Source organism: Hypanus sabinus, unplaced genomic scaffold (assembly GCF_030144855.1).
Source record: "Hypanus sabinus isolate sHypSab1 unplaced genomic scaffold, sHypSab1.hap1 scaffold_888, whole genome shotgun sequence".
In the NCBI taxonomy this organism is placed as follows: domain Eukaryota; kingdom Metazoa; phylum Chordata; class Chondrichthyes; order Myliobatiformes; family Dasyatidae; genus Hypanus; species Hypanus sabinus.
The window spans coordinates 129,610-191,671 of record NW_026781741.1 but is presented as its reverse complement, the minus strand read 5'-3'; the positions used below and the strand labels follow the sequence as shown (position 1 = coordinate 191,671).

At 53.2% G+C, this 62,062-nt stretch overlaps 1 protein-coding gene across 1 annotated transcript; it reads left to right on the top strand.

Annotated features, from left to right (window-relative positions):
* The first annotated feature begins 7,837 nt into the window (after nucleotides 1–7,837).
* Nucleotides 7,838–54,262, top strand: pnpo (pyridoxamine 5'-phosphate oxidase). Its single transcript, XM_059963029.1, has 7 exons — nucleotides 7,838–7,963; nucleotides 8,997–9,121; nucleotides 18,049–18,148; nucleotides 20,402–20,455; nucleotides 23,776–23,904; nucleotides 31,954–32,024; nucleotides 50,282–54,262. The coding sequence occupies exons 1-7, from the start codon at nucleotides 7,838–7,840 to the stop codon at nucleotides 50,445–50,447; spliced, it is 771 nt and encodes a 256-aa protein (XP_059819012.1). The 3' UTR covers nucleotides 50,448–54,262.
* The last annotated feature ends 7,800 nt before the right edge of the window (nucleotides 54,263–62,062 follow it).

Here is a 62,062-nt window from a genome sequence, read left to right as displayed (position 1 = left end):
GAGAAGGGGAGAGTGTGTGAGAGAGAGAGAGAGAAGGGGAGAGTGTGTGTGAGAGAGAGAGAAGGGGAGAGTGTGTGTGAGAGAGAGAGAGAAGGGGAGAGAGTGTGTGTGAGAGAGAGAAGGGGAGAGTGTGTGTGAGAGAGAGAGAGTGGAGAGAGGGGAGTGTGTGTGCGAGAGAGAGAAGGGGAGAAGTGTGTGTGAGAGAGTGAAGGGGGAGAGTGTGTGTGAGAGAGAGAGAAGGGGAGAGTGTGTGTGAGAGAGAGAGAAGGGGGAGAGTGTCTGTGTGAGAGAGAGAGAGAGAAGGGGAGAGTGTGTGTGAGAGAGAGAAGGGGAGAGTGTGTGTGAGAGAGAGAAGGGGAGAGTGTGTGTGAGAGAGAGAGAAGGGGAGAGTGTGTGTGTAGAGAGAGAGAGGGAGAGTGTGTGTGAGAGAGAGAAGGGGAGAGTGTGTGTGAGAGAGAGAAGGGGAGAGTGTGTGAGAGAGAGAAGGGGAGAGTGTGTGTGAGAGAGAGAAGGGGAGAGTGTGTGTGTGAGAGAGAGAGAAGGGGAGAGTGTGTGTGAGAGAGAGAAGGGGAGAGTGTGTGTGAGAGAGAGAGAAGGGAGAGTGTGTGTGTGAGAGAGAGAGAAGGGGAGAGTGTGTGTGTGAGAGAGAGAGGGAGTGTGTGTGAGAGAGAGAGAAGGGGAGATGTGTGTGAGAGAGTGAGAAGGGGAGAGTGTGTGTGTGAGAGAGAGAGAAGGGGAGAGTGTGTGTGAGAGAGAGAGAAGGGGAGAGTGTTGTGTGAGAGAGAGAGAGAGAAGGGGAGAGTGTGTGTGTGAGAGAGAAGGGGAGAGTGTGTGTGAGAGAGAGAGAAGGGGAGAGTGTGTGTGAGAGAGAGAGAAGGGGAGAGTGTGTGTGTGAGAGAGAGAGAAGTGGAGAGTGTGTGTGTGAGAGAGAGAGAGAGGGGAGAGTGTGTGTGAGAGAGAGAAGGGGAGAGTGTGTGTGAGAGAGAGAGAAGGGGAGAGTGTGTGAGAGAGAGAGAAGGGAGAGTGTGTGTGAGAGAGAGAGAGAAGGGGAGAGTGTGTGAGAGAGAAGGGGAGAGTGTGTGTGAGAGAGAGAAGGGGAGAGTGTGTGTGTGAGAGAGAGAAGGGGAGAGTGTGTGTGAGAGAGAGAGAAGGGGAGAGTGTGTGGTGAGAGAGAGAGAAGGGGAGAGTGTGTGTGTGAGAGAGAGAGAAGGGGAGAGTGTGTGTGAGAGAGAGAAGGGGAGAGTGTGTGTGAGAGAGAGAGAAGGGGAGAGTGTGTGAGAGAGAGAGAGAAGGGGAGAGTGTGTGAGAGAGAGAGAAGGGGAGAGTGTGTGAGAGAGAGAAGGGAGAGTGTGAGTGAGAGAGAGAGAAGGGGAGAGTGTGTGTGAGAGAGAGAGAAGGGGAGAGTGTGTGAGTGAGAGAGAGAGAGAAGGGGAGAGTGTGTGAGAGAGAGAGAGAGGGGAGAATGTGTGTGAGAGAGAAGGGGAGAGTGTGTGTGAGAGAGAGAAGGGGAGAGTGTGTGTGAGAGAGAGAGAAGGGGGAGAGTGTGTGAGAGAGAGAAGGGGAGAGTGTGTGTGAGAGAGAGAGAAGGGGAGAGTGTGTGTGAGAGAGAGAGGGAGAGTGTGTGTGAGGAGAGAAGGGGAGAGTGTGTGTGTGAGAGGAGAAGGGGAGAGTGTGTGTGAGAGAGAGAAGGGGAGTGTGTGTGAGAGAGAGAGAAGGGGGAGAGTGTGTGTGAGAGAGAGAGAAGGGGAGAGTGTGGTGTGTGAGAGAGAGAAGGGGAGAGTGTGTGTGAGAGAGAGAAGGGAGAGTGTGTGTGAGAGAGAGAAGGGGAGTGTGTGTGAGAGTGAGAGAAGGGGAGAGTGTGTGTGTGAGAGAGAGAGAAGGGGAGAGTGTGTGTGAGAGAGAGAGAAGGAGAGTGTGTGAGAGAGAGGAAGGGGAGAGTGTGTGAGGAGAGAGAGAAGGGGAGAGTGTGTGTGAGAGAGAGAGAGAAGGGGAGAGTGTGTGAGTGAGAGAGAGAGAAGGGGAGAGTGTGTGTGTGAGAGAGAGAAGGGGAGAGTGTGTGTGAGAGAGAAGGGGAGAGTGTGTGTGTGAGAGAGTGAGAGGGGAGTGTGTGTGAGGAGAGAGTGAAGGGAGAGTGTGTGTAGAGAGGAGAAGGGGAGAGTGTGTGAGTGAGAGAGAGAGAGGGGAGAGTGTGTGTGAGAGAGAGAGAAGGGGAGAATGTGTGTGAGTGAGAGTGAGGGGAGTGTGTGTGTGAGAGGAGAGAGAAGGGGAGAATGTGTGTGAGAGAGAGAGAAGGGGAGAGTGTGTGTGTAGAGAGAGTGAAGGGGAGAGTGTGTGAGAGTGAGAGGGGAGAGTGTGTGTGAGAGAGAAGGGGAGAGTGTGTGTGTGAGAGAGAGAAGGGGAGAGTGTGTGAGAGAGAAGGGGAGAGTGTGTGTGTGTGAGAGAGTGAGAGAGAAGGGGGAGAGTGTGTGTGAGTGAGTAGAAGGGGAGTGTGTGTGTGAGAGTGATGGGGAGAGTGAGAGGGGATGGTGTGTGTGTGAGAGAGAGAAGGGGGAGTGTGTGTGAGGAGAGAAGGGGGAGTGTGTGTGAGGAGAGAAGGGGAGTGTGTGAGAGAGAGAGAAGGGGAGAGTGTGTGTGTGAGAGTTGGGGAGAGTGTGAGAGAGGAGAGATGGGGAGAGTGTGTGTGAGAGAGAGAAGGGGAGAGTGTGTGTGAGAGTGTGGAGGGGAGAGTGTGTGTGAGTGAGAGAAGGGGAGAGTGTGTGAGAGAGAGAAGGGTGAGAGTGTGTGTGTGAGGAAGGGAGTGTGTGTGTGGGAGAGTGAGGGGGTGAGTGTGTGTGAGAGAGTGAAGGGGAGTGTGTGTGTGAGAGTGTGTGAGGGGAGTGTGTGTGTGTTAGAGTGAGTGAAGGGGGGAGTGTGTGTGAGAGTGAGTTGGGAGAGTGTGTGAGTGTGAGAGTGAAGGGGGAGTGTGTGTGTGGAGTGTGAGTGTGAGGGGGGGTGTGTGTGTGTGAGAGAGGTGAGGGGAGAGTGTGTGGAGTGAGTGTGTGGGGGGTGAGTGTGTGTGAGAGAGAGAGAGGAGATGTGTGTGTGAGTGAGAGAGAGGGGAGAGTGTGTGTGAGAGAGAAGGGGAGTGTGTGTGTGGTGATGGGGGTGTGTGTGTGAGTGTGGAGAGTGAAGGGGTGATGTGTGTGTGAGTGAGGTGGGTGGAGAGTGTGTGTGTGTGGAGAGAAGAGGAGAGTGTGTGTGTTTGGGGAGTGAGGGGGAGTGTGTGTGTGAGGGAGTGGGGGGTGAGTGTGTGTGTGGAAGTGATCAAGTGTAAAACATAAAAGTAAGAAGAGAGAGAAGGGGAGAGTGTGTGAGAGAGAGAAGGGGGAGAGTGTGTGAGAGAGAGAGAAGGGGAGAGTGTGTGTGGGAGAGGGGGGTGTGTGTGTGTTGGTGTGAGGGGGTGTGTGTGTGGGAGTGTGGGGGAGTGTGTGTGTGTGAGTGTGGGGGGTGTGTGTGTGTGTGTGAGTGTGAGGGTGAGTGTGTGTGAGAGAGGAAGGGGGGGAGTGTGTGTGAGAGTGTGTAGGGGAGGTGTGTGTGAGAGTGAAGGGGTGTGTGTGTGTGTGGAGAGGGGTGAGTGTGTGAGAGTGAGTGGGGTGTGTGTGAGTGTGAGGAGGGGAGTGTGTGTGAGAGTGTGAGGGGGGAGGTGTGTGTGAGTGTGTGGAGAAGGGGGGTGTGTGTGTGGAGGGAGGGGAGTGTGTGTGAGAGGAGAGGGGGAGGTGAGAGAGAGAGAAGGGGGAGAGTGTGTGGGTGGGTGAGGGTGTTGTGAGAGAGTGTGTGTGAGAGAGAGGGGAGAGTGTGTGAGAGTGTGGAGAGTGTGTGTGAGGGTGAGATGGGGGTGAGTATGTGTGAGTGAGTGAGAGAGAGGGGAGAGTGTGAGAGAGAAGAGAAGGGGAGAGTGTGAGAGAGAAAGAGAAGGGGGTGTGTGTGTGTGAGAGGAGAGAGATGGGGTGGGGAGTGTGTGTGAGGGAGAGTGTGGGGTGGTGTTGTGTGAGAGAGGAAGGGGAGTGTGTGTGAGAGAGTGAGAGGGGTGAGTGTGTGTGTGTGTGAGGTTGGGGAGAGGGTGTGTGTGTGTGAGAAGGGGTGTGTGTGTGAGGAGTGAAGGGGTGAGTTGGTGTGTGTGAGGAGAAGGGGTGAGTGTGTGTGTGAGAGAGTGAAGGGGTGAGTGTGTGGGTGAGAGGGGAGTGTGTGCGAGAGAGAGAAGGGGAGAGTGTGTGTGCGAGAGAGAGAAGGGGGAGAGTGTGTGTTGAGAGGAGTAGGGGGGGGAGTGTGTGTGTGAGAGAGAGGGGAGAGGTGTGTGAGAGAGAGAGAAGGGGGAGAGTGTGTGTGCGAGAGAGAGAAGGGGAGAGTGTGTGAGAGAGAGAGAAGGGGGAGTGTGTGTGTGAGTGAAGGGGAGAGTGTGTGTGTGAGAGAGAAGGGGAGAGTGTGTGAGAGAGAGAAGGGGAGAGTGTGTGTGAGAGAGAAGGGGAGAGTGTGTGTGAGAGAGAGAGAAGGGGGAGAGTGTGTGAGAGAGAGAAGGGGAGAGTGTGTGCGAGAGAGAGAAGGGGAGAGTGTGTGTGCGAGAGAGAGAAGGGGAGAGTGTGTGTTAGAGAGAGAAGGGGGGAGTGTGTGTGTGAGAGAGAGGGGAGAGTGTGGTGTGAGAGAGAGAAGGGGAGAGTGTGTGTGCGAGAGAGAGAAGGGGAGAGTGTGTGTGCGAGAGAGAGAAGGGGAGAGTGTGTGCGAGAGAGAGAAGGGGGGAGTGTGTGCTAGAGAGAGAAGGGGGGAGTGTGTGTTAGAGAGAGAAGGGGAGAGTGTGTGAGAGAGAGAGAAGGGGAGAGTGTGTGTGTGAGAGAGAAGGGGAGAGTGTGTGTTAGAGAGAGAAGGGGGGAGTGTGTGTTAGAGAGAGAAGGGGAGAGTGTGTGAGAGAGAGAGAAGGGGAGAGTGTGTGTGTGAGAGAGAAGGGGAGAGTGTGTGTGTGAGAGAGAAGGGGAGAGTGTGTGTGAGAGAGAAGGGGAGAGTGTGTGTGTGAGAGAGAAGGGGAGAGTGTGAGAGAGAGAAGGGGAGAGTGTGTGTGTGAGAGAGAGAAGGGGGAGAGTGTGTGTGAGAGAGAAGGGGAGAGTGTGTGGGAGAGAGAAGGGGAGAGTGTGTGAGAGAGCGAGAGAGAAGGGGAGAGAGAGAGAGGGAGGAGAGAGAGAAGGGGATGGGTGTGTGTGTGGGAGAGAGAAGAGTGAGGAGAGTGAGAGAGTGTGAGAGATCGGGAGTGTGAGTGTGAGAGAGCGAGAGAGAAGGGGAGAGAGTGTGAGAGAGCGAGAGAGAAGGGGAGAGAGTGTGAGAGAGCGAGAGAGAAGGGGGAGAGTGAGAGAGGGAGGAGAGAGAGAAGCGGATGGTGTGTGTGTGGGAGAGAGAAGGGGAGAGTATGTGTGAGAGAGTGTGAGAGAGAGAGAAGGGGAGAGTGTGTGTGTGTGAGGAGAGAGAAGGGGAGAGGTGTGTGTGAGAGAGAGAAGGGGAGAGTGTGTGTGAGAGAGTGTGAGAGAGAGAGAAGGGGAGAGTGTGTGTGTGAGAGAGAGAGAAGGGGAGAGTGTGTGTGAGAGAGAGAAGGGGAGAGTGTGTGTGAGAGAGAGAGGAGAGTGTGTGTGTGAGAGAGAGAAGGGGAGAGTGTGTGTGTGGGAGAGAGAAGGGGAATGAGAGAGAGTGTGTGTGAGAGGAGAAGGGGAGAGTCAGAGAGAGCGAGAGAGAAGGGGAGAGAGAGAGAGAGGGAGGAGAGAGAGAAGGGGATGGTGTGGTGTGGGAGAGAGGAGAGAGAGAGTGTGAGAGAGATGGGGAGAGAGAGTGTGAGAGAGCGAGGAGAGAAGGGGAGAGAGTGTGAGAGAGGGAGGAGAGAGAGAAGGGGATGGTGTGTGTGGGAGAGGGAAGGGGAGAGAGTGAGTGAGGGAGGAGAGTGAGAGGGAAGGGGGAGAGAGAAGGGGATGGTGTGCGAGTGTGGGAGAGAGAAGGGGAGGAGTGTGTGTGAGTGAGTGAGAGAGAAGGGGAGAGAGTGAAGGAAGGGGGAGAGAGTAAGAGAGAGAGTGAGAGGGAAGGGGGAGAGAGAGAAGGGGATGGTATGTGAGTGTGGGAGAGAGAGAGTTTGAGAGAGAGAGAGATCACACCAGGCCAGTGCTAGTGAAATCTGAATGAGTTTACAGGATTTTACTGTCTGATGCAGCACATAACCGGCCCTCACGGCACCCCCCCCCCCCCCCCCAGCAATCCCCCAACTTAACCCTAGACGCCGCAGGTGGCAGCGGAAATTGATCGTGGGTCAAAGTGACGGGCTAACCCCTACGCTGCTGAGCTGCCCTGGGGTGTGGAGGGTGGGGTGGGAGCTAAGGGCAGGAGGGGGGAGGACAGAGCAAGGGGGGGTGGGACTGATTGGAGAGGGAGCAGGGTCCAGCAGGGAGAGGGTGTGGGGTCCTGTTCAGGGAGAGGGGGTCCAGCAGGGAGAGGGTGTGGGGTCCTGTTCAGGGGAGAGGGGGTCCAGCAGGGAGAGGGTGTGGGGTCCTGTTCAGGGGAGAGGGGGTCCAGCAGGGAGAGGGTGTGGGGTCCTGTTCAGGGGAGAGGGGGTCCTGTTCAGGGGAGAGGGGGTCCAGCAGGGAGAGGGTGTGGGGTCCTGTTCAGGGGAGAGGGGGTCCAGCAGGGAGAGGGTGTGGGGTCCTGTTCAGGGGAGAGGGGGTCCAGCAGGGAGAGGGTGTGGGGTCCTGTTCAGGGGAGAGGGGGTCCTGTTCAGGGGAGAGGGGTCCAGCAGGGAGAGGGTGTGGGGTCCTGTTCAGGGGAGAGGGGGTCCAGCAGGGAGAGGGTGTGGGGTCCTGTTCAGGGGAGAGGGGGTCCAGCAGGGAGAGGGTGTGGGGTCCTGTTCAGGGGAGAGGGGGTCCAGCAGGGAGAGGGTGTGGGGTCCTGTTCAGGGGAGAGGGGGTCCAGCAGGGAGAGGGTGTGGGGTCCTGTTCAGGGGAGAGGGGGTCCAGCAGGGAGAGGGTGTGGGGTCCTGTTCAGGGGAGAGGGGGTCCAGCAGGGAGAGGGTGTGGGGTCCTGTTCAGGGGAGAGGGGGTCCAGCAGGGAGAGGGTGTGGGGTCCTGTTCAGGGGAGAGGGGGCCTGTCGGGGGGGGGGGTGGGGGGAGAGCACAGAGTCCAGTGGGGCCCCCAATGCACAAACACAACAGCATAGACCCTGCCACTGAGTCTCTGGGAGCTCTTCCCACCCTTCCACAATGTTCTTCAGCTCCTCTCTCTCTCAGGCAGCCCCTTCTTTGCAAACGGAAGCCATGTTCCTGAAAGACCTTTCTAGAAAAGCCCTCACTTCGGAGGCGCCACAAGTCTGGATTGACCACACGTCACCCTCGCCTATCTCGTCCGCGGTGGCTCTTTAGGGACTGACTTGTCTGGGTCGACGACACACTGCCCCCACTCCCCACCACCCCGGGCTCTCCTTGCCTGGACATTGTCTGCAAACCTTGCCTTACCGCATCCCCCACAATGCCACAGTACTCCGAAGAAAATCTCTGCAGAGCGAAGGAGAGTTCAGAGAAAACGGAAGTCTCTAAGTATCAAAATAATTTACTATAAAGAGCAGTAAGCAGTAAAAAAACAATAAAATTAAGTCAGTAGTTGGTGTGACCGCCCTTTGCCTTTAAAACTGCGTCAACTCTCATGGGTGCACTGATGTGCGGTTTTCCAAGAAAGTCGGCTGAGGGGTTGTTCCGAGTGCCTGGGAGAACTTGCTACAGTTTGTCTGCAGACTTTGGCAGTCTCGCCGGCTTCTGTCTCGAAAGGGGAACGGCAGGCAGCTTCGATGATGCGCAGATCGGGGCTCTGCGGAGGACACAACCCCAGATTAGAAAAAGCATGTCTGTCCCCTGCACCTGTGCTTCCGACAGTAAACACGGCTCGGACTTTCACCCTCTTGGCAGACACACAGGTCACAAGAGAGCACGCAAACATCTCAGGGTTTTAAAAAACAAAGGTTCAAACTCACCGGGCAAAGTTCATCCCAGGCAGGGGAGTCCGCAAAAGTTGTACAGGGAGGGGCGTTTGACGGCTCAGAGCCTAAACTCGCTGGACTTCAGAAGAATGACGGGATGGGGGGGGGGGGATCTCACTGAAATCTTATCAAATATTGAAAGACCTGGGGAGGATGTTTCCTATAGTGGGGGAGTCTAGGACCAGAGGACACAGATAGAGTGGATGTGGAGAGGATGTTTCCTGTAGTGGGGGAGTCTAGGACCAGAGGACACAGATAGAGTTTATGTGGAGAGGATGTTTCCTACAGTGGGGGAGTCCAGGACCAGAGGACACAGATAGAGTGGATGTGGAGAGGATGTTTCCTGTAGTGGGGGAGTCTAGGACTAGAGGACAGAGACTCTGAACAGGGGGAGGTCTCTTTAGAAGGGAGATGAGGAGGAATTCCTTTAGCCAGAGGGTGGTGAATCCATGGAATTCATTGCCACGGACGGCAGTCTTTCATTATACTTATTCATTTTTTAAATTTTAAAGCTTTATTTGTGATAAAGTGTGGAACAGCCCCCTTCAACCCTTCCGGACGTGCCACCCAGTAATTCCCCAATTTAACCCTACGCCTAATGACGGAACAGTTCGCAACGACCAGTTAACCTACTGACCGGTACGTTTTTTTTGGACTGTGGGAGGAAACCCCACGCGGTCACCGGAGAGAACGTACGAACCCCTCGCAGGTAGTGGCGGGAATCAAACCCGGGACTCCAGTACTGCAAAGCGTCGCACTGACCTCCGGGGGTACCGAGCCGCAGAGAGCGGAGGTCCTCGATTAGTTGGGGGGGAGGCAGTCACAGGCTCCCAGGGGAGAAGGCAGGAGAATGGGACAATAGATCAGCCATGATGGGATTCACAGAGCAGACTCGATGGGCTGAACGGTCTCATTCTGCTCCGATGCCCTGTGGTCTAACGGTCTTCTCTCTCTCCCTGGTTGTGAGCAGGCTTTTGAAGAAGGTCACCTGGTTTCCCTGGACCCGATGAAGCAGTTTGGTGACTGGTTTGAAGAGGCGGTGAAGTGTCCATCCATCCAGGAAGCCAACGCCATGTGCCTCGCCACCTGTACCAAGTAACGGCTTTTCCTAATCTCCTCACCGAACCCACGGGATCGCCTCCCACTCCCTATTCAGAACACTACAGCGCCCACGACGTTGTGCCGACCTTTTAACCAGCTCCAAGATAAATCTAACCTTCCCCTCCTACATATCCCACATTTTTCTGTCATCCATGACCCTACGTAAGATTCTCTTAAGTGTTCCTCATGTATCTGCCTCCACCACCAGCCCTTGCAGGGTGTTCACACACCCACCTCTCTCTGTGTAAAAGAACATACACTGCTCCCCGAACTTTCCTCCAATCATCTTAAAAAGATGAGCCCCCTCCTGTTAGAAAAGGTCTCCAACTGCCCACTCAATCTACACCACTTATCATCTCGTACATTTCTATCAAATCACCTCTCGTCCGCCTTCGCTCCAGAGAAAAGCCCCAGCTCGCTCAGCCTCATAAGGTTTCCGATCCGACCCAGGGAACATCCTGGTGATTTTCCTCTACACCAGGGGTCAGCAACCTTTACCACTGAAAGAGCCACTTGGACCCGTTTCCCACAGAAAAGAAAACACTGGGAGCCGCAAAACCCATTTGACATTTAAAATGAAATAACACTGCATACAACGTTTTTTTTGCCTTTATGCTATGTATAAACAAACTATAATGTGTTGCATTTATGAAATTGATGAACTCCTGCAGAGAAAACGAAATTACATTTCTGCATGCAACAAAAACATTTTGAACTCCGAAAAAAAGACATTGGGTTGAAAGTTACTTTTAAGTAAAATATTCAATGTCTATTTGAGTCCTTCTTGTATTTATGAAAAACGCCGAACTTAAATTTTCCGCCAGCAGCAAACCAAAAATAACGTCAGCCAGCTGTCATCCTGAAAAATGAAAGGACTATTTCACTGAACAATGAAAAAATATGAATATAAGTAAAATAATAGGCAATTAAAATATTTATCATACTTGGTTAATGGGATTTCTGCTCCTGGACCTCAGCGCACAGCGTCTGCACATCAGGGCTGTATGATGTCACCTTCATCTTTACACAGGATCGCAAGCTGTCATCTGTGAGGTTTTCAATATCACTCCATTTGTGTTTCTGAGCAAGAACGGCCTTCTGACGGGCAACATCTTCAAGGTCTGCTGTCAAGCGTCTAAACTTGGACACCCATATGTCTTTGTCGGCTATGTCGGCCAGTTCCATCTCAAGATCAGGTTGACTCACACCTGCCAATGCAGTCGTATTCAGTAGGGATGGATCGATGCTTAGGGGAGTGACCGGGAAGGATAATGTGTTTTTTTCCTCTCTGAACTCACAGAAGCGTTTCCCAAACGATGTTTGCATTGCGATGATTGCAGAATGTAAATACTCCGAAATTATCATGTCGTGACCTTGTTTGAACTCTCTCAAATTGGGGAAGTGAGACAAAGTGCCTTTCTGTAAATCTCTGGCAAGCACTGTCAACTTGCGCTCGAATGCCAAGACATCCTCCGACATGTGCAGGGCTGTACGTCCTTTCCCCTGAAGAGCTGTGTTCAGCATGTTCAGGTGCGCTGTCATGTCTACCATGAAGTGTAGCTTTTCCAGCCACTCTGGCTGTTCCAGCTCAGGAAAGGTGAGCCCTTTGCTGCCCAGGAAAGTTTTCACTTCTTCCAGACACGCGACAAAGCGTTTCAGCACCTTCCGTCTGGACAGCCAGCGATAAAAACACGTTGTAGCGGTGTCAGTAAACTGCAGTCAAAGATAGCTTTATTCGAACTAAACAGCCTTGCTTTTAAGCCTCCCTCAACCCAGCCCCCATGGACGCAGATGCTGCAAAAGACGCGTACTCACAAACCCCCGTAGGCTATCTCCCTTAGCCGGAATGCTGGCTAATTGTGAGCCGTTTCGGATGTGGCAGGAAATGTGTCGCTACACTTAGGTTGTACAAGATCACCATAATTACATTTCAAAAGCTAACAAACTAACATAAAATACATTTTAATTAAATACTGACCAATTATTTCCCAAAGCCACAGGGAGCCGCAGCACAGAGGTGAAAGAGCCACAAATGGCTCGGGAGCCGCAGGTTGACGACCCCCGCTCTACACCCTCTCTAATCCAGGCAGCGTCCTGGTGAATCTCCTCTACACCCTCTCTAATCCAGGCAGCGTCCTGGTGAATCTCCTCTACACCCTCTCTAATCCAGGCAGCGTCCTGGTGAATCTCCTCTGCACCCTCTCTAATCCAGGCAGTGTCCTGGTGAATCTCCTCTACACCCTCTCTAATCCAGGCAGCGTCCTGGTGAATCTCCTCTACACCCTCTCTAATCCAGGCAGCGTCCTGGTGAATCTCCTCTGCACCCTCTCTAATCCAGGCAGCGTCCTGGTGAATCTCCTCTACACCCTCTCTAATCCAGGCAGCGTCCTGGTGAATCTCCTCTACACCCTCTCTAATCCAGGCAGCGTCCTGGTGAATCTCCTCTGCACCCTCTCTAATCCAGGCAGCATCCTGGTGAATATCCTCTGCACCCTCTCTAATCCAGGCAGCATCCTGGTGAATCTCCTCTGCACCCTCTCTAATCCAGGCGGCATCCTGGTGAATCTCCTCTGCACCCTCTCTAATCCAGGCAGCGTCCTGGTGAATCTCCTCTGCACCCTCTCTAATCCAGGCAGCATCCTGGTGAATCTCCTCTGCACCCTCTCTAATCCAGGCGGCATCCTGGTGAATCTCCTCTGCACCCTCTCTAATCCAGGCAGCACCCTGGTGAATCTCCTCCGCACCCTCTCTAAACCAGGCGGCATCCTGGTGAATCTCCTCTGCACCCTCTCTGATCCAGGCAGCGTCCTGGTGAATCTCCTCTGCACCCTCTCTAATCCAGGCAGCATCCTGGTGAATCTCCTCTGCACCCTCTCTAATCCACGTAGCATCCTGGTGAATCTCCTCTGCACCCTCTCTAATCCACGCAGCATCCTGGTGAATCTCCTCTGCACCCTCTCTCATCCAGACAGCATCCTGGTGAATCTCCTCTGCACCCTCTCTAATCCAGCCAGCATCCTGGTGAATCTCCTCTGCACCCTCTCTAATCCAGGCAGCATCCTGGTGAATCTCCTCTGCACCCTCTCTAAACCAGGCAGCATCCTGGTGAATCTCCCTCTGCACCCTCTCTAATCCAGGCAGCATCCTGGGGAATCTACTCTGCACCCTCTCTAATCCAGGCAGCATCCTGGTGAATCTCTCTGCACCCTCTCTAATCCAGGCAGCATCCTGGTGAATCTCCTCTGCACCCTCTCTAATCCAGGCAGAGTCCTGGTGAATCTCCTCTGCACCCTCTGTAATCCAGGCAGCATCCCGGTGAATCTCCTCTGCACCCTCTCTAATCCAGGCAGAGTCCTGGTGAATCTCCTCTGCTCCCAGTCTAATCCAGGCAGAGTCCTGGTGAATCTCCTCTGCTCCCTCTCTAAAGCTTCCACATCCTTCCCATAATGAGGTGACCAGAACGGAACACAATACTCCAAGCGTAGTCTAACCAGGGTTTTATAGAATTGTGACATTACTGCAGTTAAAGGAAAAAAAATATCTATTTGAATATTCTGGCTTTGTGGGAGAAGCCAGAGAGCGGTAGTAGACGATTGCCTCTCTGACCGGAGGCCTGTGTCTCGTGGAGTGCCGCAGGGATCGGTGCTGGGTCCGTTGTCTGGATAACGTGGTTCATTGGATCAGCAAATCTGAGGAACACAAACGTGGGAAATGGGAGTAGGAGTCGGCCAGCTGGCTCGTCGAGCCTGCCCTGCCATTCAATGAGATCGTGGCCGATCAGAGATGAAGGCTCTGGAACCCAGTGAGTTCCAATGCTCCCTGCACCATCTTGAACTCCTCACCTCTGGAATCGTAAACCTCTGAAATTTCATCACTCGTGCCCCCAATCCCATGGGTGTTTACAGGCTCCTTGTTGGTGGAGATGCTGATCGAATTAATTCAGCTTACTGTACATTGAAGTTCTGTACAGTTGAAAAAGAAATTTCACCTCAGCCTAACTGTGTCTTTTGATCCTAGACTCCCCCACTATAGGAAACATCCTCTCCACATCCACTTTATCTGTGTCCTCTGGTCCTAGACTCCCCCACTTTAGGAAACATCCTCTCCACATCCACTCTATCTGTGTCCTCTGGTCCTAGACTCCCCCACTATAGGAAACATCCTCTCCACGTCCACTCAATCTGTGCCCTCTGGTCCTGGACTCCCCCACTATAGGAAAGATCCTCTATCTGTGCTCGCTGGTCCTAGACTCCCCCACTATAGGAAACATCCTCTCCACATCCACTCTATCTGTGCCCTCTGGTCCTAGACTCCCCCACTTTAGGAAACATCCTCTCCACATCCACTCTATCTGTGCCCTCTGGTCCTGGACTCCCCCACTACAGGAAACATCCTCTCCACATCCACTTTATCTGTGTCCTCTGGTCCTAGACTCCCCCACTTTAGGAAACATCCTCTCCACATCCACTCTATCTGTGTCCTCTGGTCCTAGACTCCCCCACTATAGGAAACATCCTCTCCACATCCACTCTATCTATGTCCTCTGGTCCTAGACTCCCCCACTATAGGAAACATTCTCTCCACATCCACTCTATGTGTCCTCTGGTCCTAGACTCCCCCACTATAGGAAACATCCTCTCCACGTCCACTCTATCTGTGCCCTCTGGTCCTAGACTCCCCCACTATAGGAAACATCCTCTCCACATCCACTCTATCTGTGTTGTCTGGTCCTAGACTCCCCCACTAGAGGAAACATCCTCTCCACATCCACTCTATCTGTGTCCTCTGGCTCTAGACTCCCCCGCTAGAGGAAACATCCTCTCCACATCCACTCTATCTGTGTCCTCTGATCCTAGACCACTATAGGAAACATCCTCTCCACATCCACTCTATCTGTGTCCTCTGACTCTAGACTCCCCCGCTGTAGGAAACATCCTCTCCATATCCACTCTATCTGTGCCCTCTGGTCCTAGACTCCCCACTATAGTAAACATCCTCTCCACATCCACTCTATCTGTGCCCTCTGGTCCTAGACTCCCCCATTATAAGAAACATCCTCTCCACATCCACTCTGTCTGTGTCCTCTGGTCCTAGACTCCCCCACTACAGGAAACATCCTCTCCACATCCACTCTATTGGTGTCCTCTGGTCCTAGACTCCCCCACCTTAGGAAACATCCTCTCCACATCCACTCTACCTGTGCCCTCTGGTCCTAGACTCCCCACTATAGTAAACATCCTCTCCACATCCACTCTATCTGTGCCCTCTGGTCCTAGACTCTCCCACTATAGGAAACATCCTCTCCACATCCACTCTATCTGTGTCCTCTTGCTCTAGACTCCCCCATTATAAGAAACATCCTCTCCACATCCACTCTATCTGTGTCCTCTGGTCCTAGACTCCCCCACTATAGGAAACATCCTCTCCACATCCACTCTATCTATGTCCTCTGGTCCTAGACTCCCCCACTATAGGAAACATTCTCTCCACATCCACTCTATGTGTCCTCTGGTCCTAGACTCCCCCACTATAGGAAACATCCTCTCCACGTCCACTCTATCTGTGCCCTCTGGTCCTAGACTCCCCCACTATAGGAAACATCCTCTCCACATCCACTCTATCTGTGTTGTCTGGTCCTAGACTCCCCCACTAGAGGAAACATCCTCTCCACATCCACTCTATCTGTGTCCTCTGGCTCTAGACTCCCCCGCTAGAGGAAACATCCTCTCCACATCCACTCTATCTGTGTCCTCTGATCCTAGACCACTATAGGAAACATCCTCTCCACATCCACTCTATCTGTGTCCTCTGGCTCTAGACTCCCCCGCTGTAGGAAACATCCTCTCCATATCCACTCTATCTGTGCCCTCTGGTCCTAGACTCCCCACTATAGTAAACATCCTCTCCACATCCACTCTATCTGTGCCCTCTGGTCCTAGACTCCCCCATTATAAGAAACATCCTCTCCACATCCACTCTGTCTGTGTCCTCTGGTCCTAGACTCCCCCACTACAGGAAACATCCTCTCCACATCCACTCTATTGGTGTCCTCTGGTCCTAGACTCCCCCACCTTAGGAAACATCCTCTCCACATCCACTCTACCTGTGCCCTCTGGTCCTAGACTCCCCACTATAGTAAACATCCTCTCCACATCCACTCTATCTGTGCCCTCTGGTCCTAGACTCTCCCACTATAGGAAACATCCTCTCCACATCCACTCTATCTGTGTCCTCTTGCTCTAGACTCCCCCATTATAAGAAACATCCTCTCCACATCCACTCTGTCTGTGTCCTCTGGTCCTAGACTCCCCCACTACAGGAAACATCCTCTCCACATCCACTCTATTGGTGTCCTCTGGTCCTAGACTCCCCTACTACAGGAAACATCCTCTCCACATCCATTCTATCTGTGCCCTCTGGTCCTACTCCTGGGGGTGGAGAGTGATTGTGGGGGGTGGGAGGTGCTTGTATGGAGAACTTTGGCACAGACCTCACAGTCCAACTGGAACTGGGCAGATGTGAACCGTCAGGGAGATATCAGAAAGGTGGGGGGTGGGGTGGGGGTTCTCTTTTTTCGAGGTCAAGTATGAGGAGGCTTGAGAGATACAAGAGCAGGCTTGTTAGCGGTGTAAAGATGATCTTATAGACAGATACTAAATCAGCCAGGATAGAATGGTGGAGCAGATTTAAGACCATAAGATATTGGAGCAGAAGCCGGCCATTCGGCCCAACGAGTCTGCTCTGCCATTCAATTCTGGGCTGATCCACTTCATCCACTCATCCCCACTCCCCTGCCTTCAACCCCGTACCCTTTGATGCCCTGGCCCTCTGTTGGGCCGGACGGCCTAATTCTCCTCCCAAGCCTTATGGTCTTATGGTAAGAGGAACCGATAGAGTAGACAGCGGAGGACTCCCCCCCACCCCCAGAAGTAGCTGATTCGAGGATGGCGTGATTTTAAGGTGATTGGAGGGAAGTACAGGGGAGACGTTAGAGGTAGTTCGTTTCACACAGAATTCAAGATTCTAGAGAGTTCCGGGGGCATGGAATGGTAAAGCCAGATACATTAGGATCATTTAAAAGAATCTTTGGCATCAAAATCATTATGTGCCGTGCTGTATGACATCATCATTATGCGCCATGTCGTCTGACAGGCGACCGCTGTCTTTCCATCGAGCACGATTGTTCTTGGCAAATTTTTTTCTGCAGGAGCGGTTTGCCATTGCCTTCTTCTGGGGCAAGACGGGTGACCCCCCCCCCCTCCACCCCCAAGCCATTATCAATACTCTTCAGAGATTGTCAGTGGTCGCACAGCCAGGGCTTGTGATCTGCACCGGCTGCTCATACGACTGTCCACCACCTGCTCCCATGGCTTCACCTGACTCTGATCGGGGGCTGAGCAGATGCTACACCTTGCCCATGGGTGACCTGCAGGCTAGCGGAGGGTAGAAGCGCCTCACACCTCCTCTGGTAGAGGCACATCTCCACCCCACCACCCTCTTAGACAGGCACATAGGTGACAGAAAAATGGAGAGTTATGTGGGAGGGAAAGGTTGGATTGAACTTGCAGTAGATTAAAAGGTCACAACATCTTCGGCTGCATACTGTACTGTGCTGTAAACGTTCTGTGTTCTAAAGGGATGCAGGTGGGCAGGCATCTGATAAACCGGTTAAACTGTGAGAAGAATGTGAAATTGTCCATTTTGGCTTTGGAAAAAAAGAATCTGCCACGGACGCAGTGCTGGAGGAACTCGGCAGGTCAGGCAGCGTCTGCGGAGAGGAATAAACAGTCGATATTCCGGGCCGAGGCCTGCTGAAGGATTCTAGTGTCCCGGTGAAGGGTCTCGCTATGAAGCGTCGACAGTTTACTCCCCTCCAAAGACACCCTGACCTGCCGAGTTCCTCCAGCATTTTGTGTGTGTGTTTGCTGAATCTGTCAAGGCTTTAATTGGTTGAGAAAGCGAGCTCAAAAAATTTTGCTGTGGGTCTGGGGCGCCCGCACTATACAACCGTTGTAAGGGCTACATAACCAGTGGGCTCCTGAATTGGCTTTGAGTCTCTGGGCTCACATCCGTCAACTTCATTTCTGAATGTTAGCTGCTTACTTTTACGGTTGGCATGATTTGTGTGTGTTGTGTTTTTTTTTCCTGCACGTTGAGTTCAATTAATTTCAGAAAATGCATAGAGTGTACAATCTGAGATTCCTACTCTTCACAGCCGGCCATGAAACGGGAGGAAAGCCCTGGAGAATGAATGACAGGAAAATGTTTGAACCCCAAACCCTTCCCTCCACCCTCCCCCTCCCACACAGAAGCATCATTAACAGCATCAATCCACACACACACCCCCCTGTCCCTTTGCACCCCCCCACTTTCTTCAGCAAAAAACATCGACCCCACCACCATCCACCATGCAAGCAGTAACAGAGCCCCCACCCCACCCCCAGAGACCACCTTCTGGACTCAATCCAAAAAAAAAATGTTTATCCCAACATTTTGACAAGCCCCAGGCTCTCTTACCGGCGAGGAAGCGGGTCGCGCGGCCCGGAGACGCATGTCTTCCCTGGCGACGTCGAAAACTCTGGGCCGCTTAGTGAGAGACCCCCCCCCCCCCCCCCCACCGTGACGAACCGCAGTTTGAGTTGCAGCTGTAGGTCACGGACTCCGACAGGAGCCCGGCCCCCTTGGAAAGGAGAAGGGACAAGACGTGACAGAGGAGAAGTTCAACCGTTTGGCGAATGAACTGGAAGAAATCGCCCTCTGGTGCCATCTTTAGCTCCTCCCTCCAAAGGTCTTTTCAAAATGTGTTTTATTGGGTTTCTTGGTTTTGTGGCTGCCCGTCAGGAGACGAATCTCAAGGTTGTATATACTTCACATTCATAGATAATAAATGTGCTTTGAACTTTGAACATCCTTACTTCTAGGGACGGAAAGCCCTCTGCTCGAATGTTGCTTCTGAAGGGGTTTGGACCCGAGGGTTTTAAGTTTTTCACAAACTACGAAAGCAGGAAGGGGAGGGAGCTGGTGAGTAGTTAAGGTTGCCGTAGCAACACCGTAAAGCCCCTGCGCAGCTTGCTGGATGAACTCTCCCACTCACACAGGCTTCTCTCATCCCACTAGGCCGGTTGCCGTCATGGCAACCCAGTTTAAGCCCACTTCTTGCAGCCTGCCTTCCTGACTTCTCTTTCCCTCAAGTTCCTGGCCCACCCCTGCCGCAGTAAATCTTCCGAAACGGGAGAAAATCTGCAGAGGCTGGAGCACCAAAGCAAAGCACGCAAAATGCTGTTGGAACTCGGCAAGCCAGGCAGCGAGTCCGGAAAAGAGCACACCATCGACGTTTTGGGCCCAGACCTTTCATCAGGACTGAAGAAGGGTTTCGGCCCGAAACCTCACCAAGTTCCTCTGGCATTGTGTGTGTTTGTGTGTTTTGCAGGAAACACTTCTCCCACCTCATTGAAAATGTCACACACAAGTTGCAATTAGTGGGTGTTGAAACTCTGGCACCCAACTGCTGTAAGAAATCCAGTTGACCGTAAGACATTGGAGCAGAATTAGGCCATTGGGCCCTATTGAGTCTGCTCCCCATTCCATCATGGCTGATTTATTATCTCTCTCAGCCCCATTCTCCTACCTTACCCCCCGTAACCTTTGACACCCCGACTAATTAAGAATCTATCAACCTCCACTTTAAAGATACCAAATGACTTGACCCCCACAGTCAGATGTGGCAATGAATTCCACAGATTCACCACCCTCTGGCTAAAGAAATTCCTCCTCATCTTTGTTCTAAAGGGACGTCCCTCTATGCAGAGGCTGTGCCCTCTGGTCCTAGACACCCCCACTACAGGAAACATCCTCTCCACATCCACTCTATCTGTGGTCCTAGACTCCCCCACTATAGGAAACATCCTCTCCACACCCACTCTATCTGTGCCCTCTGGTCCTAGACTCCCCCACTATAGGAAACATCCTCTCCACATCCACTCTATCTGTGCCCTCTGGTCCTAGACTCCCCCACTATAGGAAACATCCTCTCCACATCCACTCTATCTGTGTCCTCTGGTCCTAGTCTCCCCCACTATAGGAGAAATACTCACCACATCTACTCTATCTGTGTCCTCTGGTCCTAGACTCCCCCACTATAGGAAACATCCTCTCCACATCCACTCTATCTGTGTCCTCTGGTCCTAGACCCTCACTATAGGAAACATCCTCTCCACATCCACTCTATCTGTGTCCTCTGTTCCTAGACTCCCCCACTATAGGAAACATCCTCTCCACACCCACTCTATCTATGTCCTCTGGTCCTAGACTCTCCCACTATAGGAAACATCCTCTCCACATCCACTCTATCTATGTCCTCTGGTCCTAGACTCTCCCACTATAGGAAACATCCTCTCCACACCCACTCTATCTATGTCCTCTGGTCCTAGACTCTCCCACTATAGGAAACATCCTCTCCACACCCACTCTATCTGTGTCCTCTGGTCCTAGACTCCCCCACTATAGGAAACATCCTCTCCACATCCACTCTATCTGTGTCCTCTTGTCCGAGACTCCCCCACTATCGGAAACACCAGTTGTACATTGCAATCTTTTGAGGGCAATTTCTCTTCTCGTTGTCCACCAGCACTGGCCCCTCATTATCATAACGCTCTGACATCATACCACCAATTAGCATATTACATATCTGGCTCCCTGTTAGTTGAGATGTATTGTAAATGGGGACATCGAAACAGCAAGCTGTTGGCGTTATCTACCCCCTCTGCCCCCCCTCTGCTTCCCCTCCTCCCCCTCTCCTCCCTCCCCCTCTCCCCCTCCCTCTCCACCTCTCTGCCCCATCTCCCCATCTTTCCCACTCACCTCTCTCCCACCCCTCTCCACCTCCCCCTCTCCCTTCCCTCTGCCCCTCGCTCTCTCCCTTCCCTCTCTCCCCCCGCCTCTCTCTCTCTCCCTCCCTCTCCTGAGATGGTGGTGTTGGGGTGAATACTTGGACTCTCAGTCATAGGGGCTTTGCTATTGGCTGCCTGGTGTGGCGGTTGATGGGGTTGATTCTTTTAGTGGCGGTGTGGAGTGGGGTGTGGGGTCGATGCTTTTGGTGCTGCCTGTGTGTGTGTGGGGGGGACTTTTGTTTTCATGTCAATCATTGCTTTGGGGGTTTTATCTTCCCCCGTTGCGTGGATGCCTGTGAAGAATAAGAATTTCAGGTTGCATCGTGTACACATTCTCTGGTATTAAATCCCACAGCCTGAGCCGTTTGATTTCCTCTTTCTCCAGGAGAATAACCCGTTCGCTGCGATTGTCTTCTATTGGGAGCCCCTGAACAGGCAAGTACGTCCTCATTTACATCTTGACTCCGTTACAAAACCCGCTCCCTTTTCCTCCCGTTTCACTGGCTGATGTGGCTCACAGAATTAATGTACCGTAACAGGCTGTCCACGGGGAAAGGGCAGGGCTCATCTCCGAGTTTCTAAATTTAATTCCGATAATTATTCATCAGCACTAGCCTCCCATCGGTTCCTTCAAGGTTGTTGTATCTGGGGAGGTAATGGGGAGAAGCTCCCACTACCTATTAAATGCTCCCAATGCCGTGTGCCTCAAATAGCCTCTGACAACCCAGTCCAGTTCCTGGTCTTCACCTGTGATTTAGCTGCTAAGCCCTGCGGAACCGTTTCTACTGACAGGAGAAGGCGGGTCACTGTCGCCTTAAAACCAGTCGCTCCGGGCAGATGGGGGTCGTCAGCTGTGATCGGCAGCTTGTCTGGGAGAAGGAAAACTCTGATCTCAAACCTCCCGCTGACTTGCGGCTGTACCCACTCACAGGGGGGGCTTCCGGAGTGATCCCCGAGGGAAAAATCCAGAGTTGGGGTCCCTGAGGCAGTCCGACGTTGAGTTCAACGCTGATCAGCAACTCCTGGTGCCAGACTGTATCGGTCTCTGCCGTTCCTTTGCGTTCATCGGCTGCATGGAGAGGGGGAGCCCGCTACACGGGCAACAGCTCACTCTCCGTATCGTACTGACCGGGCTTGTGTAGATAGACAGCTGGGACGCAACGTCCACGGTCGACCCTGACAACCAGAGACCTCAGTTCGACCCGAGCTTCCATCATGGGCACCATCGAGGGCATCTTCAAGGAGCGATGCCTCAATAAGGCGGCGTCCGTCATTAAGGACCCCCCCACCCAGGACATGCCCTCTTCTCATTGCTACCATCAGGGAGGGGGTACAGGAGCCTGAAGACACACACTCAACGATTCAGGAACAGCTTCTTCCCCTCTGCCATCAGGGAGGAGGTACAGGAGCCTGAAGACACACACTCAACGATTCAGGAACAGCTTCTTCCCCTCTGCCATCAGGGAGGAGGTACAGGAGCCTGAAGACACACACTCAACGATTCAGGAACAGCTTCTTCCCCTCTGCCATCAGGGAGGAGGTACAGGAGCCTGAAGACACACACTCAGCGATTCAGGAACAGCTTCTTCCCCTCTGCCATCAGGGAGGGGGTACAGGAGCCTGAAGACACACACTAAACGATTCAAGAACAGTTCTTCCCCTCCGCCATCAGGGAGGAGGTACAGGAGCCTGAAGACACACACTCAACGATTCAGGAACAGCTTCTTCCCCTCTGCCATCAGGGAGGAGGTACAGGAGCCTGAAGACACACACTCAACGATTCAGGAACAGCTTCTTCCCCTCCGCCATCAGGGAGGAGGTACAGGAGCCTGAAGACACACACTCAACGATTCAGGGACAGTTCCTTCCCCTCTGCCATCCGATTCCTGAAGGGGCAATGAACCCGTGAACTAACTTGCTCTCTGTTCGCACGATTTATATTTTTCCCCTTCTTCCTGATGGCCGCAGCGAGAAGAGAGCGTGTCCTGGGCAGTGGGGATCCCGGACGATGGAGGCTGCTTTCCTGCATCAGTGCTCAGTGGTGGGGGGGGGGCTGGGGCTTTACCCGCGATGGACTGGGCTGCGTCCACTACTTCTTTGTTGGCTTTTTCGTTCAAGGGCACTGGTGTTTCTATACCGGGCCGTGACGCAGCCGGTCAGTACTCCACTACGCATCTGTAGAAGTTTGTCAAAGTTTTGGAAGTCATGCTGAATCTTCACAAACTTCGAAGGGAGTTGAGGCACTTTTTGTCCCTCTTCCCTCTGGGAGAAGGTTCAGGAGCTTGAAGATTCGTACGGCCAGATTTGGGAACAGCTTCTTTCCAACTGTGATAAGACTGCTGAACGGATCCCGACCCGGATCTGGGCCGAACCTTCCAAATATCCGGACCTGACTTGCACTACCTTACTTTCCCTTTTCTATTTTCTGATTACGATTTATAATTTAAATCTTTATTATAATCAATTCGATTTGTACTTCAGGGAGTGTGAAGAGCAGAATCAAGTATCACTGTGATGATTGTACGCTCCAGTATCAATTGGTTGGCGACAATAAAGTTTTGCAGTTACGTGCTGGGCCCAGGAGGGGTCCTCTGAGTTGAATTTAAAGTTGCCTCCTCTGATCCTCCGATGAGGACTGGCCCTGATTTCCTTCTCCTGAAGTCGATAACCGGCTCCTCGGTCTTGCTGACATCGAGCGAGAGGTTGATGCTGTGGCACCGCTTGGCCAGATTTTCAGCCTCCCTCCTGTGGGCTGGTTCACCGCCACCCTCGATTCGACCTACAACAAGAGGTGTCTGGTCGGCAAACTCGAATACGGCACGGGGGCTGTGCTTGGCCACGCGGTCGTAAGTGTAGAGCGGGGGGGGGGGGGGTCTAAGCACGCGGCCTTGCGGCGCTCCTGTGCTGACGGAGATCGGGTGGAGGAGATGTCGCTGCCGACCCAAACTGCCAGTGAGGAAATCGAGGAGGAAGTCGCACAGGGAGGCGTCGAGGCCGCGCGGTTGTGCGGCGGATTCACCTGACTGACGAAGGGTCACGGCTTTATCGCCAGCTTGGTAAAGGGAGTCGTGCCAGACCATCTCACACACACACACAGGACGCTGGAGGGTTTCGGCAGGTCGGGCAGCGTCCACGGAGGGGAATTGAACAGAAGATAGTTCAGTGGGCCCGAAACGTCGACTGTTCATCTCTCTCCATAAACGCTGCCCGACCTGCTGAGTTCCTCCAGTATCTTTTGTGTGTGTGTGTGTGTGTGTGTTTTTCATGGGCCTTTGGGGCACCCCGCTAACCTAGTTGCTTGAGCAACACTATTACAGCTTGGGGGGGGGGGGGGGAAGGGGGGGTCGGAGTTCAGAGTTCAATTCTGGCATCCGCTGTAAGAAAGTTCATTCGTTCTTTCCCGTGACCGCGTGGGTTTCCTCCCGGTGCTCCGGTTTCCTCCCACGGTCCAAAGACGTACCAGTTGCTAGGTTAATTGGTCATTGTAAGTTGTCCCCCCGGTAGGGTTTGGGTTGAATTCGCTGAGCGGCTGGGGCAGAAAGATGAAGAAGCACAGTTTTCTAAGTAGCCAGACCCCTCGCCGCGCGCCCACCCGCCCGCGTTTCCGGGAGCCCACCGACCTCCAGCTCCCTCGTGGGCTGGGTAATGCCGTCTCCTCTGCAGGCTGACGGTCCACGCCAAGACGGGCTGGGGGCCCCTCCTCCCTCCCCCCCCCCCGCCGCTGGTACTGCTGACCGAGGCTGTTCCTGTCACCCGCAGGTGCGCATCGAGGGGCGCGTGGCCAGGTTGCCGAGGGCGGAGTCCCAGGACTACTTCCACTCGCGGCCCAGGAGCAGCCAGATCGGGGCGCTGGTCAGCCGACAGAGCACCGTCATCCCCGACCGACAGGTGGGTGGTGTATTTGCGTGGGCTGCTTCTCACCTTCTGGTTGCATTTCAGCCCCACCCTGTTTATATATGGTCATCCAGTAAGGAGGGGGCATGGAGGGATGAGGATGTCCTAGTCAACTTGCTCCTGGGGCTGGCGAAATCCACCATCCGAGGGTTTTGGAAACAGGTGGCAGGAGGATTTCCCCGGGCAGACTGCCTGGCAATGTTTAGGGGGTATGTTCGTGCCCGGGTGAATATTGAAACAGAACACGCGCAGTCCACGGCGGCCTTGGGAGGAGTTTCGAGACCGTTGGGCTCCGCGGGGTGTAAATGCCATCGTGGATAGGGATGGCAGCATTCTGGTGTAATGCCTATTGTCTATTTGTAGTGAAGTAATTGTGTTTGCCACTGTTTTGTATATATTGTATAGCACTGATATTTGTAATAAAGGATTTTGTAAAAAAAAAGGACAGGTGGGTGGTGCAGGGAGTGAGTAAGTGGCCGATCATCCGTCCGCTGTCACACCTCCGCGGCAAAGAACCCTACCATGGTGTCTCCCCTACCGAATGCAGTGCCATAGTTCTATATCTGCGCCCACACAGTACTGTAAACGTGGCCCGCAGTTCAGCTACGTTGTCTGGGACGCACATCCCCGTGGGCGTACAGGAGTGCCCACAAAGAGCGAGGGTCCCTGGGTGTCAATGTCGCTGGGGAGGGGGGGTCTATCCTGGGGGCCCAGCGTATCGACGCAGCTGCGAGGCGGACGCGACGGCGGCTGTATTTCATCCGGAGTTCGGGGAGATCTGCCCCATCACCGGGGGCTCTGCCAGATTTCCTCAGGGAGCATCCTGAATGCTTTTTCTTTAATCACCATCCGGTACGGTGGGGCGCACTGCACGGGTGGGAAAAGGCTGCAGGAAGTTGTGAGCTCAGCCAGATCCATCACAGCGCCCCCCCCCCCCCCCCCAAGCATCCAGGACGCCTTCAAAAGATATAACAACATAAGAAATGGGAGCAGGAGTCGGCCATCCGGCCCATCGAGCCTGCCCCGCCATTCAATAAGATCATGGCTGATCTGTCCGTAAACTCAGCTCCATCTACCTGCCTTTTCCCCATAACCCTTAATTCCCCTGCTATGTAAAAACCTATCAAAGTGTTTCTTAAATATATTTGGTGAAGAAGCCTCAACTGTTTCCCCGGGCAGAGAATTCCACAGATTCACCACTCTCTGGGAAAAACAGTTCATCCTCATCTCCGTCCCAAGTCTTCTCCCCTGAATCTTGAGACAATGTCCCCTAGTTCTAGTCTCACCTACCAATGGAAACAACTTTCCTACTGTCTTAACTATCCCTTTCAAAATTTTGTATATTTCTCCAAAATCCCCTCTCATCCTTCTGAATTCCAGAGAGTAGTCCCAGGCGACTCAATATCTCCTTATAGGTTAACCCCTTCCTCCCTGGAATCAACCTGGTGAACCTCCTCTGCACCGCCTCCAAAGCCAGTATATCCTTCCTCAAGTATGGAGACCAGAACTGCACACAGTACTCCAGGTGCAGTCTCACCAGTACCCCGTATAGTTGCAGCATGACCTCCCTGCTCTTGAATTTAATCCCTCCGGCATTGAAGGCCCACATCCCATTTCCCTTCTTAATAACCTGTTGTACCTGCAAGCCGACTTCTTGTGATTCATGCACAAACACTCCCAAGTCCCTCTGCACAACAGCATGCTGCAATCCTTCACCATTTAAATAATAATCTGCTCTTCTATTATTCCTTCCAAAGTGGATGATCCCACATTTACCAACGTTGTATTCCATCTGCCAGAACTCGGTCCACTCACTTAACCTATCTATATCCCTCTGCAGACTCTCCACATCCTCTGTACAATTTGCTTTTCCACTCAGTCTAGTGTCATCAGCAAATTTTCCTCCGAAACACTCAGTCCCCTCTTCCAAATCATCAAAGTAAATGGTAAACAGCTGCGGGCCCAGCACCGACCCCTGCGACACCCCACTCACCACTGACTGCCAACCGGAGAAACACCCATTTATACCAACTCTCTGCCTCTATCGGTTAACCAATCACTATCCATGCCAATACACTTCCCCCAACTCCATGTATCTGTATCGTATTTATAAGTCTCTTGTGCGGCTCCTTATCGAACACCTTCTGGAAATCCAAGTAGACGACATCCACCTGTTCCCCTCTATCCACTACACTCATTATGTCCTCAAAGAACTCCAGTGCGTTTGTCAAACAGGACCTGCCCTTTCTGAATCCATGCTGCATCTGTCTAATGGGACCTCTCCTTTCTAAATGTTTCCCTATTTCGTCCTTAATGACAGCTCAAAGCATTTTCCTGACTACAGATGTTAAGCTAACTGGTCTAAGGTAGTGACTGAAAAAGGCAGCATCCATCATTAAGGACCCCTATCACCCAGGACATGCCCTCTTCTCATTGCTACCATCAGGGAGGAGGTACAGGAGCCTGAAGGCCCACACTAAACGATTCAGGAACAGCTTCTTCCCCTCTGCCATCAGGGAGGAGGTACAGGAGCCTGAAGACACACACTCAACGATTCAGGAACAGCTTCTTCCCCTCTGCCATCAGGGAGGAGGTACAGGAGCCTGAAGGCCCACACTCAACGATTCAGGAACAGCTTCTTCCCCTCTGCCATCAGGGAGGAGGTACAGGAGCCTGAAGACATTCAACAATTCAGGAACAGCTTCTTCCCCTCTGCCATCAGGGAGGAGGTACAGGAGCCTGAAGACACACACTCAACAATTCAAGAACAGCTTCTTCCCCTCTGCCATCAGGGAGGAGGTACAGGAGCCTGAAGACACACACTCAACGATTCAGGAACAGCTTCTTCCCCTCTGCCATCAGGGAGGAGGTACAGCAGCCTGAAGACACACACTCAACAATTCAGGAACAGCTTCTTCCCCTCTGCCATCAGGGAGGAGGTACAGGAGCCTGAAGACACACACTCAACGATTCAGGAACAGCTTCTTCCCCTCTGCCATCAGGGAGGAGGTACAGGAACCTGAAGACACACACTCAGCGATTCAGGAACAGCTCCTTCCCCTCTGCCATCAGGGAGGAGGTACAGGAGCCTGAAGACACACACTCAACGATTCAAGAACAGCTTCTTCCCCTCTGCCATCAGGGAGGAGGTACAGGAGCCTGAAGACACACACTCAGCGATTCAGGAACAGCTTCTTCCCCTCTGCCTTCAGGGAGGAGGTACAGGAGCCTGAAGACACACACTCAGCGATTCTGGAACAGCTTCTTCCCCTCTGCCATCAGGGAGGAGGTACAGGAGCCTGAAGACACACACTCAACGATTCAGGAACAGCTTCTTCCCCTCTGCCATCGGGGAGGAGATACAGGAGCCTGAAGACACACACTCAACGATTCAGGAACAGCTTCTTCCCCTCTGCCATCAGGGAGGAGGTACAGGAGCCTGAAGACACACACTCAACGATTCAAGAACAGCTTCTTCCCCTCTGCCATCAGGGAGGAGGTACAGGAGCCTGAAGACACACACTCAACGATTCAGGAACAGCTTCTTCCCCTCTGCCATCGGGGAGGAGATACAGGAGCCTGAAGACACACACTCAACGATTCAGGAACAGCTTCTTCCCCTCTGCCATCAGGGAGGAGGTACAGGAGCCTGAAGACACACACTCAACGATTCAGGAACAGCTTCTTCCCCTCTGCCATCAGGGAGGAGGTACAGGAGCCTGAAGACACACACTCAACGATTCAGGAACAGCTTCTTCCCCTCTGCCATCAGGGAGGAGGTACAGGAGCCTGAAGGCCCACACTCAACGATTCAGGAACAGCTTCTTCCCCTCTGCCATCAGGGAGGAGGTACAGGAGCCTGAAGACACACACTCAACGATTCAAGAACAGCTTCTTCCCCTCTGCCATCAGGGAGGAGGTACAGGAGCCTGAAGACACACACTGAGAGATTCAGGAACAGCTTCTTCCCCTCTGCCATCAGGGAGGAGGTACAGGAGCCTGAAGACACACACTCAACAATTCAGGAACAGCTTCTTCCCCTCTGCCATCAGGGAGGAGGTACAGGAGCCTGAAGACACACACTCAACGATTCAAGAACAGCTTCTTCCCCTCTGCCATCAGGGAGGAGGTACAGGAGCCTGAAGACACACACTCAGCGATTCAGGAACAGCTTCTTCCCCTCTGCCATCAGGGAGGAGGTACAGGAGCCTGAAGACACACACACAGCAATTCTGGAACAGCTTCTTCCCCTCTGCCATCAGGGAGGAGGTACAGGAGCCTGAAGACACACACTCAACGATTCAGGAACAGCTTCTTCCCCTCTGCCATCGGGGAGGAGGTACAGGAGCCTGAAGACACACACTCAACGATTCAGGAACAGCTTCTTCCCCTCTGCCATCAGGGAGGAGGTACAGGAGCCTGAAGACACACACTCAACGATTCAGGAACAGCTTCTTCCCCTCTGCCATCAGGGAGGAGGTACAGGAGCCTGAAGACACACACTCAACGATTCAGGAACAGCTTCTTCCCCTCTGCCATCAGGGAGGAGGTACAGGAGCCTGAAGGCCCACACTCAACGATTCAGGAACAGCTTCTTCCCCTCTGCCATCAGGGAGGAGGTACAGGAGCCTGAAGACACACACTCAACGATTCAGGAACAGCTTCTTCCCCTCTGCCATCGGGGAGGAGGTACAGGAGCCTGAAGACACACACTCAACGATTCAAGAACAGCTTCTTCCCCTCTGCCATCAGGGAGGAGGTACAGGAGCCTGAAGACACACACTCAACGATTCAAGAACAGCTTCTTCCCCTCTGCCATCAGGGAGGAGGTATAGGAGCCTGAAGACACACACTCAGCGATTCAGGAACAGCTTCTTCCCCTCTGCCATCAGGGAGGAGGTACAGGAGCCTGAAGACACACACTCAGCGATTCTGGAACAGCTTCTTCCCCTGTGCCATCAGGGAGGAGGTACAGGAGCCTGAAGACACACACTCAACGATTCAGGAACAGCTTCTTCCCCTCTGCCATCGGGGAGGAGATACAGGAGCCTGAAGACACACACTCAACGATTCAGGAACAGCTTCTTCCCCTCTGCCATCAGGGAGGAGGTACAGGAGCCTGAAGACACACACTCAACAATTCAGGAACAGCTTCTTCCCCTCTGCCATCAGGGAGGAGGTACAGGAGCCTGAAGACACACACTCAACGATTCAAGAACAGCTTCTTCCCCTCTGCCATCAGGGAGGAGGTACAGGAGCCTGAAGACACACACTCAGCGATTCAGGAACAGCTTCTTCCCCTCTGCCATCAGGGAGGAGGTACAGGAGCCTGAAGACACACACACAGCAATTCTGGAACAGCTTCTTCCCCTCTGCCATCAGGGAGGAGGTACAGGAGCCTGAAGACACACACTCAACGATTCAGGAACAGCTTCTTCCCCTCTGCCATCGGGGAGGAGGTACAGGAGCCTGAAGACACACACTCAACGATTCAGGAACAGCTTCTTCCCCTCTGCCATCAGGGAGGAGGTACAGGAGCCTGAAGACACACACTCAACGATTCAGGAACAGCTTCTTCCCCTCTGCCATCAGGGAGGAGGTACAGGAGCCTGAAGACACACACTCAACGATTCAGGAACAGCTTCTTCCCCTCTGCCATCAGGGAGGAGGTACAGGAGCCTGAAGGCCCACACTCAACGATTCAGGAACAGCTTCTTCCCCTCTGCCATCAGGGAGGAGGTACAGGAGCCTGAAGACACACACTCAACGATTCAGGAACAGCTTCTTCCCCTCTGCCATCGGGGAGGAGGTACAGGAGCCTGAAGACACACACTCAACGATTCAAGAACAGCTTCTTCCCCTCTGCCATCAGGGAGGAGGTACAGGAGCCTGAAGACACACACTCAACGATTCAAGAACAGCTTCTTCCCCTCTGCCATCAGGGAGGAGGTATAGGAGCCTGAAGACACACACTCAGCGATTCAGGAACAGCTTCTTCCCCTCTGCCATCAGGGAGGAGGTACAGGAGCCTGAAGACACACACTCAGCGATTCTGGAACAGCTTCTTCCCCTGTGCCATCAGGGAGGAGGTACAGGAGCCTGAAGACACACACTCAACGATTCAGGAACAGCTTCTTCCCCTCTGCCATCGGGGAGGAGATACAGGAGCCTGAAGACACACACTCAACGATTCAGGAACAGCTTCTTCCCCTCTGCCATCAGGGAGGAGGTACAGGAGCCTGAAGAAACACACTCAACGATTCAGGAACAGCTTCTTCCCCTCTGCCATCAGGGAGGAGGTACAGGAGCCTGAAGACACACACTCAACGATTCAGGAACAGCTTCTTCCCCTCTGGTCCATGCTGACCAAGATGCCCCATCCACACTAGAACAATTTTCCTCCAGTTTGGCCCATGCAGAGCATTCGAACTGGTTGTAGCTCAGTCTGGTGTGGGGAGGGGGCCACCGCGGAGGATCTTGGTGGGGGGATCAGCCGCAGAAAGCTGTAAACTCAGCCAGCTCCCTCTTGGGTGCCAGCCTTCGTGTGTAGTTTTTTCCGTTGATTCTATTGTATTTCTCAGTTCTGCCCGCAAGGAAATGAGTCTCGGGATTCTTTAAGCCGAACGAGGTTCTTCCAATCCCTTATCCGAGAACGGAGGTCCTGACATTGGAGAGGGTCTCGAGGAGGTTGGCGAGAGTGATCCCGGGAACGAAAGGGTTTAGCGTGTGAGGAGTGTTCTTGTTCCACCGTTTCGAGCGTTAAAGAGTCGCTCAGTTCCCAATGAATCTTTACCTCTTCACCTTGTGCGCTTTTCTTCCTTATACCCAGTCGCCCCATCCAGAGCACTGTGCAAAAGTCTCAGGCACAGATATCTATATCTGGGGTTGCCTAAGACTTTTACAGTGCTGGAGTAACTTTATGTATCGCACTGTACCGCTGCAGCAAAAAAAAACAAATTTCATGGCATATGTCAGTGATGATAAACCTGATTCTGATACGGGTCTCTGTAGTGGACTGAGAGTGGGGAGGGGGGGGCAGGGAGAGGGGAATCATGGTTGGGGAAAGGGGGAGGGAGGGGGAATCATGATTGGGAAAAGGGGGAGGGAGAGGGGATCATGATGGGGAAAAGGGGAGGGAGAGGGGGAATTGGTTGGGGCAAAGGGAAGGAGGGAAGGGAGAGGGGAATCATGGTTGGGAAAAGGGGGAAGGAGAGGGGATCATGATGGGGAAAAGGGGGAGGGAGAGGGGGAATCATGGTTGGGGAAAGGGGAAGGGAGAGGGAATCATGGTTGGGAAAAGGGGGAGGGAGAGGGGAATCATGGTTGGGAAAAGGGGGAGGGAGAGGGGAATCGTGGTTGGGAAAAGGGGGAGGGAGAGGGGAATCATGGTTGGGAAAAGGGGGAGGGAGAGGGGAATCATGGTTGGGAAAAGGGGGAGGGAGAGGGGAATCATGGTTGGGAAAAGGGGGAGGGAGTGGGGATCATGATGGGGAAAAGGGGGAGGGAGAGGGGAATCATGGTTGGGAAAAGGGGGAGGGAGAGGGGAGTCATGGTTGGGGAAAGGGGAAGGGAGGGAGCGGGAAGCGCCAGAGAGACATTCCGTAATGATCAACAAACAGGTTGTTTGGAATCGGATGACCTTGCCTGGTGTCTCAGGGTTGGGGGTGTGTCTGCCCTCCGCCAACCCCTGAAACTCCTTCTCTGTCCCCTGAAACTCCTTCTCTGCCCCCTGTCCCACACCCCTCCCATGGCTCTCCACCCTCCCCATTCCCAACATCCTTTGCTCCCGTCAGATTTACAAACTTGCTGTTTGCTCCACGTTGACAAATACAGAACTGGTATTGTGCAAAAGAGATAGAGAGGGAGAGGGAGAGAGGGAGGGAGGGAGAGAGAGAGAGAGATATCTGTGTGAATGCACGTCTGGGACTTTTGCACAGTACTGTATAACCCTTATAATTTCATGGACATCTATAAGATCGCCTCCCACATTCCAAGGAATAAGGTCCCGTCTTATCCAGCCTCTGGTTCCTGTTCTTCTTGCAGTTTTTGAGGACAAAGAATTCAGAACTGGAGGAACTCTACAAAGCGCAGGAGGTGCCAATGCCTGACTACTGGTGAGTGATGGCCAGGGGAGGGTTGGGGGGAGTGGGGGAGTCGAGCGCAGGACAGGTAGCGCCGAGAGGTCTCGAAGCGAAATCCGGAAGCTGCCGGCGAGCCCGTCAGTTGTCAACCCAACTGGCTCACTCCCATGGCGCGCAGGACACGCGGGGCGCCCCCGTGGCGTAGCGGCAAAAGCTGTTCCGCCCCAGCTGAGGGCGCCGGGGTTCGGGGGTCGGCTCCCACCTCCTCTGTCAGGGAGTCTGTGCACGTTCTCCCTCACCCCCGCCCCGTGACCGTGTGGGTTTCCTCCCACACCCTCAAAAGACCTACCATTTGGTAGGTTAATTGCTCAGAGTGGATTGTCCTGCGGTTATGCGGGGGTTAAATCGGTGAGCAGCTCAGCTCGAAGGACCGGAAGCCCTTAACCTGCAAAATAAATAGAACCTCGATCGGTTCACCATGGTACTGGCCCTTCGGCCCATGATGCTATGCTAAACCCATAACCTGCTCTCAGGTCAATCTAACCCTCCCCTCCCATTGGGCCCTCTGCCTACCTATCATCCATGTGACTATCGGAGTGCTTCGGAAATATCCCGAATGTATTAGCTTCCACCTCCACCCCCGGCAGGATGTCCTACACAACCAACGCTCAGTGTAAAAAATACGATTTCTGACGTTCCATCTGGCCCACCCATCCCCCAATCAGTTTAAAATTATGCCCCCTGGTATTTGCCATTTCCATCTAGGGAGGAAAGTTTCTGGCTGTCCTCTCGATCTGTGCCTCATCTTATTCACCTCTGTCAAGTCACCTCTCATCCTCCTTCGCTCCAAAGAGATAATGTGCTCATCTCATTAAATGTGCTCTCCAATCCAGGCAGCATCCTGGGGAATCTCCTCTGCACCCTCTCCAATCCAGGCAGCATCCTGGTCAATCTCCTCTGCCCGCTCTCTAATCCAGGCAGCATCCTGGGGAATCTCCTCTGCACCCTCTCCAATCCAGGCAGCATCCTGGTCAATCTACTCTGCCCGCTCTCTAATCCAGGCAGCATCCTGGTCAATCTCCTCTGCCCGCTCTCTAATCCAGGCAGCATCCTGGGGAATCTCCTCTGCACCCTCTCTAATCTAGGCAGCATCCTGGGGAATCTCCTCTGCACCCTCTCTAATCCAGGCAGCATCCTGGTGAATCTACTCTGCACCCTCTCTAATCCAGGCAGCATCCTGGTGAATCTCCTCTGCACCCTCTCTAATCCAGGCAGCATCCTGGTGAATCTCCTCTGCACCCTCTCTAATCCAGGCAGCACCCTATTGAATCACCTCTGCACCCTCTCTAATCCAGGCAGCATCCTGTTGAATCTCCCTCTGCACCCTCTCTAATCCAGGCAGCATCCTGGTGAATCTCCCTTTGCACCCACTCTAATCCAGGTAGCATCCTGGTGAATCTCCCTCTGCACCCTCTCTAATCCAGGCAGCATCCTGGGGAATCTCCTCTGCACCCTCTCTAATCCAGGCAGCATCCTGGGGAATCTCCTCTGCACCCTCCCTAATCCAGGCAGCATCCTGGGGAATCTCCTCTGCACCCTCCCTAATCCAGGCAGCATCCTGGTGAATCTCCTCTGCACCCTCCCTAATCCAGGCAGCATCCTATTGAATCTCCTCTGCACCCTCTCTAATCCAGGCAGCATCCTGGTGAATCTCCTCTGCACCCTCTCTAATCCAGCCAGCATCCTGGTGAATCTACTCTTTACCCTCTCTGATCCAGGCAGCATCCTATTGAATCTCCTCTGCACCCTCTCTAATCCAGGCAGCATCCTATTGAATCTGCTCTGCACCCTCTCTAATCCAGGCAGCATCCTGGTAAATCAACTCTGCACCCTCTCTAATCCAGGCAGCATCCTGGTGAATCTCCTCTGCACCCTCTATAAATCCAGGCAGCATCCTGGTGAATCTCCTCCGCACCCTCTCTAATCCAGGCAGCATCCTGGTGAATCTACTCTGCACCCTCTCTAATCCAGGCAGCGTCCTGTTGAATCTACTCTGCACCCTCTCTAATCCAGGCAGCATCCTGGTGAATCTCCTCTGCACCCTCTCTAATCCAGGCAGCATCCTGGTGAATCTCCTCTGCACCCTCTCTAATCTGGGCAGCATCCTGGTGAACCTCCTCCGCACCCTCTCTAATCCAGGCAGCATCCTGGTGAATCTCCTCTGCCCCCTCTCCAATCCAGGCAGCATCCTGGTGAATCTCCTCCGCACCCTCTCTAATCCAGGCAGCATCCTGGTGAATCTCCTCTGCACCCTCTCTAATCCAGGGAGCATCCTGGTGAATCTCCTCTGCACCCTCTCTAATCCAGGCAGCATCCTGGTGAATCTCCTCTGCACCCTCTCTAATTCAGGCAGCACCCTATTGAATCACCTCTGCACCCTCTCTAATCCAGGCAGCATCCTGTTGAATCTCCCTCTGCACCCTCTCTAATCCAGGCAGCATCCTGGTGAATCTCCCTTTGCACCCACTCTAATCCAGGTAGCATCCTGGTGAATCTCCCTCTGCACCCTCTCTAATCCAGGCAGCATCCTGGGGAATCTCCTCTGCACCCTCTCTAATCCAGGCAGCATCCTGGGGAATCTCCTCTGCACCCTCCCTAATCCAGGCAGCATCCTGGGGAATCTCCTCTGCACCCTCCCTAATCCAGGCAGCATCCTGGTGAATCTCCTCTGCACCCTCTCTCATCCAGGCAGCATCCTGGTGAATCTCCTCTGCACCCTCTCTAATCCAGCCAGCATCCTGGTGAATCTCCTCTTTACCCTCTCTGATCCAGGCAGCATCCTATTGAATCTCCTCTGCACCCTCTCTAATCCAGGCAGCATCCTATTGAATCTGCTCTGTACCCTCTCTAATCCAGGCAGCATCCTGGTAAATCAACTCTGCACCCTCTCTTATCCAGGCAGCATCCTGGGGAATCTCCTCTGCACCCTCTCTAATCTAGGCAGCATCCTGGGGAATCTCCTCTGAACCCTCTCTAATCCAGGCAGCACCCTGGTGAATCTCCTCTGCACCCTCTCTAATCCAGGCAGCATCCTATTGAATCTCCTCTGCACCCTCTCTAATCCAGGCAGCATCCTATTGAATCTTCTCTGCACCCTCTCTAATCCAGGCAGCATCCTATTGAATCTCCTCTGCACCCTCTCTAATCCAGGCAGCATCCTGGTAAATCTCCTCTGCCCCCTCTCTAATCCAGGCAGCATCCTGGGGAATCTCCTCTGCACCCTCTCTAATCTAGGCAGCATCCTGGGGAATCTCCTCTGCACCCTCTCTAATCCAGGCAGCATCCCGGTGAATCTCCTCTGCACCCTCTCTAATCCAGGCAGCATCCTGCTGAATCTCCCTCTGCACCCTCTCTAATCCAGGCTGCATCCTGGTGAATCTCCCTCTGCACCCTCTCTAATCCAGGCAGCATTCTGGTGAATCTCCTCTGCACCCTCTATAAATCCAGGCAGCATCCTGGTGAATCTCCTCCGCACCCTCTCTAATCCAGGCAGCATCCTGGTGAATCTACTCTGCACCCTCTCTAATCCAGGCAGCGTCCTGTTGAATCTACTCTGCACCCTCTCTAATCCAGGCAGCATCCTGGTGAATCTCCTCTGCACCCTCTCTAATCCAGGCAGCATCCTGGTGAATCTCCTCTGCACCCTCTCTAATCCGGGCATTATCCTGGTGAACCTCCTCCGCACCCTCTCTAATCCAGGCAGCATCCTGGTGAATCTCCTCTGCCCCCTCTCCAATCCAGGCAGCATCCTGGTGAATCTCCTCCGCACCCTCTCTAATCCAGGCAGCATCCTGGTGAATCTCCTCTGCCCCCTCTCCAATCCAGGCAGCATCCTGGTGAATCTCCTCTGCACCCTCTCTAATCCAGGCAGCATCCTGGTGAATATCCTCTGCACCCTCTCTAATCCAGACAGCATCCTGGTGAATATCCTCTGCAGCCTCTCTAATCCAGACAGCATCCTGGTGAATATCCTCTGCACCCTCTCTAATCCAGGCAGCGTCCTGGTGAATCTACTCTGCACCCTCTCTAATCCGGGCAGCGTCCTGGTGAATCTCCTCCGCACACTCTCTAATCCAGGCAGCATCCTGGTGAATCTCCTCTTCACCCTCTCTAATCCAGGCAGCATCCTGGTGAATCCTCTGCCCCCTCTCCAATCCAGGCAGCGTCCTGGTGAATCTCCTCCGTACCCTCTCTAATCCATGCAGCATCCTGGTGAATCTCCTCTGCCCCCTCTCCAATCCAGGCAGCGTCCTGGTGAATCTCCTCTGCCCCCTCTCTAATCCAGGCAGCATCCTGGTGAATCTCCTCTTCTCCCTCTCTAATCCAGGCAGCATCCAGGTGAATCTCCTCTGCACCCTCTCTAATCCAGGCAGCATTCTGGTGAATCTCCTCTGCCCCCTCTCCAATCCAGGCAGCATCCTGGTGAATCTCCTCCGCACCATCTCTAATCCAGGCAGCATCCTGGTGAATCTCCTCTGCACCCTCTATAAATCCAGGCAGCATCCTGGTGAATCTCCTCCGCACCCTCTCTAATCCAGGCAGCATCCTGGTGAATCTACTCTGCACCCTCTCTAATCCAGGCAGTGTCCTGTTGAATCTACTCTGCACCCTCTCTAATCCAGGCAGCATCCTGGTGAATCTCCTCTGCACCCTCTCTAATCCAGGCAGCATCCTGGTGAATCTCCTCTTCACCCTCTCTAATCCAGGCAGCATCCTGGTGAATCTCCTCTGCACCCTCTCTAATCCAGGCAGCATCCTGGTGAATCTCCTCTGCCCCCTCTCCAATCCAGGCAGCATCCTGGTGAATCTCCTCCGCACCCTCTCTAATCCAGGCAGCATCCTGGTGAATCTCCTCTGCACCCTCTGTAAATCCAGGCAGCATCCTGGTGAATCTCCTCCGCACCCTCTCTAATCCAGGCAGCATCCTGGTGAATCTACTCTGCACCCTCTCTAATCCAGGCAGCGTCCTGTTGAATCTACTCTGCACCCTCTCTAATCCAGGCAGCATCCTGGTGAATCTCCTCTGCACCCTCTCTAATCCAGGCAGCATCCTGGTGAATCTCCTCTGCACCCTCTCTAATCCGGGCAGCATCCTGGTGAACCTCCTCCGCACCCTCTCTAATCCAGGCAGCATCCTGGTGAATCTCCTCTGCCCCCTCTCCAATCCAGGCAGCATCCTGGTGAATCTCCTCCGCACCCTCTCTAATCCAGGCAGCATCCTGGTGAATATCCTCTGCACCCTCTCTAATCCAGGCAGCATCCTGGTGAATCCTCTGCCCCCTCTCCAATCCAGGCAGCGTCCTGGTGAATCTCCTCCGTACCCTCTCTAATCCATGCAGCATCCTGGTGAATCTCCTCTGCCCCCTCTCCAATCCAGGCAGCGTCCTGGTGAATCTCCTCTGCCCCCTCTCTAATCCAGGCAGCATCCTGGTGAATCTCCTCTTCACCCTCTCTAATCCAGGCAGCATCCTGGTGAATCTCCTCTGCACCCTCTCTAATCCAGGCAGCATCCTGGTGAATCTCCTCTGCCCCCTCTCCAATCCAGGCAGCGTCCTGGTGAATCTCCTCTTCACCCTCTCTAATCCAGGCAGCATCCTGGTGAATCTCCTCCGCACACTCTCTAATCCAGGCAGCATCCTGGTGAATCTACTCTTCACCCTCTCTAATCCAGGCAGCATCCTGGTGAATCTCCTCCGCACCCTCTCTAATCCAGGCAGCATCCTGGTGAATCTCCTCTGCCCCCTCTCCAATCCAGGCAGCATCCTGGTGAATCTCCTCTGCCCCCTCTCTAATCCAGGCAGCATCCTGCTGAATCTCCTCTGCACCCTCTCTAATCCAGACAGCATCCTGGTGAATCTCATCTGCACCCTCTCTAATCCAGGCAGCATCCTGGTGAATCTCCTCTGCACCCTCTCTAATCCAGGCAGCATCCTGGTGAATCTCCTCTGCACCCTCTCTAATCCAGGCAGCATCCTGGTGAATCTCCTCTGCACCCTCTCTCATCCAGGCAGCATCCTGGTGAATCTCCTCTGCACCCTCTCTGATCCAGGCAGCATCCTATTGAATCTCCTCTGCACCCTCTGTAATCCAGGCAGCATCCTGGTGAATCTCCTCTGCACCCTCTCTAATCCAGGCAGCATCCTGGTGAATCTACTCTTTACCCTCTCTGATCCAGGCAGCATCCTATTGAATCTCCTCTGCACCCTCTCTAATCCAGGCAGCATCCTATTGAATCTGCTCTGCACCCTCTCTAATCCAGGCAGCATCCTGGTAAATCAACTCTGCACCCTCTCTTATCCAGGCAGCATCCTGGGGAATCTCCTCTGCACCCTCTCTAATCTAGGCAGCATCCTAGGGAATCTCCTCTGAACCATCTCTAATCCAGGCAGCATCCTGGTGAATCTCCTCTGCACCCTCTCTAATCCAGGCAGCATCCTACTGAATCTCCTCTGCACCCTCTCTAATCCAGGCAGCATCCTATTGAATCTCCTCTGCACACTCTCTAATCCAGGCAGCATCCTGGTAAATCTCCTCTGCCCCCTCTCTAATCTAGGCAGCATCCTGGGGAATCTCCTCTGCACCCTCTCTAATCCAGGCAGCATCCTGGTGAATCTCCTCTGCACCCTCTCTAATCCAGGCAGCATCCTGCTGAATCTCCCTCTGCACCCTCTCTAATCCAGGCAGCATCCTGGTGAACCTCCTCCGCACCCTCTCTAATCCAGGCAGCATCCTGGTGAATCTCCTCTGCCCCCTCTCCAATCCAGGCAGCATCCTGGTGAATCTCCTCCGCACCCTCTCTAATCCAGGCAGCATCCTGGTGAATCTCCTCTGCACCCTCTCTAATCCAGGCAGCATCCTGGTGAATCTCCTCTGCACCCTCTCTAATTCAGGCAGCACCCTATTGAATCACCTCTGCACCCTCTCTAATCCAGGCAGCATCCTGTTGAATCTCCCTCTGCACCCTCTCTAATCCAGGCAGCATCCTGGTGAATCTCCCTTTGCACCCACTCTAATCCAGGTAGCATCCTGGTGAATCTCCCTCTGCACCCTCTCTAATCCAGGCAGCATCCTGGGGAATCTCCTCTGCACCCTCTCTAATCCAGGCAGCATCCTGGGGAATCTCCTCTGCACCCTCCCTAATCCAGGCAGCATCCTGGGGAATCTCCTCTGCACCCTCCCTAATCCAGGCAGCATCCTGGTGAATCTCCTCTGCACCCTCTCTCATCCAGGCAGCATCCTGGTGAATCTCATCTGCACCCTCTCTAATCCAGGCAGCATCCTGGTGAATCTCCTCTGCACCCTCTCTAATCCAGGCAGCATCCTGGTGAATCTCCTCTGCACCCTCTCTAATCCAGGCAGCATCCTGGTGAATCTCCTCTGCACCCTCTCTCATCCAGGCAGCATCCTGGTGAATCTCCTCTGCACCCTCTCTGATCCAGGCAGCATCCTATTGAATCTCCTCTGCACCCTCTGTAATCCAGGCAGCATCCTGGTGAATCTCCTCTGCACCCTCTCTAATCCAGGCAGCATCCTGGTGAATCTCCTCTTTACCCTCTCTGATCCAGGCAGCATCCTATTGAATCTCCTCTGCACCCTCTCTAATCCAGGCAGCATCCTATTGAATCTGCTCTGCACCCTCTCTAATCCAGGCAGCATCCTGGTAAATCAACTCTGCACCCTCTCTTATCCAGGCAGCATCCTGGGGAATCTCCTCTGCACCCTCTCTAATCTAGGCAGCATCCTAGGGAATCTCCTCTGAACCATCTCTAATCCAGGCAGCATCCTGGTGAATCTCCTCTGCACCCTCTCTAATCCAGGCAGCATCCTATTGAATCTCCTCTGCACCCTCTCTAATCCAGGCAGCATCCTATTGAATCTCCTCTGCACCCTCTCTAATCCAGGCAGCATCCTGGTAAATCTCCTCTGCCCCCTCTCTAATCTAGGCAGCATCCTGGGGAATCTCCTCTGCACCCTCTCTAATCCAGGCAGCATCCTGGTGAATCTCCTCTGCACCCTCTCTGATCCAGGCAGCATCCTATTGAATCTCCTCTGCACCCTCTGTAATCCAGGCAGCATCCTGGTGAATCTCCTCTGCACCCTCTCTAATCCAGGCAGCATCCTGGTGAATCTACTCTTTACCCTCTCTGATCCAGGCAGCATCCTATTGAATCTCCTCTGCACCCTCTCTAATCCAGGCAGCATCCTATTGAATCTGCTCTGCACCCTCTCTAATCCAGGCAGCATCCTGGTAAATCAACTCTGCACCCTCTCTTATCCAGGCAGCATCCTGGGGAATCTCCTCTGCACCCTCTCTAATCCAGGCAGCATCCTATTGAATCTCCTCTGCACCCTCTCTAATCCAGGCAGCATCCTATTGAATCTCCTCTGCACCCTCTCTAATCCAGGCAGCATCCTGGTAAATCTCCTCTGCCCCCTCTCTAATCTAGGCAGCATCCTGGGGAATCTCCTCTGCACCCTCTCTAATCCAGGCAGCATCCTGGTGAATCTCCTCTGCACCCTCTCTAATCCAGGCAGCATCCTGCTGAATCTCCCTCTGCACCCTCTCTAATCCAGGCAGCATCCTGGTGAACCTCCTCCGCACCCTCTCTAATCCAGGCAGCATCCTGGTGAATCTCCTCTGCCCCCTCTCCAATCCAGGCAGCATCCTGGTGAATCTCCTCTGCACCCTCTCTAATCCAGGCAGCATCCTGGTGAATCTCCTCTGCACCCTCTCTAATTCAGGCAGCACCCTATTGAATCACCTCTGCACCCTCTCTAATCCAGGCAGCATCCTGTTGAATCTCCCTCTGCACCCTCTCTAATCCAGGCAGCATCCTGGTGAATCTCCCTTTGCACCCTCTCTAATCCAGGTAGCATCCTGGTGAATCTCCCTCTGCACCCTCTCTAATCCAGGCAGCATCCTGGGGAATCTCCTCTGCACCCTCTCTAATCCAGGCAGCATCCTGGGGAATCTCCTCTGCACCCTCCCTAATCCAGGCAGCATCCTGGGGAATCTCCTCTGCACCCTCCCTAATCCAGGCAGCATCCTGGTGAATCTCCTCTGCACCCTCTCTCATCCAGGCAGCATTCTGGTGAATCTCCTCTGCACCCTCTCTAATCCAGCCAGCATCCTGGTGAATCTCCTCTTTACCCTCTCTGATCCAGGCAGCATCCTATTGAATCTCCTCTGCACCCTCTCTAATCCAGGCAGCATCCTATTGAATCTGCTCTGCACCCTCTCTAATCCAGGCAGCATCCTGGTAAATCAACTCTGCACCCTCTCTTATCCAGGCAGCATCCTGGGGAATCTCCTCTGCACCCTCTCTAATCTAGGCAGCATCCTGGGGAATCTCCTCTGAACCCTCTCTAATCCAGGCAGCATCCTGGTGAATCTCCTCTGCACCCTCTCTAATCCAGGCAGCATCCTATTGAATCTGCTCTGCACCCTCTCTAATCCAGGCAGCATCCTATTGAATCTTCTCTGCACCCTCTCTAATCCAGGCAGCATCCTATTGAATCTCCTCTGCACCCTCTCTAATCCAGGCAGCATCCTGGTAAATCTCCTCTGCCCCCTCTCTAATCCAGGCAGCATCCTGGGGAATCTCCTCTGCACCCTCTCTAATCTAGGCAGCATCCTGGGGAATCTCCTCTGCACCCTCTCTAATCCAGGCAGCATCCCGGTGAATCTCCTCTGCACCCTCTCTAATCCAGGCAGCATCCGGCTGAATCTCCCTCTGCACCCTCTCTAATCCAGGCTGCATCCTGGTGAATCTCCCTCTGCACCCTCTCTAATCCAGGCAGCATTCTGGTGAATCTCCTCTGCACCCTCTATAAATCCAGGCAGCATCCTGGTGAATCTCCTCCGCACCCTCTCTAATCCAGGCAGCATCCTGGTGAATCTACTCTGCACCCTCTCTAATCCAGGCAGCGTCCTGTTGAATCTACTCTGCACCCACTCTAATCCAGGCAGCATCCTGGTGAATCTCCTCTGCACCCTCTCTAATCCAGGCAGCATCCTGGTGAATCTCCTCTGCACCCTCTCTAATCCGGGCAGCATCCTGGTGAACCTCCTCCGCACCCTCTCTAATCCAGGCAGCATCCTGGTGAATCTCCTCTGCCCCCTCTCCAATCCAGGCAGCATCCTGGTGAATCTCCTCCGCACCCTCTCTAATCCAGGCAGCATCCTGGTGAATCTCCTCTGCCCCCTCTCCAATCCAGGCAGCATCCTGGTGAATCTCCTCTGCACCCTCTCTAATCCAGGCAGCATCCTGGTGAATATCCTCTGCACCCTCTCTAATCCAGACAGCATCCTGGTGAATATCCTCTGCAGCCTCTCTAATCCAGACAGCATCCTGGTGAATATCCTCTGCACCCTCTCTAATCCAGGCAGCGTCCTGGTGAATCTACTCTGCACCCTCTCTAATCCGGGCAGCGTCCTGGTGAATCTCCTCTTCACCCTCTCTAATCCAGGCAGCATCCTGGTGAATCCTCTGCCCCCTCTCCAATCCAGGCAGCGTCCTGGTGAATCTCCTCCGTACCCTCTCTAATCCATGCAGCATCCTGGTGAATCTCCTCTGCCCCCTCTCCAATCCAGGCAGCGTCCTGGTGAATCTCCTCTGCCCCCTCTCTAATCCAGGCAGCATCCTGGTGAATCTCCTCTTCTCCCTCTCTAATCCAGGCAGCATCCTGGTGAATCTCCTCTGCACCCTCTCTAATCCAGGCAGCATCCTGGTGAATCTCCTCTGCCCCCTCTCCAATCCAGGCAGCATCCTGGTGAATCTCCTCCGCACCCTCTCTAATCCAGGCAGCATCCTGGTGAATCTCCTCTGCACCCTCTATAAATCCAGGCAGCATCCTGGTGAATCTCCTCCGCACCCTCTCTAATCCAGGCAGCATCCTGGTGAATCTACTCTGCACCCTCTCTAATCCAGGCAGTGTCCTGTTGAATCTACTCTGCACCCTCTCTAATCCAGGCAGCATCCTGGTGAATCTCCTCTGCACCCTCTCTAATCCAGGCAGCATCCTGGTGAATCTCCTCTTCACCCTCTCTAATCCAGGCAGCATCCTGGTGAATCTCCTCTGCACCCTCTCTAATCCAGGCAGCATCCTGGTGAATCTCCTCTGCCCCCTCTCCAATCCAGGCAGCATCCTGGTGAATCTCCTCCGCACCCTCTCTAATCCAGGCAGCATCCTGGTGAATCTCCTCTGCACCCTCTGTAAATCCAGGCAGCATCCTGGTGAATCTCCTCCGCACCCTCTCTAATCCAGGCAGCATCCTGGTGAATCTACTCTGCACCCTCTCTAATCCAGGCAGCGTCCTGTTGAATCTACTCTGCACCCTCTCTAATCCAGGCAGCATCCTGGTGAATCTCCTCTGCACCCTCTCTAATCCAGGCAGCATCCTGGTGAATCTCCTCTGCAACCTCTCTAATCCGGGCAGCATCCTGGTGAACCTCCTCCGCACCCTCTCTAATCCAGGCAGCATCCTGGTGAATCTCCTCTGCCCCCTCTCCAATCCAGGCAGCATCCTGGTGAATCTCCTCCGCACCCTCTCTAATCCAGGCAGCATCCTGGTGAATATCCTCTGCACCCTCTCTAATCCAGGCAGCATCCTGGTGAATCCTCTGCCCCCTCTCCAATCCAGGCAGCGTCCTGGTGAATCTCCTCCGTACCCTCTCTAATCCATGCAGCATCCTGGTGAATCTCCTCTGCCCCCTCTCCAATCCAGGCAGCGTCCTGGTGAATCTCCTCTGCCCCCTCTCTAATCCAGGCAGCATCCTGGTGAATCTCCTCTTCACCCTCTCTAATCCAGGCAGCATCCTGGTGAATCTCCTCTGCACCCTCTCTAATCCAGGCAGCATCCTGGTGAATCTCCTCTGCCCCCTCTCCAATCCAGGCAGCGTCCTGGTGAATCTCCTCTTCACCCTCTCTAATCCAGGCAGCATCCTGGTGAATCTCCTCCGCACACTCTCTAATCCAGGCAGCAACCTGGTGAATCTCCTCTTCACCCTCTCTAATCCAGGCAGCATCCTGGTGAATCTCCTCCGCACCCTCTCTAATCCAGGCAGCATCCTGGTGAATCTCCTCTGCCCCCTCTCCAATCCAGGCAGCATCCTGGTGAATCTCCTCTGCCCCCTCTCTAATCCAGGCAGCATCCTGCTGAATCTCCTCTGCACCCTCTCTAATCCAGACAGCATCCTGGTGAATCTCATCTGCACCCTCTCTAATCCAGGCAGCATCCTGGTGAATCTCCTCTGCACCCTCTCTAATCCAGGCAGCATCCTGGTGAATCTCCTCTGCACCCTCTCTAATCCAGGCAGCATCCTGGTGAATCTCCTCTGCACCCTCTCTCATCCAGGCAGCATCCTGGTGAATCTCCTCTGCACCCTCTCTGATCCAGGCAGCATCCTATTGAATCTCCTCTGCACCCTCTGTAATCCAGGCAGCATCCTGGTGAATCTCCTCTGCACCCTCTCTAATCCAGGCAGCATCCTGGTGAATCTCCTCTTTACCCTCTCTGATCCAGGCAGCATCCTATTGAATCACCTCTGCACCCTCTCTAATCCAGGCAGCATCCTATTGAATCTGCTCTGCACCCTCTCTAATCCAGGCAGCATCCTGGTAAATCAACTCTGCACCCTCTCTTATCCAGGCAGCATCCTGGGGAATCTCCTCTGCACCCTCTCTAATCTAGGCAGCATCCTAGGGAATCTCCTCTGAACCATCTCTAATCCAGGCAGCATCCTGGTGAATCTCCTCTGCACCCTCTCTAATCCAGGCAGCATCCTATTGAATCTCCTCTGCACCCTCTCTAATCCAGGCAGCATCCTATTGAATCTCCTCTGCACCCTCTCTAATCCAGGCAGCATCCTGGTAAATCTCCTCTGCCCCCTCTCTAATCTAGGCAGCATCCTGGGGAATCTCCTCTGCACCCTCTCTAATCCAGGCAGCATCCTGGTGAATCTCCTCTGCACCCTCTCTAATCCAGGCAGCATCCTGCTGAATCTCCCTCTGCACCCTCTCTAATCCAGGCAGCATCCTGGTGAATCTCCTCTGCACCCTCTCTAATCCAGGCAGCTTCCTGGTGAATCTCCTCCGCACCCTCTCTAATCCAGGCAGCATCCTGGTGAATCTACTCTGCACCCTCTCTAATCCAGGCAGCGTCCTGTTGAATCTACTCTGCACCCTCTCTAATCCAGGCAGCATCCTGGTGAATCTCCTCTGCACCCTCTCTAATCCAGGCAGCATCCTGGTGAATCTCCTCTGCACCCTCTCTAATCCAGGCAGCATCCTGGTGAATCTCCTCCGCACCCTCTCTAATCCAGGCAGCATCCTGGTGAATCTACTTTTCACCCTCTCTAATCCAGGCAGCATCCTGGTGAATCTACTCTGCACCCTCTCTAATCCAGGCAGCGTCCTGGTGAATCTCCTCTGCACCCTCTCTAATTCAGGCAGCATCCTGGTGAATCTCCTCTGCCCCCTCTCCAATCCAGGCAGCATCCTGGTGAATCTCCTCTGCACCCTCTCTAATCCAGGCAGCATCCTGGTGAATATCCTCTGCACCCTCTCTAATCCAGGCAGCGTCCTGGTGAATCTACTCTGCACCCTCTCTAATCCGGGCAGCGTCCTGGTGAATCTCCACCGCACACTCTCTAATCCAGGCAGCATCCTGGTGAATCTCCTCTTCACCCTCTCTAATCCAGGCAGCATCCTGGTGAATCTCCTCTGCACCCTCTCTAATCCAGGCAGCATCCTGGTGAATCTCCTCTGCACCCTCTCTAATCCAGGCAGCATCCTGGTGAATCTCCTCTGCACCCTCTCTAATCCAGGCAGCATCCTGGTGAATCTCCTCTGCCCCCTCTCCAATCCAGGCAGCATCCTGGTGAATCTCCTCTGCCCCCTCTCTAATCCAGGCAGCATCCTGCTGAATCTCCTCTGCACCCTCTCTAATCCAGGCAGCATCCTGGTGAATCTCCTCTTTACCCTCTCTGATCCAGGCAGCATCCTATTGAATCTCCTCTGCACCCTCTCTAATCCAGGCAGCATCCTATTGAATCTGCTCTGCACCCTCTCTAATCCAGGCAGCATCCTGGTAAATCAACTCTGCACCCTCTCTTATCCAGGCAGCATCCTGGGGAATCTCCTCTGCACCCTCTCTAATCTAGGCAGCATCCTAGGGAATCTCCTCTGAACCATCTCTAATCCAGGCAGCATCCTGGTGAATCTCCTCTGCACCCTCTCTAATCCAGGCAGCATCCTATTGAATCTCCTCTGCACCCTCTCTAATCCAGGCAGCATCCTATTGAATCTCCTCTGCACCCTCTCTAATCCAGGCAGCATCCTGGTAAATCTCCTCTGCCCCCTCTCTAATCTAGGCAGCATCCTGGGGAATCTCCTCTGCACCCTCTCTAATCCAGGCAGCATCCTGGTGAATCTCCTCTGCACCCTCTCTAATCCAGGCAGCATCCTGCTGAATCTCCCTCTGCACCCTCTCTAATCCAGGCAGCATCCTGGTGAATCTCCTCTGCACCCTCTCTAATCCAGGCAGCTTCCTGGTGAATCTCCTCCGCACCCTCTCTAATCCAGGCAGCATCCTGGTGAATCTACTCTGCACCCTCTCTAATCCAGGCAGCGTCCTGTTGAATCTACTCTGCACCCTCTCTAATCCAGGCAGCATCCTGGTGAATCTCCTCTGCACCCTCTCTAATCCAGGCAGCATCCTGGTGAATCTCCTCTGCACCCTCTCTAATCCAGGCAGCATCCTGGTGAATCTCCTCCGCACCCTCTCTAATCCAGGCAGCATCCTGGTGAATCTACTCTGCACCCTCTCTAATCCAGGCAGCATCCTAGGGAATCTCCTCTGAACCATCTCTAATCCAGGCAGCATCCTGGTGAATCTCCTCTGCACCCTCTCTAATCCAGGCAGCATCCTATTGAATCTCCTCTGCACCCTCTCTAATCCAGGCAGCATCCTATTGAATCTCCTCTGCACCCTCTCTAATCCAGGCAGCATCCTGGTAAATCTCCTCTGCCCCCTCTCTAATCTAGGCAGCATCCTGGGGAATCTCCTCTGCACCCTCTCTAATCCAGGCAGCATCCTGGTGAATCTCCTCTGCACCCTCTCTAATCCAGGCAGCATCCTGCTGAATCTCCCTCTGCACCCTCTCTAATCCAGGCAGCATCCTGGTGAATCTCCTCTGCACCCTCTCTAATCCAGGCAGCTTCCTGGTGAATCTCCTCCGCACCCTCTCTAATCCAGGCAGCATCCTGGTGAATCTACTCTGCACCCTCTCTAATCCAGGCAGCGTCCTGTTGAATCTACTCTGCACCCTCTCTAATCCAGGCAGCATCCTGGTGAATCTCCTCTGCACCCTCTCTAATCCAGGCAGCATCCTGGTGAATCTCCTCTGCACCCTCTCTAATCCAGGCAGCATCCTGGTGAATCTCCTCCGCACCCTCTCTAATCCAGGCAGCATCCTGGTGAATCTACTCTGCACCCTCTCTAATCCAGGCAGCATCCTGGTGAATCTCCTCTGCCCCCTCTCCAATCCAGGCAGCATCCTGGTGAATCTCCTCTGCCCCCTCTCTAATCCAGGCAGCATCCTGCTGAATCTCCTCTGCACCCTCTCTAATCCAGGCAGCATCCTGGTGAATCTCCTCTTTACCCTCTCTGATCCAGGCAGCATCCTATTGAATCTCCTCTGCACCCTCTCTAATCCAGGCAGCATCCTATTGAATCTGCTCTGCACCCTCTCTAATCCAGGCAGCATCCTGGTAAATCAACTCTGCACCCTCTCTTATCCAGGCAGCATCCTGGGGAATCTCCTCTGCACCCTCTCTAATCTAGGCAGCATCCTAGGGAATCTCCTCTGAACCATCTCTAATCCAGGCAGCATCCTGGTGAATCTCCTCTGCACCCTCTCTAATCCAGGCAGCATCCTATTGAATCTCCTCTGCACCCTCTCTAATCCAGGCAGCATCCTATTGAATCTCCTCTGCACCCTCTCTAATCCAGGCAGCATCCTGGTAAATCTCCTCTGCCCCCTCTCTAATCTAGGCAGCATCCTGGGGAATCTCCTCTGCACCCTCTCTAATCCAGGCAGCATCCTGGTGAATCTCCTCTGCACCCTCTCTAATCCAGGCAGCATCCTGCTGAATCTCCCTCTGCACCCTCTCTAATCCAGGCAGCATCCTGGTGAATCTCCTCTGCACCCTCTCTAATCCAGGCAGCTTCCTGGTGAATCTCCTCCGCACCCTCTCTAATCCAGGCAGCATCCTGGTGAATCTACTCTGCACCCTCTCTAATCCAGGCAGCGTCCTGTTGAATCTACTCTGCACCCTCTCTAATCCAGGCAGCATCCTGGTGAATCTCCTCTGCACCCTCTCTAATCCAGGCAGCATCCTGGTGAATCTCCTCTGCACCCTCTCTAATCCAGGCAGCATCCTGGTGAATCTCCTCCGCACCCTCTCTAATCCAGGCAGCATCCTGGTGAATCTACTCTGCACCCTCTCTAATCCAGGCAGCATCCTGGTGAATCTACTCTGCACCCTCTCTAATCCAGGCAGCGTCCTGGTGAATCTCCTCTGCACCCTCTCTAATTCAGGCAGCATCCTGGTGAATCTCCTCTGCCCCCTCTCCAATCCAGGCAGCATCCTGGTGAATCTCCTCTGCACCCTCTCTAATCCAGGCAGCATCCTGGTGAATATCCTCTGCACCCTCTCTAATCCAGGCAGCGTCCTGGTGAATCTACTCTGCACCCTCTCTAATCCGGGCAGCGTCCTGGTGAATCTCCACCGCACACTCTCTAATCCAGGCAGCATCCTGGTGAATCTCCTCTTCACCCTCTCTAATCCAGGCAGCATCCTGGTGAATCTCCTCTGCACCCTCTCTAATCCAGGCAGCACCCTGGTGAATCTCCTCTGCACCCTCTCTAATCCAGGCAGCATCCTGGTGAATCTCCTCTGCACCCTCTCTAATCCAGGCAGCATCCTGGTGAATCTCCTCTGCCCCCTCTCCAATCCAGGCAGCATCCTGGTGAATCTCCTCTGCCCCCTCTCTAATCCAGGCAGCATCCTGCTGAATCTCCTCTGCACCCTCTCTAATCCAGACAGCATCCTGGTGAATCTCATCTGCACCCTCTCTAATCCAGGCAGCATCCTGGTGAATCTCCTCTGCACCCTCTCTAATCCAGGCAGCTTCCTGGTGAATCTCCTCCGCACCCTCTCTAATCCAGGCAGCATCCTGGTGAATCTCCTCTGCACCCTCTCTAATCCAGGCAGCATCCTGGTGAATCTCCTCCGCACCCTCTCTAATCCAGGCAGCATCCTGGTGAATCTACTCTGCACCCTCTCTAATCCAGGCAGCATCCTGGTGAATCTACTCTGCACCCTCTCTAATCCAGGCAGCGTCCTGGTGAATCTCCTCTGCACCCTCTCTAATTCAGGCAGCATCCTGGTGAATCTCCTCTGCCCCCTCTCCAATCCAGGCAGCATCCTGGTGAATCTCCTCTGCACCCTCTCTAATCCAGGCAGCATCCTGGTGAATATCCTCTGCACCCTCTCTAATCCAGGCAGCGTCCTGGTGAATCTACTCTGCACCCTCTCTAATCCGGGCAGCGTCCTGGTGAATCTCCACCGCACACTCTCTAATCCAGGCAGCATCCTGGTGAATCTCCTCTTCACCCTCTCTAATCCAGGCAGCATCCTGGTGAATCTCCTCTGCACCCTCTCTAATCCAGGCAGCATCCTGGTGAATCTCCTCTGCACCCTCTCTAATCCAGGCAGCATCCTGGTGAATCTCCTCTGCACCCTCTCTAATCCAGGCAGCATCCTGGTGAATCTCCTCTGCCCCCTCTCCAATCCAGGCAGCATCCTGGTGAATCTCCTCTGCCCCCTCTCTAATCCAGGCAGCATCCTGCTGAATCTCCTCTGCACCCTCTCTAATCCAGACAGCATCCTGGTGAATCTCATCTGCACCCTCTCTAATCCAGGCAGCATCCTGGTGAATCTCCTCTGCACCCTCTCTAATCCAGGCAGCATCCTGGTGAATCTCCTCTGCACCCTCTCTAATCCAGGCAGCATCCTGGTGAATCTCCTGTGCACCCTCTCTAAAGCGTCCACTCCCTTCCTGTAATGAGTTGACTGGAACTGAGTACAATACTCCAAGAGTGGTCTAGCCAGATCTTCGCAGAGTTGCAACCTTACCTTACGGTGTAATCCTTTCCTTCAAGGGGCGGCTATCTCCTCGAGCCCGACTCCATAGAATTCTGGCAAGGGCAGACCAGCCGTCTGCACGATCGCATCGTGTTCCAGCGCCCGAAGGAGGGGCAGGAATCTGACTCCACCCTCACCCACAAGGCCGAGGGCAACTGGGTTTATCAGAGACTGTCACCGTGACATCGGCCGCGGGCCAGCCCTTTCCGTCCGATCTGAACGCCGCCGCTCGCCTCTTCCAGACTGTCCGATCTCACCTCAGTCGTAGTGAAAGGGCCATGCGGTGGGTCCGGATCTCCCGCCGTCCCCTGTCCCTGCACAGCCGCCCGCCCGCCTGCCTTCCTCGTCGCTCGTGCCCCTCCTGACCGCCCACCTCCTCATTCTGTACTGAGCCTGCCCAGTCTGGCGGCGACCCTCCCAGCCTCGACCTGTGAAGTCCTGCCGCCCCGCCACCATTTTGTTAACCACCCGTCCGCGCCTGTACAATTATTGAGGGAGGTGTGGAGGAGAGGGTCCTTTGCTGGAAAAGCGCGGAGGTTGCCCCTCCATGGTGTGTGGACCAGATGGTCCTTCACTGTAAGATGAAGGAGAGCCCCTCCTCTGTGTAGGGAAGAGAGGGTCCTTCACTGTAGCTAAAGGAGATCCTTCCATTGTCTAGGACAGAGAGAGTTCTGTAGCTACAAGGAGATCCTTGCATTGTCTAGGACAGTGAGAGTCCTTTAGCTCTAAAGAATTCCTTTCATTGTCTCGGACAGTGAGAGTTCTGTAGCTACAAGGAGATCCATTGTCTAGGACAGAGAGTGTTCTGTAGCCACAAGGAGATCCTTCCATTGTCTAGGAAAGAAAGGGTCCTTAAGCTACAAGGAGATCCATTGTCTAGGACAGTGAGAGTTCTGTAGCTACAAGGAGAGCCTTCCATCGTCTAGGGAAGGGAGAGTCCTTCCCCACCATTTTGGCCGTCCATACAATCTATTATGGGTCCACTGAAAACAAGTTCCAGTGCAGAGAGATTTGGGGTGAGAGTTCTGGGGCTCCAGACCAGGCGCTCAGAAGTCATTGTGAATATGTGGTGACCTCAGATTTATAGGGATGTGTGGGCAGTGTTTGGCCCCGTTCATTGGTGTCAGTCCAGGTGATCTGTCCAGGCTACTTCCACAGCCCAGGCCCCAGCCCATGTCTTTCAAATTCTCATCCAAGTGCTTTGTCAATGCGAAGAGGGTCTCTGACTCCGCCACCCTTTCCAGGAAAAAGTTTTGGGCTGCCTCCATTCCCATCCCACCCATCTGTCAGGGAGAAGGTTTCTCTTCGGCCGCCCACACCCAACCTTCGACTGGTAACAACCGCTTATTGACTGACCTCGATCAGGGAAATGGCTCCTACCTGTCCCCTCCCTCGACATCCCTTGAACTGATGCTCCGAGCTCACTCAGAGTCGAGGTTAAATCTGCAATCTTTACAGCCTTCCATCTGGGCCTGGAGGAGAGGATTGTGGGCCGCAGGGTTGGGTGGGGGGGGGGGGGGCAGGTGCAGAAGTTGCCTCATTCCAACAAGTTCAAGTTCGAGTTTAATTGTCATTCAAACTCGTGCATGAACACAGCCAAACGAAACAGTGTTCTTCCAGGGTCAAGGTACAAAACACAAAACCAACAGTCACGCGCGGCACAAATCATTATGACAGCAGGAAATCCGACAGTTACAAGAATTAATACCGAAAGCTTAATAATCTAGCCCGTCCCTGAGTGTCATGGCCTGGTGGTGCACGGGATGTTGTCCTGAAGCCACGTTTCTGCCGAGACCAGCTCACAGCAGTTTCTCATCTCACGCAGACGAATGCAATCCAGCTTGTCTTCCACTGAGCACACACTGGAGGGCAGCACTACCGGGGGAAGCGGTGGGGGGCAGCCCTCAACTCTGCACCACTCTGATGTCTCCTCCCCCCGACGGGTGCTCCAGGGAGCGGGCCACGACCTTGCATTAGCAACAGCCCACTCTGCTCATTACAAATTGGCTGAAGCACCTTCAATTCGCAGCTTCATGCATATTAATGCATATCATGAATATTAATTTGTGGTAATTTTATGAACATGTGGCAGGATTGTAATGTGACCATGTGACTCAGCAGATGCTGGAATGGACCAATGGCTTTCTCTGTCCAGTGAGTTCCCTGCCCAGCCCAAGTGGTTGTCCATCGAGCCCCCTTCTACCCTGCCCCCTGTAGCCTACCCGAGAGCTTAGACTGAATCAATAAGGATCAACTTTATTCACCATGTACCACTCAGTGGCTATAGTATTGGGTACACCTGTACGCCTCGTTAACGCAATTATCTAATCAGCCAATCAAGCGGCAGCAATTCGATGCATGAAAGCATGCAGACATGGTCGCGAGGTTCAGCTGTTGTTCAGACCAAGCGTCAGAATGGGAGAAGAAATGTGATCTAAGTGACTTTGGAATGATTGTTGGTGCCAGATGGGGTGGTTTGAGTATCTCAGAAAATCTTGATCCCTTGGGCTTTACACTCCTAACGGTAGGGTGAGGCGGTTAGCAGGACACTATCACAGCTCGGGGTCGAAGTTTGGAGTTCAGCTCTGGTGTTCTGTAAGGAGTTTGTAGGTTCTCCCCGTGACCACGTGGGTTTCCTCCGGGTGCTCCGGTTTCCGCCCACAGTCCAAAGGGGTACCAATTGGCAGGTTAATCGGTCATAGTAAATTGTCCTGTGATTAGGCTAGGTTGAGAGAGGTGGGCTGCTGGGCTGTGCAGCTCGTTGGCCTGGAAGGCCCTTTTCTGCACAGAAATAAATAAAACAGGTCTGAGGGATTTACAGAGCATGGCGCAAGAAAAAAAAATCTGTGGGCGGAAATGCCTTCCCGAGCAATGAGAAGAGAGCACGTCCTGGGTCATGGGGGCCAATCGTGATGGACGCCCCCTTTTTGAGCATTACCTTTAGAGGGTGTCCTGGATGCTGGGGAGGCTGGTGGCCGTGGTGGAGCTGGCCGAGTTTACACCTCTCTGCAGCTCATTCCCGATCCAGTGCATTCCACCCTCTCCCCCGCCCACCATACCAGACGGTGATGCAGCCGGTTAGAACACTCTCCGCAGTACACCTGGAGAAACTTGCCAGTGTCTTTGGCGACACACCGGATCTCCTCAGACTCCTGGTGAGACGCAGCCGCTGCCATGTCTCCTTTGTAGCTGCATCGATACGTTGGGCCCTTGGAGATGCTGGCCCCCTGGACCTTGGAACTGCTCCCCCTCTCCATTACCGATCCCTCGATGAGGACTGGCGTGTGTTCCCTCGACTTCCCCTCCCTGACAATCGATCCCTTGGTCTTACTGACGCTGGATTCTAAAAGGAGGCACACCTCTTGGTTCAATATTAAAGTTTATCGTCGTCAGACCGTAAAATTGTACAACCGAGCGAAACAACCACCACGGCGAACCCTCGCAACATACATCACACACAGCACAAAAAAAATTATACCAGAAATAAGTTAATAAATACGATTCAAAATGCATGCACAGGTGAGCAGTGAACAGCTGGCTGTCCCAGTGACGAGTCCTTTGGGGGGTGGGGGGTATTTAGGCAGGGTATTCATTGGTCTCACAGCCTGGGGGAAGAAGCTGCTACCCAGTCCTGGTCCTGAATCCTGGAGGCTCTTCCTTCCATGTTTTATGTCCACCCGTTGAACCGTGTACCTCCTTCCTGATGGTTCCTCCTTCCACGTTTTACCTTCACCCGTCGACTCGGTGTGCCTCCTTACTGGCGGTAGTGGGTCAGAGAGACTGTGGGATGGGTGGCAGGGAGCCTCAGCAGTGCTCCCGGTACACAGTGGGGAGGGAGACCCCGGCGATCCACTCGGTGGGGGTATTCATAGCGAATGTGTACGTGATAGGACTGTATGTGGGCATTTTCAACTCTTTGACAGAGATCAACATGTGCATTGTGTTCAGCAGTTGGTGTTATTACCTTGTGATTGTTGTTAATAAACTGTGATCTCCAACCGCGTCTTCTACTTTCAGAGCAGAAATGTACCCTCCTGGGAATGAAGGGGTTAACATATGAGGAGCCTTTGATGGCTCTGGGCCTGTTCTGGCTGGAGTTTAGAAGAATGAGAATATTGAAAGGCCTTGGTTGGGGAGAGGATGTTTCCAATAGTGGGGGAGTCTAGGACCAGAGGACACAGATAGAGTGGATGTGGAGAAGATGTTTCCTATAGTGGGGGAGTCTAGGACCAGAGCACACAGATAGAGTGGATGTGGAGAGAATGTTTCCTATAGTGGGGGAGTCTAGGACCAGAGCACACAGATAGAGTGGATGTGGAGAGGATGTTTCCTATAGTGGGGGAGTCTAGGACCAGAGGACACAGATAGAGTGGATGTGGAGCGGATGTTTCCTATAGTGGGGGAGTCTAGGACCAGAGGACACAGATAGAGTGGATGTGGAGCGGATGTTTCCTATAGTGGGGGAGTCTAGGACCAGGGGACACAGATAGAGTGGATGTGGAGAGGATGTTTCCTATAGTGGGGGAGTCTAGGACCAGAGGACATAGATAGAGTGGATGTGGAGAGGATGTTTCCTGTAGTGGGGAGTCTAGGACCAGAGGACACAGATAGAGTGGATGTGGAGAGGATGTTTCCTATAGTGGGGGAGTCTAGGACCAGAGGACACAGATAGAGTGGATGTGGAGAGGATGTTTCCTATGGTGGGGGAGTCTAGGACCAGAGGGCACAGATAGAGAGGATGTGGAGAGGATGTTTCCTATAGTGGGGGAGTCTAGGACCGGAGGACACAGATAGAGTGGATGTGGAGAGGATGTTTCCTGTAGTGGGGAGTATAGGACCAGAGGACACAGATAGAGTGGATGTGGAGAGGATGTTTCCTGTAGTGGGGAGTCTAGGACCAGAGGACACAGATAGAGTGGATGTGGAGAGGATGTTTCCTATAGTGGGGGAGTCTAGGACCAGAGGACACAGATAGAGTGGATGTGGAGAGGATGTTTCCTATGGTGGGGGAGTCTAGGACCAGAGGGCACAGATAGAGAGGATGTGGAGAGGATGTTTCCTATAGTGGGGGAGTCTAGGACCAGAGGACACAGATAGAGTGGATGTGGAGAGGATGTTTCCTATAGTGGGGGAGTCTAGGACCAGAGGACACAGAGTGGATGTGGAGAGGATGTTTCCTATAGTGGGGGAGTCTAGGACCAGAGGACACAGATAGAGTGGGTGTGAAGAGGATGTTTCCTTTAGTGGGGGAGTCGAAGACCAGAGGACACAGATAGAGTGGACGTGGAGAGGATGTTTCCTATAGTGGGGGAGTCTAGGACCAGAGGACACAGATAGAGTGGGTGTGGAGAGGATGTTTCCTATAGTGGGGGTCGAAGACCAGAGGACACAGATAGAGTGGACATGGAGAGGATGTTTCCTATAGTGGGGGAGTCAAAGACCAGAGGACACAGATAGAGCGGATGTGGAGAGGATGTTTCCTATAGTGGGGGAGTCAAAGACCAGAGGACAGAGATAGAGTGGATGTGGAGGGGGGGGAAGGAGGACAAGGCGACAGGTGAGACCAGTTGTGGAGGAAGGTGGTGGGGGGGGGGAGGGAGTAATACAAGCTGACAGTGATAGGAGAGACCAGATGGGTTGGTGGGGAGCAGGGGGATGAAGTAATAAGCTGTAACGTTCTTAGATGGGAGAAGACAGGAGTGTGGGGTTGAGAGGATATTAAATCAGCCATGATAGAATGGGTGCGCAGATATGATTGGCCAAGTGGCTGAATTCTGCTTATACCTCTAATGGCTGGATAGGGTTATGGGTGGAAGAGGTAAAAAAAAGAGTTGTAGAAGGAAGAATCTAATAGATGAGAAAGGGAAGGAGGAGGGACACCAGGGGGAGGTGATGGGTGGGAGAGGTAAAGGGCTGGAGAGGAAGGAATCTGATAGGAGAGGAGAGTGGACTGTGGGAGAAAGGGAAGGAGGAGGGACACCAGGGGGAGGTGATCGTGGGACAGGTTAAGGGCTGGAGAGGAAGGAATCTGATCGGAGAGGAGAGTGGACCGTGGGAGAAAGGGAAGGAGGAGGGACACCAGGGGGAGGTGATGGGTGGGAAAGGTAAAGGGCTGGAGAGGAAGGAATCTGACAGGAGAGGAGAGTGGACTGTGGGAGAAAGGGAAGGAGGAGGGACACCAGGGGGAGGTGATGGTGGGACAGGTAAAGGGCTGGAGAGGAAGGAATCTGATCGGAGAGGGGAGTGGACCGTGGGAGAAAGGGAAGGAGGAGGGACACCAGGGGGAGGTGATGGGTGGGAAAGGTAAAGGGCTGGAGAGGAAGGGATCTGACAGGAGAGGAGAGTGGACCGTGGGAGAAAGGGAAGGAGGAGGTGATGGGTGGGAAAGGTAAAGGGCTGGAGAGGAAGGAATCTGACAGGAGAGGAGAGTGGACCATGGGAGAGAGGGAAGGAGGAGGGACACCAGGGGGAGGTGATGTGTGGGAAAGGTAAAGGGCTGGAGAGGAAGGAATCTGACAGGAGAGGAGAGTGGACTGTGGGAGAAAGGGAAGGAAGAGGGACACCAGAGGGAGTTGAGGAGAAGAGGAGGGGGAGTGGAATGGGAATTATCAATAGCAATTTGGCACACAGAGCACTAATACAAGTGGTGATGTGGATCCTGGCTGAGCACCAAGTTGCTCACATTTTTAAAATAAATTTATTATCAAAGTATGGACATGTCAGCACATATCATCCCAAGGTTCATTTCAATATACAGTGTCCTGATCCTCGACAGCTGTACGTACCTGAATATGCCAAAGTCCCAGTACTGTGGGGTCCCCTTACTCAAAATCAGGGAGTTGGTGAGGCCACATTGAAGAGTAATGTCCAGTTCGGCTCACCTTGTGATGGGGACGATATCATTCAGGGTGCAACGAGTGCGGAGAAGATTCATGTTCCAACTCGGTGGCACCAGCATTGACTTCTCAGGTCAGGTCAAGTGTCTTTTGTTGTCATTTCGACCATAACTGCTGGTACATTACACAGTAAAAATGAGACGACTCTTTTATCAGGGCCATGGGACGCAGTACAAAAACTAGACTGAACTATGTAAAAAACAACACAGAAAAAAACTACACTAGACTACAGACCTACACAGGGACTGTGTAAACTGCACAAAACAGTGCAGGCATTACAATAAATAATAAACAGGACAATAGGGCAGTAAGGTGTCAGTCCAGGCTCTGGGTATTGAGGAGTCTGATAGCTTGGGGGAAGAAACTGTTACGTAGTCTGGTCGTGAGAGCCCGAATGCTTTGGTGCCTTTTCCAACTTCTAGTGTTTTTATTCGCCCTCCTCATTCCCTGTTCTCCATTTACTCACTTTCACCTCTTCTTCTAACACCTGCCTCTCACCTCTTCCCTAGTGCACCTCCTCCTCCCCTTTCTCCCACGGTCCACTCTCCTCTCCTGTCAGATTCCTTCCTCTCCAGCCCTTTACCTTTCCCACCCATCACCTCCCCCTGGTGTCCCTCCTCCTTCCCTTTCTCCCATGGTCCACTCTCCACTCCGATCAGATTCCTTCCTCTCCAGCCCTTTACCTTTCCCACCCAACACCTCCCCCTGGTGTCCCTCCTCCTCCCCTTTCTCCCACGGTCCACTCTCCTCTCCTATCAGATTCCTTCCTCTCCAGCCCTTTACCTTTCCCACCCATCACCTCCCCCTGGTGTCCCTCCTCCTTCCCTTTCTCCCATGGTCCACTCTCCACTCCGATCAGATTCCTTCCTCTCCAGCCCTTTACCTTTCCCACCCATCACCTCCCCCTGGTGTCCCTCCTCCTTCCCTTTCTCCCACGGTCCACTCTCCTCTCCTATCAGATTCCTTCCTCTCCAGACCTTTACCTCTCCCACCCATCACCTCCCCCTGGTGTCCCTCCTCCTTCCCTTTCTCCCACGGTCCACTCTCCTCTCCTGTCAGATTCCTTCCTCTCCAGACCTTTACCTTTCCCACCCATCACCTCCCCCTGGTGTCCCTCCTCCTCCCCTTTCTCCCATGGCCCACTGTCCTCTCCTATCAGATTCCTTCCTCTCCAGACCTTTACTTTTTCCACTTGGTTGAAACGTGAACGGTCACCGAGTAAAAGAGGAGACCCAGCTGGTAGATATAAAGTAGTCTTTTATTTTTGACTCGCACTCTCACACACTCTCTCTCTCTCTCTCTCTCTCTCTCTCTCTCTCTCTCGCTCCCTCTCTCTCTCCCTCTCCCTCTCCCTCTCCTCCCTCTCTCCCTCTCCCACTCCCTCTCCCTCTCCCTCCCCTCTCTCCCTCTCCCCCTCTCCCCCTCTCTCTCTCTCCCCCTCCCCCTCCCCCTCCCCCTCTCTCCCTCCCACTCCCTCTCCCTCTCCCTCCCCCTCTCTCTCCCTCTCCCTCTCTCTTCCCCTCTCTCCCTCTCTCTCCCCCCCCCCCTCTCTCTCTCTCTCTCTCTCTCTCCCTCCCCCTTTAGAGTCACTCAAGAGAGAGAGAGAGAGAGAGGCTCCCCGACCCAACATTACAGGACATTTTTACGTGTTAAAGAACAAGAGTAAGGGTGACAGAACAATTTTGATAGTTGCCTAATACCCTCATAAGGCTTCCTTTGAGTTGCATGTAGTTTTCAAATTCCCTAGATCTTCTCACTAGCACTCCCAAAACGAGTGTCGCGTTCGTGCAATGGTACATTGATTGCTTTCATGCATCAGCAGACGTCTCAGTCAATTGGATGTCTCCTGGTCCACGATTTACTCTGAGTGTTGTCGTCTGACTCCTATTCATTCTACAGGAAGTCCATTGCATTCATGCAAATGCAGACATCTTAGTCAATTGTCTCCTGGTCTATGATTTACTCTAAGAGCTGTTGTCTGAGTTCCATTCATTCTACAGGAAGTCGATTGCTTTCATGCAAATGCAGACATATATCGATGAAGTGGCTGTTTCCTGGTCTGCAATTTACTGTTCTTAGCTGCACCTTGAAATCAATCCACAATCCATATAACAGACTGGTTGTTGAAGTTCCTATTTGCTGTACGTCCTTCGGCAGTTTGAACGGGGCACGACTACACAAGCGCGTGGAGGTCAGCCAGTGAGAACAGCGTGAAGAGTTTAAAAGGCGACAGATTTATATAGTGAGTGTCAAAGAAGCGGGCGTCAGAGTAGGAAGGCTTTGGCTCAACGGGGATTCGGCGATGAAGGGTCGAGGCGAGCTAGGTGATACAGACAGAAAGTATGTGTGTGAGGTCGGTTTTCTGTGCTTGGTGTCAGATGTGGAGGTCCTGGAGTCTCCCAGCCTCCCGGACGGCCATATCTGCACCAGGTGCATGGAGCTGCAGCTCCTGAGGGACCGTGTTAGGGAACTGGAGATGCAGCTCGATGATCTTCATCTGGTCAGGGAGAGTGAGGAAGTGATAGAGAGGAGCTATAGGCAGGCGGTCACACTGGGGCCATGGGAGACAGCTACGTAGGTAACAGTCAGGAGAGGGAAGGGCAGGAGTCAGATACTAGGGAGTACTCCGGTGGCTGTCCCCCTTAACAATAAGCACTGTTGGAGGAGATGGCCTTCCTGGGGGAAGTGACAGTGGCCGTGCCTCTGGCACAGAGTCTGGCCCTGTGGCTCAGAAGGGAAGAGGAAGGCAGCAGTGATAGGGGACTCAACAGTTAGGGGGTCAGACAGGCGATTGTGTGGACACAGGAAAGCAACATGGATGGTAGTTTGCCTCCAGGAGCACAGCCAGAAGTCATGGCACATATTAGTACCAACGACATAGGTAGGAAAAGGGAGGAGGTCCTGAAAACAGACTACAGAGAGTTAGGAAAGAAGTTGAGAAGTACGATCTCAAAGGTAGTAACCTCGGGATTACGGCCCTGTGCCACGTGACAGTGAGTATAGGAATAGAGTGAGGTGGACGATAAATATGTGGCTGAGGGATTGGAGCAGAGGGCAGGGTTTCATATTTCTGGATCATTGGGACCTCTTTTGGGGCAGGAGTGACCCTGTACAAAAAGGACGGGTTACACTTGAATCCCAGGGGGACCAATATCAAGTCAAGTCAACTTTTATTGTCATTTCGACCATAACTGCTACAGAGCACAGTAAAAATGAGACAACCTTTTTCAGGACCATGGTGCTACATGACACAGTACAAGAACTAGACTGAACTACGTAATAAAAAAAAACACAGAGAAAGCTACACCAGACTACAGACCTACCCAGGACTGCCTAAAGTGCACAAAACAGTGCAGGCATTACAATAAATAATAAACAGGACAATAGGGCAGTAAGGTGTCAGTCCAGGCTTCGGGTATTGAGGAGTCTGATGACTTGGGGGAAGAAACTGTTACATAGTCTGGTCGTGAGAGCCCGAATGCTTCGGAGCCTTTTCCCAGACGGCAGGAGGGAGAGGAGTTTGTATGAGGGGTGAGAGGGGTCCTTCATAATGCTGTTTGCTTTGCGGATGCAGTGTGTGGTGTAAATGTCCGTGATGGCAGGAAGAGAGACCCCGATGATCTTCTCAGCTGACCTCACTATCCGCTGCAGGGTCTTGCGATCCGAGACGGTGCAATTTCTGAACCAGGCAGTGATGCAGCTGCTCAGGATGCTCTCGATACAACCCCTGTAGAATGTGATGAGTGATGGGGAGAGTTTAAACTAGAATTGCTGGGGGTTGGGAACTGAACTGAAGAGACAGATTGGTTCACAAATAGAGAAAACTTGGAGACAAGTGCGAGAGGGAGGATAGGCAGGCGATAGAGAAGGGATGAGCTCAGACCGATGGTTTGAGATGAGTCTAATTCAATGCAAGAGTGTGGATCAGCACTTAGAACTATGATGTTGTGGCCATTACAGAGATGGTGCAGGGGTGGGAATGGCTACTTCAAGTGCCAGGCTTTAGATGTTTCAGAAAGGACGGGAGGGAGGTAAAAGAGGTGGGGGTGTGGCACTGCTGATCAGAGATAGTGCCACGGCTGCAGAAAAGGAGGAAGTCATGGAGGGATTGTCTACGGAGTCTCTGTGGGTGGAGGTTAGCAACGGGATTGGGGTCAATAACTCTACTGGGTGTTTTTTATAGACCACCCAATAGTAACAGGGACATCGAGGTGCAGATAGGGAGACAGATTCTGGAAAGGAGTAATAATAACAGGGTTGTTGTGGTGGGAGATTTTAATTTCCCAAATATCGATTGGTATCTCCCTAGAATGAGGGGTTTAGATGGGGTGGAGTTTGTGTGTTCAGGAAGGTTTCTTGACACAATATGTAGATAAGCCTACAAGAGGAGATGCTGTACTTGATCTGGTATCGGGAAATGAATCTGGTCTGGTGTCAGGTCTCTCAGTGGGAGAGCATTTTGGAGATAATGATCACAATTCTATCTCCTTTGCCATAGCACTGGAGAGGGATAGGAACAGACAAGTTAGGGAATCGTTTAATTGGAATAAGGGGAAATATGAGACTATTTGGCAGGAACTTGGAAGCATAAATTAGAAACAGATGTTCTCAAGGAAATGTAGGGAAGAAATGTGGCAAATGTTCAGGGGATATTTGCGTGGAGTTCTACACAGGTATGTTCCAATGAGACAGGGAAGTTATGGTAGGGTACAGGAACCGTGGTGTACAGAGGCTGTTGTAAATCTGGTCAAGAAGAAAATTAGAGCTTACAAAAGGTTCAAAGAACTAGGTAATGTTAGAGATCTAGAAGATTATAAGGCTAGCAGGAAGGAGCTTAAGAATTAAATTAGGAGAGCCAGAAGGGGCCATGAAAAGGCCTTGGTGGACAGGATTAAGGAAAAC

Bases quoted from the DNA above. Each gene is read 5' to 3' on its own strand.
- pnpo (XM_059963029.1), top strand. From the start codon at position 7,838: ATGATGCGCAGATCGGGGCTCTGCGGAGGACACAACCCCAGATTAGAA. The intron at 23,905-31,953 runs GTGGGTGGTGTA...TTCTTCTTGCAG, and splicing joins CCGTCATCCCCGACCGACAG to TTTTTGAGGACAAAGAATTC. The intron at 32,025-50,281 runs GTGAGTGATGGC...CTTTCCTTCAAG, and splicing joins GTGCCAATGCCTGACTACTG to GGGCGGCTATCTCCTCGAGC.